General features: G+C 37.4%; 1 protein-coding gene and 2 non-coding genes across 4 annotated transcripts; all 3 read right to left on the reverse strand.

Annotated features, from left to right (window-relative positions):
* Positions 1 to 2,914: 2,914 nt before the first annotated feature.
* IPO7 (importin 7) lies at positions 2,915 to 56,339 on the reverse strand. 2 transcript variants are annotated; one of them, XM_001367404.4, is made up of 25 exons: positions 56,062 to 56,339; positions 33,359 to 33,440; positions 31,519 to 31,672; positions 30,709 to 30,867; positions 27,783 to 27,939; positions 27,001 to 27,090; positions 25,201 to 25,295; positions 24,995 to 25,079; positions 23,572 to 23,706; positions 22,616 to 22,715; positions 21,257 to 21,333; positions 20,929 to 21,045; positions 19,593 to 19,682; positions 19,004 to 19,169; positions 18,016 to 18,176; positions 17,066 to 17,194; positions 14,671 to 14,737; positions 14,447 to 14,572; positions 13,960 to 14,057; positions 13,036 to 13,131; positions 12,256 to 12,476; positions 11,966 to 12,171; positions 9,576 to 9,782; positions 8,401 to 8,517; positions 2,915 to 4,630 (listed from the first exon to the last, which is right to left on the reverse strand). In XM_001367404.4, exons 1-25 carry the CDS (start codon positions 56,143 to 56,145, stop codon positions 4,533 to 4,535), a joined length of 3,117 nt encoding a protein of 1,038 aa, XP_001367441.1. In that variant the 5' UTR covers positions 56,146 to 56,339; the 3' UTR covers positions 2,915 to 4,532. The 2 variants fall into 2 exon arrangements, with proteins under 2 accessions (XP_001367441.1, XP_016278914.1); XM_016423428.2 differs by having other exon boundaries at positions 9,576 to 9,779; positions 56,062 to 56,333.
* On the reverse strand, positions 19,303 to 19,485 carry LOC130455276 (small nucleolar RNA SNORA23). Its single transcript, XR_008913195.1, has one exon. It is a non-coding gene; the product is annotated as a small nucleolar RNA SNORA23 (small nucleolar RNA).
* On the reverse strand, positions 20,220 to 20,402 carry LOC130455275 (small nucleolar RNA SNORA23). Its single transcript, XR_008913194.1, has one exon. It is a non-coding gene; the product is annotated as a small nucleolar RNA SNORA23 (small nucleolar RNA).
* Positions 56,340 to 72,089: the final 15,750 nt, after the last annotated feature.

The following is a 72,089-nucleotide window of genomic DNA, read 5'->3' on the forward strand; positions in this document are numbered from 1 at the left end:
AGTCACTGGCAATGTGTTTAAATTTTACTTTCAATTCCAAGTTATCACCCCTCCCCCACAAGGCAAGAAAAGCCTATTACAATTCTGTAGACATGCAAAATGAATGTCTGTATTAGCCATGTTCCCCTCCCCAAAGGCAAGAAAAACAGAAATATGCACTCATGAGTCCATCAGGGTTTCCCCCCCCCCCCAGGTAGATAGCATGTTTTATCCTGAATCAGTGTATATTTTTTATTTCTTTGTTATGGAGGAAAAATAGGAATAATAGGGGATGATTGGGGGAAATTGTTAGTTGTTAGTAATGTTACAAAACCCCACATCAAGAATAACTTGCATTTCCATAGTGCTTTGAAGCTTGCAAAGCACTTATGTTGTCATTTTATCTGTACCACTTTGTTAAGAGTACTTACTAGTTGATGGCCAACTGCTTTCCCTGAATAAGTTAAGTATGAGGCAGGATTTGAACACGGATCTTTTCTGAAATTTTTGGCTGTGGCAACTAACTGCCTAAATTAAATAAAAAACAAAAAACCTGACTGAAACCACTGTTAAATGAAATAGAAACATAGCTGTCTTCTCCATTCAGTCACCATCTATTATTACTCTGCTTAGGATCACAGGGGACAGATAAAAAAAATTTCAGAGGCCATCAAACCCATACCTTCAATTTTCAGATGAGTGAAGTCAGGGCCAGAGGTTAGTCCAGACTTCAAAACCAGTGTTTTCTCCATTTGGTTTTACTACAGTACCACTAAAATGTCTTTTTCAAATTCAGGCACTGAAAATAGAAAATTAATTTCAGTTTTTAAATTACTGGTATTACACGAATGGCTTGTCACCAATGTATAATAGGTCTTCTCTACTCTGATAAAACCGGTGGTTAAGTGTCTCTGCTCTGATCCTGGCTGGATTATGTATAAGGTAGCTAGAGCAAACAGATCTGAGGTCATTCTTAACATCTCACTGGAAAAAAGTGTGAACTCTGCCAGTTAAGAGATCAGGGATGCCTTTATAAAAGAATGAGGCACCAAGAATTCTCAGGCTCCATACTAGTTTAAGCAAACTTTTATGAGAATTAAATTCCTATATGGTACCATCTTGTAGAAAGAAACATGTTAATCAATGGAACAAATTAAAAGTTTGCAATTATGGGCAGACACAACAAACTTATATTCAAGGGGGACATCATAAGAACTATGCCTCAGTTTATTTAAATTCCCCTCCATGAATGATAGTGGGAATGGCCTGAAAGGGGTATCAACCTTTGGTGAGTCAGAGAAGGACAGCTTAACCTGGTACTTAAGACTCCTTTATCAACAAGTGAAGCCCTATGGCAAGAGTAGGAGTCAGAATTCACCAGGTTCATCAACAAAGAGTCATATGATTTTTTTCTCCAAACTTTTTAATAACTAATTAAATGAACAGACCAACAAATGTTTACATAATTCATTTTTCCGTATCTTCCTGAGAACATGATTATCTTTTACCCTCAATATCAAATACAATTGCCAATTCCTTTTTCTTCATGCTTGCTCCAATGGGTGGCCAGTACATGAAGCTCAAAAGAGCCATGCTTAGGCCTACACTTGGCCACCATTGCTCTAGGGTTCGGGTCTTCATGAGGTGAGCATAGAAGCCACCATCTTGATAACTTGTGGAGATTAGCAGCCAACACTTTACATATAACCTGTAGAGAAACAAATTTATTTCTTTTATTTAGTACTAGGAATATACATTTCTACAAAATGGATGACTTTTGTTCCCAAGGATGTATGAGTAGTATTTTTGCCCGAACATTTAATGCCATCCAAGATCAAAACGTCAAGCCTCTACATTTTTAGCACATCCATTTTTTTTAAAAAACAAAAAGGAAATAACAATAAAACTGTTATTCCACCTATTTATAGTTTAAGATTTTAAGAAACAAGGACCAAATTTTTAAAAACATGGCAATATGGATACAAGGTATATATAAACTAGTGATAATTAGTTATTATACGTAAGAATGAAGATTTCCTGAAGTTAAATGTCTACTCACTCAGTAAGATACTAAAGATCATCACTATTTTACAATAAATAAAGTCTAGTAAGTTGCCAATGATGTCTCTTCCCATTTACTTCCTAAACAATCCCTGGGAATAGGATTCTATTGTATTTTAAGTTCAGTATAGTGCTGAAAAGCTACCCTGAATTTAACAATAAGCCTCAGTTTTTGTTTTGCAACTTCTCACACACCACCCATTTATTTCTCCAAGTTAAAATTACTAAAGAGACCTTTAATACTAGGACATGAAAATAATAAACCTTTATTAGAGATGGTCTTTTCCAGCGGCAGATTAGTAATGTGAAAATTAAAACTGTCGATTTATTTAATAATGAAGTCTAAAACAAGAACCCAAAAATAGAGTATTTGGAATTGAGGGGAGGAGATTGGGACGGATGGGAATAAAAGGTGGCTTTTCTATAATCCCATTCAAGTATTTCCACTCCTATATATAACACCAAAAACATATAACTGTTTCAGGTTTTATTTTAACTATTATAGGTCCATGACAGATTTGAGCACCTGGATGATGCTATAGGATTCACATGAGGATAAGCTACCTATACAAACTGATGAGAAATGAAGGCTGTGGCACAGTGACTCACTTGATCTCAACATTAAAAGAAACACATCAATCAGTATCTTATACTGATTTTAGTTAGCCAGCTGAGTCTTTTAACCAGGGCACAGAACTAGAGTCAAAGGCCCAAGTGTAAGTAATAGGACTTATTGTCTGATAACCTATGTAGATATTGTCTGATATTCTATGTAGGGGGATAAACATCCTAACTGTTTGCCCTTAAAGAAAACCATATATTTCAAAAAGCAGACTTAATCATTAATATACAAGAAATACACAACAACAAACCATTTTTCTGAAGTTTTGCATTTTGAGCATCAATATGTGCAGGTTTCATTTTTACAGATGTAATCAATTTTCTAGCCTGTTTGAGACCCAACAGCATTTAAATTAAAATAGCTTAGAATCCAATAACAACACTTTGATACATGTTAACGTGTGTATATATAATATATATAAAAACAACCCAAATCAACAATGACTAACTAGACAAATATTTAAGATGAATGATCAATGCAAGATAAGAAACTAAGGATTTCTTTTAGAGGTGTCCATAGGTTGAGTGATGGCAAATCAACCTCTATGCACCATCTTGCTGCTGGCTTGTTTTGGGAGTGGTATCAATAGTGGTCCCAGAGAATGCTGTGCCTACTGACCAAGTTAAAAGATAGAAATACTATGATAGGCACAGAGACACACATGTGGTAGTTTAAATGCAAAAACAAAAGGAAATCAAGCACTTAGCACTATTACCAGGTGCAAGGAAAAAGCTAAGTAAATATAACAGAAGTTTTAAAAATTAGGAAAAAAACCGCAATCAGATCAAGCCATATCAGCCGAATTAAGTTCTTTTAATAGATTGCATATATAGATGTTCATCCACACACTTCAATCAACTCTTTAAGAGCAGAACTTAGGTCCAATTTACATGCTTCAGAGAAGATAACCTTTCTCATTTTTACATTAAGGTCTTATATCCAAATTTCCACTTGTACATTGAGAGCCTTAAGAAAAAACAAAGGACACAGAGGGTGTTGCCATTTTTTAGCAGCAATGAAGTATCACTAACCCCTTTTTACATACCGAATTCAAGTCACTGTCAGAGGTGAGTGCACCACAGTCACCAGGTACAAAACTGCTAGTTCATTTTTAAATTAATAACTTGAAATTACCCCAGCCCCCCTCCCCATTACATCCCTTCTTTTTATAAACAGCAAACATTTTGCTATTTTATACATAGGCTAGCAGGCTTGTTTCAATATGAAAGTGCTAATTCATTTACAGATTTGTATCAGTTATGTAGTGCTACAATAAGTGTCCAATAATCTATATAGGAACAATCTTTGATAAATGGAAATGATGAAGATTAAGTAAGGCTATCGGATTACCTTATTTACATTAAAAGAATAAAGACCCAATGGGGAAGGGATGGGAAAGGGAAGGAAACTGGGCAAAATATTCATAGGTGTAAAAATTACATCTACCTTTGAGCTTGTACTGTAAATGAGACATTTTAAATAGTCCTGCAGCCCATGCCTATTTTTTCCTCAGAAAAAGAAAAGCTGCCTTATGACATTCCCTCATTTGTTTGCAGATCTCCACAGTGTGTCATTTGAAGCTCCAAAGTCAGGTTCTTCTTTTCTTCCAAAAAAATTGAAAACAACCCTCCCACCCCCAAACAAAACAAAAACCACCTTTCCCTCCCCCCACCCCAACCAATACCCCTCTGGTTTACTTTCCAGTGCCAGGTTGCATGATCAGGTCCCACTTCCTGGGTTTTCTGTCCAATCTATTGATCAATTAGTTTAGAGTGAGCTGTAGAGAACACAAACCAGTTCTGGAACCACTACTGGGAGGAACACAAGCTCTTTACTACAATCACACGGTAGCAGGAAATAAAAGGATCATTCAATTCATCCCAGGGGCTGGACCTCCAAAATTGAATGAACTTGGCACAACTGGAGCATTGAATTTGTATCCTCCATGTTTCTCAATCATTTTGGATTCTGGAAGAAAAAACATTTATTTTAGTTCAATTTTTGACAGAAAGCATTCATTATATGAAGAGGCAAAAAAGTAAAATTCTCTTAAGTCACCCAGTATGAATATTCACTTCAACCACAGACTTCTCGGGTAAAGAGCCCTTTTCAAAGCCAAGCTCTTAGTTCACACATACCATACTACTGCTATTTCAGAGAAGTCTGAGCCTCTATGGCATAAGTGATCTTGGCCCTGGAGTCACAGAATCCAGGCATGTATCTATGCTTACTTGAAGCCTGTATAACCCTGAAGAAGGCACTTCTACTGTCTAGGACTCAATTGCCTCATCTACAAAAGGATGAAGAAATGGTTCTAAATTCTCTATACCTCACCAGGTTGGTGAGCCTACTTTGAATTTTGGGGTTCTCCTTTGTTATTAGAGCTTACAACTTTCAGGCGGTCTTTTGTGGACTGCAATGTCTGAACCATTAAATCTAAACTGGTGTGAAAAGGAAAATATAGTACATACATGCACATGCATGCCATGGTGAGGAAGTGTAAAGTAAATTATGGGATTTGGGGGGCAGATTATAAAATCTGACAAAAATGGAGATATTTAGCATTGTATGACCTCTCCGGGTCTCAGAATCCTCTTGATCCTCAACTATCAAAACACTGAGAGTACAATGTCAGTAAGATCAGCACTAACAGTTTGTACCTTTGCTTGTAAGATGGGCCAGAATCCTTCCCTTTTCCAATTCTCTTCTAGAGGTTTGCTAATATGTTCCTACCACCTAATGCATGATTTCTGGCCCTGCCCAGTGATGTCACTGGTGTGGGGAAAACCTTTCCCAGTGTAGACTGGCCTCAAGAAGTACACAGGTTGCTACGGGTTAACAGGAAACTGCCTTCCCGATTCTAAGTCCTATCAAGACTGTCATTTAACCATTGTCTTAATCATATTGAGCCTAAAAAGTACATTATCAACCAGTTCAACTCAACTGTGCAAATGTTTGCTTCACCTAGTGTGACATGCAAGCCACTGAGGATAGACAGAAATGGAACAGTTCCTAGTCTCAAGAAAGAAGAGAATCTGTTGACAAATTTAGGAGAGGGAAAATGAAAGATATAGTACTAGAATGAATGGGGTTAACAGAAGAATTCAAAGGTGGTGGCAGTTGAGCAGTTGTGAAGGAAGATAAAGAGTTCTGAAAGAGATGAGGCAAGAGTGCTGAGTTCAGGAAACAGCTGATATTTCAGAATGGCTGGAAATTAAAACATGAACAAGAATAAAGTGAAGTAAGTTGAGAAAAGTAAAAGGGAGCAAAACTGGAGGGCCTTATATCTCAGGCTAATGAATTTTATCTGCAGGCAGCAAGCAGTACATTATTCAAAGGTTTTGAGCAAAGAATTCTAGGATGAGTAATGCAAACACCAACAACATGGAAATAGGTTTTGATCAAGGACACATGTACTACCCAGTGAAATTGGATGTTGGCTATGGAAAGGGTGGGGGAAGGGGAGGGAGGGATGTAATATGATTCTTGTAACCAAGGAATAATGTTCTAAATTGACTAAATAAATTATTAAAAAAAAAATTCTAGGATAAGATCTGTGTATTAGGAAAAGTGCCTTTGTAGATAAATGGAAAAGAACTGTTGAAAAATAATAGCAACAACAACAAAAATCAATAAAAAATTTTTACAAGTGGAAATAAATTAAAAGAAGGAAAAGTGGGAGAAACAACAGTGAAACTTTTACAATAGACTGAGCAAGAACCTAGGATGGTGGCTGTGTGAGTAGAAAGGAAACAAGATGTAGATAAAGAAGCAATAAAATCCTAGATATTGGGAGTAATGACTCCAAGATGAAAAAACTCAGTGAATGATAGGATGGGCATGTCCTCAATGTACATGGCTAAAACTTAGGAGACAGGAATTTACAGAGAAAGAAAATTACATTTTGGGAATTCTGCGTTTCCCATCCAGGAGGAGATAATTACTAGAGAATAAGAGAGACAGGATAGGGAAACACAGATATGAGATTTATCACCCATTATTTGAATCTATAGAAGCAAAAGAAATATTTAAAGGGAAAATGGGATAAAGAAGAAAAAAAATCTATATCAGAACCTCGGAGAACATCTATACTGAGAATGCAAGAGGTAGAGCAAGAAAAGTTGACTTCATGCGGCAAAGTAGGGACACTAATTCATTGCTGGTGGGGTTGTGAATTGATCCAACCATTCTGGAGGGCAATTTGGAACTATGCCCAAAGGGCGATAAAAGAATATCTACCCTTTGATCCTGCCACTGCTGGGTTTGTTTCCGAAAGAGATAATAAGGAAAAAGATTTGTTCAAGAATATTCATAGCTGCGCTCTTTTTGGTGGCCAAAAAATGGAAAATGAGGGGATGCCCTTCAGTTGGAGAATGGCTGAACAAATTGTGGTATATGTTGGTGATGGAATACTATTGTGCTAAAAGGAATAATAAGGTGGAGGAATTCCATGGAGACTGGAACAACCTCCAGGAAGTGATGCAGAGTGAGAGGAGCAGAACCAGGAAAATATTGTACACAGACTGATACACTGTGGTACAATCGAAGGTGATGGACTTCTCCATTAGGGTCAATGCAATGTCCCTGAACAATCTGCAGGGATCTAAAAAACACTATCCACAAGCAGAGGATAAACTGTGGTAGTAAAAATACCGATGAAAAGCAACTGCTTGACTACAGGGGTTGAGGGGAAATGACTGAGGAGAGACTCTAAATGAACACTCTAGTGGTAATACCAACAACATGGAAATGGGTTCGAATCAAGAACACATGTGTAACCCAATGGAATCGCATGTGGGCTATGGGAAAGGTGTTGGGAGAGGGGGGCGGGGAGGAAAAGAAAATGATTATTGTTTCCAATGAATAATGTTTGGAAATGACCAAATAAAATAATGTTTTAAAAAAAGAAAAGTTGACTTCAAGGACCTTGGACATACATACTTATCTTGGGAGAGCCTTTCAGTAAGTTTTTACCTATCTAAAAGAACACCAGGAGGTTCATGGGAGCCAATGGAAAAAGAACAGGAAGAATAACTAATAGCTACAGGGACCAACGAAATGCAGAGAAAGGGTCAGATGTAACAATTAAGAGATCAGTAGAATTCTTGGAAACAGCTGTTTCAGTTAAATAGTGGGTTGAGTGGGTGGTATGATGAGTGTAGAGATTTTCTGAGTCAGGTAAAAGTTAAAGAAAAAAGGTTAAGTAAGATTCAAGTATTTTTGAAGCCAGTGGGAAAAATGAGCAGAGACTGAATGAAGATGAAAGGGAATAAGTAATATAGGGTATTAGAAGAAGGAAAATGGAAGATACAGTACTGAAGATACAGATTTAGGGAAGTTGAGGTGAAATGTAGGAAAAATTTCCCAATAGACGAGCTCTCATCAATTCAGTAGGCAAAGCATTTTTGTGTGTGTGTGTGTGTGGGGGGGGGGGGGGGGGGGGGGTTTGCACTGATACAATTCTAAATAACCAAAATGGCAATTATTGAAGCAATACCTGTGACTAATAATAGTTTGCTGCAACTTTGCACCCTTTTGAACTATAGAGAAAGCAATTTGGTGATATGTACCCAGTAAATTGAACTGTAATGGAATGATTTTACATTCTATTCTATTCTATTAAATAATGATAAATCACATGAACCACTGAGATCTGCAAGAGACAATGTATTACTGAACTTCAAAAATATGCAAACCTATCTAGGGCACTTAAAAATGAATAAAACATATGGAAGTACCATGGGCTGCTCGTCTCTGATCTGCCAGAGTTGCTATATCTTGTAACTGTTTTCTTTGTTCTTCATTAAGACCATGAGTCAGAGCCTGGTACCACACAGGATTTCGACTCTGAATAGCTATTTTTTTAAAAAACAGGAAGAAAGAAAGAAAAAAATTAGTCCCACAATCACACTAAATGAGGTTTCAAGACATATTGAGATTGGAGTCATATTTTCTGAAGCATTCTTGTTCTATAGGAAATACTATAGTTAAGAAGATATGATCTTTTAGACCACTTTTATAGTTTGAGTGCTTTATGTATAGTAAACACTTATTTTGCCCCACTATAACCTCTGATTCCTGCCCCAGAATAGTATTTAAATAAAACTTTAATTTATAATATGAACTAATACTTAAAACAAAAACCCTTATAGCACCGAGAGCTATATGCAATTGTCACCTACAATGTAACATATCAATTACCATTTGAGAGAAGAAAAAACAGACATGCCAAGTCTGTTCCCTATAGTCATAGAACTATTTTTTGCATGTATTTTCTAACCATTCAGCAAAACTGGTATTGTTTCTAGAATGAGGTGATATATCTTTCAGTGACAGTTATGATTTAGCTGCTCTAGCAGCTAATTTGGCAGTAATGATTTTCAACCTCCTCAAATACAGTAAAGATATTACATCTTACTAAAGCAGCTCATTATACTTTCATACAACTAGTAAACTATTTTTTGATCCCAAATTTTTCCAGGCATTAAATATTTGTTGCACTCTGTTAACATTTTTAAATTAAAATTTAGGGGGCAGCTAGGTATCTCAGTGGATTGAGAGCCAGGCCTAGAGACAGGAGGTCCTGGGTTCATATCTGGCCTCAGACACTTCCCAGCTGTGTGACCCTGGGCAAGTCACTTGACCCCCATTGCCTAGCCCTTACCACTCTTCTGCCTTGAAGCCAATACACAGTATTGACTCCAAGATGGAAGGCAAGGCCCTAAAAATTAATTAATTAGCAAATTAATGAATAGATTTATTGGAATTTAAAAGCAATTCATAAATGTCCAGTTAGATCAAGAAATTACATGTTAATAAATAGTATAGAAATCTATATAGTAAGTGACCCGAGTACAGAAATTACTATAGTAAGATCTAGTAAGTGACCATTTGAATCATTGGAATCACTTACTCTGAAATATAGCTTTAAATATCTGATACTCGTCAACAGGGTTCTCTTCATCATCAATGATTGTGGAATAGCCTTCCAAGGCAGTTTCTTCTGCATCATCTTCTTCCCACTCTTCATCATCTCCATCTTCTCCTGCCTGCTTAGCCAGAATCTCTAAATATTCCTGCCCATCTTCATCAATATCATCTTCATCACTTCCAAGCTCTTCTGTCAAAGAACAAGAATGTTTTTCAACTTGGGAAGATACTTTTAAATTACAACATGTTGATTCTTCCTTCATTTTGCGTTTTTTAAAAGGTTGGAAAGGAAGGTCCCACACATACTAAGACAATCTAAGTTTTCAATTAAAATACTGCGTTTTACCTTCATGATGCTTAAACAGTATTAATAAAAATGAAAAAAAATTAATGACAAGCATTCAGGAAGCATGGGTACAGGGAAAGCAGAATTAGGCTGCAGTAAATTTTTATTACCAAGCCACAAATTTCCCTATTTACTACAAAAATGTCCCTTAAGATGACTTCTCCATGACCTTTTTTCACCCCACCAAATTGCCACCCAACTCGGTGTTATACTTTGGAAATTCCTATAATTTCCCAAGGGATGGAGAGAACAAAAGGTAACATAACATGCTCACTAACACTGTAACAGATCCAAAGTGTCAAAAAAAAAAATTTGGGTTTATATACCTGACAAAGACTGATAGTTCTATAGGCAAGAAGGTATTTCATTAAAAAATGACTCAAAGGAACTTCCGTCTAGGTTAAACCTTAAGTCCCTACTGCCCCTCTCCCAGGGTATCACTAAAAGATTCCAAAAATCCCCCCCACCCCCATTCCAAAATCTTTTCTTGTCAACTATGTATCTACTCCCAGCAAATTTATGCTAGATCTAATGAGTGAAAAATAGTCCCCACAGTTTGATTTCCCTTTGCAGGCAGGTAGTCTGGAATCCCAGCATGGAAGAGGGTTGATTGATGAAAAGTGCACCTGATTTAGGCCAAGCCCTACAGGAGTGCCATGATGATCCTATGGCAATGGGTAACTTACAAGTGCCTTCTTACTACCCAAGATTCCTTCCCATGCATGTGAATAAGTCTCGGCTAACCAGATTATCTGATGAGTGAGAAAATAGCCAAAGCCCAGTCTCTAGCTATGCCAGATAAGAATTTACTGTAGGTGGAGAGCTATCATACCCCCCCATGTCTGATAGTCGCAGTCTGGGGAAATGGAGACTGCAAAGCAGCCCCCAGAAAATAAGGCACCCATGGAACATCCTCTATTATACTTCTCTCTCTAACTTCCCTTACTAATGGAATTGTTATGATTATTGTTCTCTTCCCAGTTCAGGAGAAATAACATAAGAGCAAATACTTAAGAGGGTTAACACACATATTCCCACATATATCCCACTTTAACCCCTTTAGAATAGTACCCCCAAAAGATTAATTTACAGAATTAAAACCCAAAGATCACTACCCACTACCCCTCCTTTCTTTCTCTTAGCAGAGGTACATTCAGAGGCCCCACATCCATTGTGAGTCAAGCATGACAGATAAATAAAATCATTCCTCTGAAAAACAAGTTACAGACACACTTTGCTGATTTGTTATGTTTACCATGACCAGGCAACTTTGACAGGTGCTTGAATCAAACACAAGAAAAATGCAACTTGGAAATTAAGGGAATTCCTGATTATGGTCTGTCTTAAATTACCCTCTAACCCTGTCCCTAGCTATGAAATGTTATGTTACCCATCTCCTAAGTAATTGTGATTGATTGTGAAAACTGATCAAAAGCAACAATGACTCTCCAAGCTTGTCATCCCATAGGTTGGGGGGAACTAGCCTCCAGAAACATGAATGTTGAAAAATGATTTGTGTCAGAAAAGCATGTACTCATTAAAGCTATAAAATAAACCAACTCTTGTGCTATGGCAGAACTCTGTGTGATGCCTGAACACAGGATTGAGCATACAGTGTCTCTCACCACTTATTCGATTGACCGCCACATCAGATGGAGGACCCTGAACCTTGAGAGACCACAGGCTTGGCTCTAAAGAGCCTGTACCTTCCATTTTTCTACTAAACCTCACATTTAAACCAACATGATCATTTACTAAATAAAAAGGTATTTGTCCAAGCCTCAATTCTTGCCATTAGAGTGATGAACCACAAACCCTTAAGCCTGGAAGTGACCATGGAGAACATCTAGATCAACGAGATGGGGATCAGAGGACCTCTCCCAAAAGGTTATCAGTTGGGCTCCTGACCTTTAACAGCCAATGTCCTTTCTAATACATTTAATGCTCTTTTCTGATTTCCAACTCGATTTCCTCGCTATGGGGAAAACATGGTACAAATCAGGGACTTTACATTTCAACCCCCTTACCTGTTTCTTCATCATCATCAGCTTCATCATCTTCATCACTATCATTTTCATGCTCTGCATGACAAGCATATGCTCTTTTTAACCCATTAAATAAAAGGATAAAAGCTGGAAGAATCTGTCCTGAAACCTGATTTAAAACTTGCGGTATTTGTTCCAAGTCAATAAGAGCACACAAGCCCAGAACACACATCTTTCTATCATGAAGCCTAAAAACAAAAAGAGAAGTTTAGTGGGGAAAAGGTTTTCACAAAGTTTAGATAGGATGGAATTCTCCTACTTAAGTCACTCACCCCAAGAAACAATCAACATCATTAAGCCACTGTGTAATAAAGTGATTTGTGACAGGTTCAACATTGTTGGGGAATCGAAGGTTTTCTAAGGTGTTGAGGAGTAGATGAGGGTTGTAATAGAGAGCCGCAATGGCCACCTGAAGACACATTGTTCGCAGTTCACTTGTTTTGACCTCTCTGGTAAGTCTTTCTAATGCAGCTTCCACAAACAAGGGAATACACTGGAAAACATTAAAAACCAACACATTTCACAATGCCAGCAATAGTAGTAGTATACTCTACTCAGCTCCTTCCTGATTTATCTGCCAACAAGCACCATAGCCAAACCCATCCCACAAAATATTGTCATCACCAAAAGTTTTATATAGTATTACTATGGTATGCTTCCTGCATGAAACCTGTACTGGACAATTTAACTCTGAAAGTGATCACACCCATACCGGTTCCCAATGAATGTTAGAAGTATATCAATATTAAAGACAATGTTTAATAAGGACATCTCTTGAAAAAGTTTTTACGTGGGAAACCCCCACATCCTCTCCAATAGTTTCCACTTTCAAAGTCACTATTAAATCAGAGATGTATTGCGCTGTTACAATACAAACAAGGAAAAATGATGGTGGGGAAGACAGTTTTTTTGGGACTCAAGATATAATATTCAATTGGATATTTCAAAGGATGGAAAATGACTACATAGAATTTTTCGAAACTTAAAATATGTTTGGTATTTCCTCCTTGATTTACTCACAAATCCACTACAATTGGTAAAAGGCTACTGACCTGATCGATGCCACGTCCTTTGCATTGTAGAATGATCACTTCCAATAACTTGGCTGCATGACATTCTGCATCTTCTCCTGCTACTCCTGTCAAGACCTATCAAAGTACAAGACATAGCTGTTCTTTCCCTGAGCTTGCAAAGGGAACTGAGGATGAGAAGCAATCAGATTCTTGGAAAAGCTGGTACTAATTAGCTATCAGAGACTATTTATAATATACCAAAGATATTTGTGTCAGTTAACAATGTTCTTCACTACACTATAAACTACTAAAATGGAAGCAGGGAAATGTCTTATGAGATTTTTGCACAGCACCTGGTGCCCAATAAATCAAGAGTTAGCAAATGTCATCTAATCCCATCTGCTCATTATACACATGAAAAGTCAAGATGATGCTATGTAGCACCTATGTCTTACAAACAGATAATGCACAATCTGCTTGAAGTATTTAAGAACTCAACTAGTGTTTGTTGGTCTTCCTATGAAAGGATATTACTTCTCAATATCTTATAAGATTTACTAAGCTCCTTTAAAAACTTAAAGCCATCTCCCTAAACAATCCTGATGTGGTACTCAAATTTTATTATTATTATTCTCCTTTAGAACCTGGGGTTCAATGTTTTCAGGAATCTCAAAATAAACAAGGAAGCCAGTGCTTTTCCCTATCACTTATCAGGAACATATTATGTTCCTACTCCTTGTCCCATATATCTTTTAACTCTCAGGGTTTAAAGGAATAGAAAGTTAAAGGACTGGAAGCTTTATCCACACATGAGCAATAGAGCAAAAGATGAGAACACATAGAATACTACCTGATGACCAGAGTAGAAACATAATTTTGTAGATTCTATATAAACGGTATAGACTATCAATTCATGGTAATTTTAAAATTTAAATAAGTTTAAATTAAGTTAGGGTTACCTACCTTTTTGCACATACTGTAAATCATTTCAAGATATTTGGTATCTGATAAAAGAGTATCTGTGTCCACAGTTACATAATTATGAAGAAGAGGCATCATATCTGTGTTAGATAAAAAAACAATTATACATGTGATGTGTTTCATGGTGACAAAGGTTTAATCTTCAGGCCTACTAAAACAAGAATAGGACTAGCTTGGAGGAATTCATTGTTAACAAAATCTTCTCGTGTTAATGGAACATTCCATGAATAATCCTGTACAATAATATGTACTACCTGAACGCAGGGCTACTGTGGCTTGGTCCTTTTTTACTAAATTACTCTGCTCCTAATTAACTATTCTGTTAGGCTAAAATTTTGAATACTGGAAGCAAGGCATGCACAGGCAAAGAAATTTTGTTTTTCTATTTTTCCTAAGAAAACTATTTGGGGATCAAAAAAACTTATCACAAAGGAATAAGAAAGTCAGTATTTCAAAGTTGACTTCTTACCTGTAAAGTAATCAAATCCATCCTGCTGAAAGACTTCAAATACAAGAGGCAAAAGCTGCCACATCTGTGGAGAGACTTGTTGACAGGTCAAACTGTGAGCTAAGGAAAAGATTTCCTCATAGAACTCTGAAACAGAATGAATTGTGAAGGAGTTACTCCTTATTCATGTAAAACTGGAACTCGTGTTGATTTCAGATTTCTATTCCTCACAAAGGCATACACACCTAAAACATGCTGTTGTAAAACAGTACCAATTACTTGCAAACAGATCCCCTCTAGCTGCTGTGTTATCTGAAAGAGAACAGATATATGAAATTACAACATCAGAAGACAATGAACTTACTCAATAAACATATTTTTGCACCTAGGGATTGAATTATGACATACGAGAGAATAAAATAATGAGGATTACTACCACAACTTTTTAAATGCATAACATAAACACAAAGTAATTAGGGAAAAGTATTTTAAAATACTTGCAGAATCAACCAAAAAGTTACTTGAAATAATCAACAACTTTAGCAAAGTTGCAGGATTCAAAATAAATCCGCATTTCTATATATCTCTAACCCATTTCTTCAGCAAGAATTAGAAAAAGAAATTCCATTTAAAATCACCCTAGACAATATAAAATACTTGGGAATCTATCTGCCGAGACAAACACAGGAACTATATGAACACAATTACAAAACATTTTCCACACAGTTAAAACTAGATCTAAACAATTGGAAAAACATTGATTGCTCATGGGTGGGACAAGCTAACATAATAAAATGACCATCCTACCCAAATTAATTTACTTATTTAGTGCCATACCCATTGAACTACCAAAAACTTCCTTTACTGAATTAGAAAAAATCATAACTAAGTTCATTTGGAAGAACAAAAGATCAAGGATATCCAGGGAAATCATGAAAAAAAATGCAAAGGAAGGAGGATTTACAGTCCCAGATCTCAAACTATACTATAAAACAGTGGTTATCAAAACAATTTGGTACTGGCTAAGAGACAGAAAGGAGGATCAGTGGAATAGACTTGGGGTAAATGATCTCAGCAAGACTAAAATCAGAAGGGAAGCACAAATTGGGAAATGATCTTCATAAAAACCTCTGACAAAGGTTTAATTACTCAAATTTACAAAGAGCTAAATCAATTGTATAAAAAAATCAAGCCATTCTCCAATTGATAAAAGGGCAAGGGTCATGAATAGGCAGTTCTCAGCCAAAGAAATCAAAACTATTAATAAGCACATGAAAAAGTGTTCTACATCTCTTATAATCAGAGAGATGCAAATCAAAACAAATCTGAGGCATTACCTCACACCTAGCAGATTGGCTAACATGACAGCTATGGAAAGTAATGAATGCTGGAGGGGGTGTGACAAAGTTGGAACATTAATGCATTGCTGGTGGAGTTGTCAATTGATCCAACCATTCTGGAGGACAATTTGGAACTATGCCCAAAGGGCGATAAAAGACTGTCTGCCCTTTGATCCAGCCATAGCACTACTGGGTTTGTACCCCAAATAATAAGGAAAAAATGGGGATGCCCATCAATTGGGGAATTGCTGAACAAATTGTGGTATATGTTGGTGATGGAATACTATTGTGCTAAAAGGAATAATAAGATGGAGGAATTCCATGGAACAACCTCCAGGAAGTGATGCAGAGTGAGAGGAGCAGAACCAGGAAAATATTGTACACAGACTGATACACTGTGGTACAATCGAAGGTAATTGACTTCTCCATTGTTGTCAATGCAATGTCCCTGAACAATCTGCAGGGATCTAAAAAACACTATCCACAAGCAGAGGATAAACTGTGGGAGTAAAAACACTGATGAAAAGCAACTGCTTAACTACAGGAGTGGAGGGGATATGACTGAGGAGAGACTCTAAATGAACACTCTAGTGGAAATACCAACAACATGGAAATGGGTTCGAATCAAGAACACATGTGATACTCAATGGAATCGCACGAGGGCTATGGGAGAGGTGGTGGGAGGGGGGTGGGGGGAAGAAAAGAAAATGATCTTTGTTTCCAATGAATAATGTTTGGAAATGACCAAATAAAACAATGTTTAAAAAAAAAATACTTGCAAAGGCCAACTCAATATTATCACTTCACCATCTAAAATTCAAATCTTAACAGACATTGAGAAAGTAAAGAAAATGAATGTAAAGGCTAAAGTTTGTGAGATATCAAAGACATCATTTCACCAGGTATAGTTCACATTAAGGACATCTGACAGCTCAAAAAAAAAGCACCTAAATGCCAACTTACATGGTAACAAGCCAACAACTCATGTTTAACATTCTGGGGATCCAGATGCCTGTTGAATATTATTTGGCTTATTTTCCTTCTAAACTTTTTTCTCACTAATTCCTTGTCTAAAAGCTGGTACAGACTTGTTAAAGATAAACATGTAAGAAGACACTGCCCTTAATAAATTTCAAGGAGGCTGGTTCAAATAAACTAAATTCCCCAAAAGGAAAAATGGGGCAACTTGTAAAGGATCCAAGAAGTGAAAAGAATTGCCCATATTCCCGTCCTCCCCCAAACCATGAAAGACATGCATGGATTCCTTTGGAGAAGTACTGAGGAGCAATAGTCTTCTTACCTCCTTATGATCCTCCACTACACTAAGCAGTGTATCAATTGTATTTAAGATTCCCATAGCTGTTACTGCTTTATCATCACTTCCTTCTTCATCTGGCCCAGTCTGGATGACTTGATTAAATGTCATGGCCTGGAAAAGTAGAATGTCTGATTTGTAATCCTAGTAACTTAATCACAAAGTGTTACTGTTCTCAAATAGTTGTCCATATTGATTTAATAGCTTCAAATTATGGAAGGCAATCAAAACAAAAAAATACCATTTAGAAATCAGCCTTAGTTTGAAAAATTAATTTTCAAAGAACATCACTAAAAGTTGGTCATTAACTGAACTATCACAACTAATAAGAGATTCATAGTTACTTCCTTTTTAGGAAATATAAGATACCCCTCCTGATACCAAATAACAGCTTACTAAAGCCTAGAATATTTGAGGAATTGATGTTTCGGTATCATGATCAAAGTATCTTTTGTCTTTAGTTTTAAAATCAAGCACATGTATTGTGGATATAGCAGATTTAGAAATTAATGGGTACATCAATATTTCCTAATTCAAACAACATTAAATAGCAAGATACATTCACTGGCAAATTTCTAAATTCTACTAAGCAAATCCTTTTATCAGAATTCCACTACTCTAGAAGCACAATTCCATTGGGAGGAACATGAGGAAGAGGAAGTTGAAAGGAGTGAAGGGTTTTGGTGTGTTAAGTTTTAAAATATTGTATGCCCAACTTTTAGGTAGGCCACTAATTTCCTGCCAACAAATGGTTGGGAAACCATATAGCAGTTCATATCTATTACCTATACTTAGATGTCCATCTATTTGTAACCACTACGTACAATAAAATCAGAGTTTGCAAATGGAAAAGTACTTAATCACTGAGTTGAGCCCATCTTCAACAAAACTGGACCAATTTTCCAGCACATAACCTGTAAGATTGCAACACTTACCAAATGCTGTGTCATTTCAACAGCAATGGGTGTAACCTCTTCACTGTACTCGCAAATCATTTTCTGAATCACATTGGTTAGATCATCATTTTCTGTTTCTCTTATAATATGAAGAAGAGCCTGCATTACAGGCCTAATAAATGGTGTAATATATTCCTTAGCTGCAAGATAAAAAATAGCCTGAATTATTTCTATATCATTTTCTGACTATTGTATCTCACTGGACCTTCAGAAAAGGCCTCTGGAGGAGTTGCAGTGAAAGTATCTAAATCTTGTCTTTGAATGTGGAAAATGTGGTTGCCCAGCTCAGAAGTGGGACACCAAAAATCAACCTTCTAGCTAAAAAGTCAGTGGCTCTTACCTTTCTACTACTGCAAGGTACCTTCAAATGGTAATGACAGCCCTGTGACATGAAAACTGTGCTTTCTGTGCCCCACTACCCAGAGCTATAGCTTTAGAATGTCTAAAAAAGGCATCAAAAGGCTTCCATTTAAGCAATCCTATCTCTACGTATCATTTCATATAAATGCGGGTGTGGAAAATTATTGGAAGATGTACCTGAATTGAAAGAGCTGAGAATAAAGTGACAGAATGTGGAAAACAGACACACAAAGGTTACTACAAGATGTAAAATGGAAAGAATGACTACAAAAAGCCCTCAAATAATGATGTGTAATTATGATCCAATTTGTCCCTAAGAAAGAGATGAGCCCCCTTCCCTGGGAGGACTATGAATGTGCAACATTTCTAAGACTGTCATGTCAGTGCATGTGCTGGTTAGTTTCACAGAATTTTAAAAACTCTCTTTTTAATTCTGTGATAGTATAAAGGCATGTTCCACTGGTGAGGTTAGGAGGGGAGGAAAGGAAGGGATATAGTTGGAAATGAAGGGGATAAACCAAAGCAACTAATACGCAGTTAAAGGCATCTGTAAAAAATAATTTAATGCAGAAATCCAAATTTACATAGTTTTACTTGATAATGTTACCTTTCTCCTGATTGCTAATCAGAACTTGAAGGGCAATAGCAGCTTCTACTTTCACGGGCATCTCCCTATCATCAATCAGACATCGTCTTGTCAGTTCCAAGGCTGTCTGCAGGTTCTGGTCACTTTTAAACTTCACTTCACAGAAATAATGAAGCACCCAGCAAGCCTTTAAAAGATGTGTTTAAGAAGCAAAAAAATGCCTCGATTAAACCATATAAAACGATGCGTTTCTATAAATAAATAAGATGGGGGTAAAAAAACAACCATATCATAACTGGGCGTTATTAACAGCAACTTTTATATGTCTGGGAGTTCGGAGGCTGACCAGTGGTAGATTTGTCCAAAAAGACGTCACTAGGCCAGTACTATGATCCCATTTTTCTTTCTGGCTGCAGGATTATGTGTGGGCAGCAGCATCTGAATGCAAAACACAAACAGACAATGCTACCAGACACAGATGGAAGCTATGCACACAAAGGCTGCGGCCATTTAAGAAATCTGTTCAACAGAAAAATCCAAATAGTTCTATACATCATTAATTATCAAAAGTAAAGAGAAGAAAAAAAAGAAAGTTTCCAAATATGCTCACCCTTGCTCTCATGTAGCCTAGGTCACTGCTGAAGAGAGGGAATACATGATTTTGCAACATGTACTCCATCTGATCCTTGTAGATCTTTTTCTGTTGACATATAAGGAAAATTATTTTTTGCTGAGGTAATTACTTTTTTATTAAAATTGTTTGAGGGGAGGAGCACAGGCAAAAAAACCCAAACAAACCCCAACAATTTAAGGCTAAAGCTAAAATTGTCTATCATAGTTGACAGAAAAAAGCCTATACTGGCTTTCCTAATCATCTACTGGATTTGGTACTAAAATCTAACCCCCCCTCAGGATTAACATATCATTTAGAAGACTACACGCAATCCTAAAACCTCATGACAATGTAACCTGCAACCACATTCTGAAAGCTAACTATACTTTACATTTATTTATGTGTGTATCTCTGTGCATATTAATGCAAGTTAAACAGTAAAACAAAGTATTCAACTTGACAGTTTTCTTGGTCAAGGCCTATGATTTCATCTGTGATGAGAGATCAAGGTGTAGACCATATTAATGAAGGTTATTTGAAGGAATGAGCCCATGGAGCGCTGAGAGCCAGGTGAGATTATAGGGAATTCTGGGAAATACCAAGGACTTCTGGGGATTGGGGATTATATGTCTGGGAGTTCGGAGGCTGACCAGTGGTAGATTTGTCCAAAAAGACATCACTAGGCCAGTACTATGATCCCATTTTTCTTTCTGGCTGCAGGATTATGTGTGGGCAGCAGCATCTGAATGCAAAACACAAACAGACAATGCTACCAGACACAGATGGAAGCTATGCACACAAAGGCTGCGGCCATTTAAGAAATCTGTTCAACAGAAAAATCCAAATAGTTCTATACATCATTAATTATCCATTTTTACATGTGTCAAGAATATGACTTTGAACCCATGTCTTTCTTATTCTAAGGCCAGTTTTTCCCCCTTTCATGATGCCTCTCACTCCACATATTATAATACTACATTAGAATAATGTAAAATGTGTCCAACAAACAATAAAGATCTACTATGTGTTTCCCCAAATTAGGTGGCAGTTAAAAAAAAACAAACATTTTAACTACACAAAAATTTATAATTTAATGAATTATAAAGGAAAAAAAATTTGTACACTCTGGAATTTATATTTGCTTTGTGAGCTCACAGCTATTACATGTTAGAATTAAAAGCAGGGCATGTCAGCCCACAAAGCTATGATTTTCCTTAATGCCAATGGCATTTACATATACTCATGAATTAACTCAAACCAGCTGAGTTGTTCAGGACATTATTCAGCAAGACTACAAAGAAGAGACCTGCCCTTCACCCCCACTTCTCTATACCTTTAGTAGGATTTCAGCCAAAGAACCAATCATATGCAGAGCACCATCTTTTTTCCGAGGATCAGCATTTGGCTCTGTAAGAATCTGATAGCAAAATCCCATTGTTTTCTGTAAGACCTGGATTAAAGAGAAAGGACAACGTTCTGAGCACTCAAAACTAAGATTCATTTTTTTACCAAAATATTTTTAAAAGATTTATGATATTATTAAACTGGATAATGGACAGTAACAATATGAGAAAAATCTCAGTAACAAAGCATAATCTACATTTTTAGAGCAATCAATTAATGGTTGTGAATGAGTATTTTGCCACAAATACTTAACTTACCTCTTTTCTCTTACTACAGGCTGTAAACAAGAGTGTCTGGGCAGCAGTAGTGGGGGAAATGAAGTCTTCAAACACATCTATAAGACAAATTGTATTGTAAGGTTAAGAACATCTTAAATAATCCCCAACATTTAACTCAATTTATGAAAAATGTCTTTAATGGAAAATGATTTGAGGTTCAGAACCTGGTTCACTATTTCCCTATCTATTCATATAGAGCAGAGATACTACATGGAAGTTTCATCCAACTCTACAACCTTCTAATTCCTCACTCAGCCTCTCTCAAAAACAATCCCATGAACTACTCCTTTTCTTCACCTCAGCCCACAAAGATGGTCACACACTTGAGCTCATCATCACCCATAAATGGTCCATTTCCCTAATTAGAAACATTCCCCTTACTTATGAAAAAGAATGCTATCCACATCCAGAGAAAGAACTGTGGGAGTAGAAATGCAAAAGAAAAACATATGTTCAATCACATGGTTCAATGGGGATGTTGACTTTAAATGATCACTATTGCAAAAACTAATAATATGGAAATGAGTTTTGAACAATGATACACGTAAACTATCTTCTACTTTCAATTTTTTTGCCCCTTTGGCCTGTGGCTCAGTCAGTCCTGGTTATCCCACTAACTGCCATTTTCAATTCTACTCAGAACTGAAGAACACAGGAAAAGACAGTACTTTGGGTACATTACAAATTCCTTTTAACAAACTTTATTAGACCCTTCCTGCAATAAGGCAGTCCTTTTATTCCCCACTCATTTAATTTCACCTATCCCAAATTATCTCCTCTCTCACCAACTTCCCAACTCTCAGCTGAGAACCTTGGCACTTATTTTCCTGAGAAAAGCCAAGCCATTCAAAGTAAGCTCTCTATAGAGTACACTGTCACTGCATCCCAGAACATTTTAAATTTATTTCTTCTAAGAATATGATTCTTTTCTCTGACCCTAAGGCCAAGTTTCTAGATTGTTTTCTGAATTCTCACATGTCTGACAGTATAGTTTCTGGACTACTTCAAAACATAGACGTTGTACTTTCTATACAGCTCTATGGAAAGGAACAACCAACTACTTATAGTATAGCATATGCCAAAGGAGAACTATGTTGGAATAGCAGGACCTGTCTCATGCAATGCTAATTTTGCAATTTAAGAACACGTATATTCACCTAGGAACAATTTATGACCAATTGCATATATAATTGTACTTGTTCAAAATAAAATATCCAATTAATACAAACTTGAACCCAGGAGATAAGTCCATGGAATAAAGCACACTCAAAGGTAAAAATGCTGACATTACCAACCTAACACTGGGATGCAATTTTTGAAAAACATCACATTTCTTACCAAACTTCATGCGTATATATTCATAAGGATCTTCCTGCCAGAGCTCTTCATCAGCATCTGTATAGCACATCAATGGAAAAATAACATCTTGGATAATGCCCTGTAATTTAAAAGTCAAAAGTGACCATTTTAGATTTCAATGGCTACTAGTCTTTAAATCCTCCATAAGATGTAAATACTAGTAAAAAGAATACATTTGTCTCAATAAATCAAAAATTAGCTACCTGCTCAATGAGTAATTTAGGCTCACTCTTTTCTTCAACTTGTAAACTTATGAAGGAAGCAGGAATATACAGGATAGTTCAAGAATTCCATAGGGCTTTAATATACAATTGCAGCCAAACTCACCAACTCAGTTTTCTATATTAAAAGCAAACTGACCAGCTGTAGAAATATTGGTGAATTACAGTGAGAAAGGAATCTGATGTGAGGTTTCATTGCCAAGTTCTTTCCTGTCAATTGTAATAAAACTGGCTACTGTTGCAGGGTAGTATAACTGAATGTGGAAAAGACCTCAGGGACCACGACGCCCGACCTTCCGATTTTACTGATAAAAAAAGTGAGACTGAAGGAAATAAAAAGACTTTCTCCAGGTCATTTTAGTACAAACCATCAAAGATAAGCTTTGAATTCAAGTTCTTCAAACCCAGAGTCAGTGCCTTTTTCACCATCCAGAGCTTCCTTTCATACGATAAAGATTATGCTTTAATAATCCAAGTCAAGCTATGTGAGGCACCAGATTCTTATAATCTTATTCATCTCCACCATTACAGTAGGATTAGGTAAACTGAATGATAGCATTATTGAGCAAATAAAACTATATTTAGGCCATTTTATATTTTCCTCTTTCTCCATATATATTCTATATCTATTTCTATATGTACATTGTGTGTATATACTCATACATATCCCATATTTCTGTAACAACTGCCAATCTTTAGAAAGAGAATTATTACTTGTATATGAGGTTTTAGATTCTTCCATGTGACAGCATGAGACACTCCTTGATTGATATAGTTCAGTGTCTGTTGTAGAACTCGAGGAGCCATATATTGTTTTTCTTTGTATTGATACAGCACCTTCAGCAATACCTATTGAGAAAGGTTAAAAACAATGTGATAAGACATGGATGAGTATTTATCGATAAAAGTATAATCCCCCCCCAATTCTGACACTAAAATATAAATACATTTTGTATTATAAATTAGGGCATCTTTGATGGGGACAGCATATATTTTTTCAATGTGGCCAAAGAAGGAATTTGTTTTGCTTGTTTTTCTTCTTCTCACTTGGGAAGACTAGGAGAGAAAATAATTTCTGTTCACTGAAAAAATAATGAAGTTAGGAGGAAAAATGGAGTTATTAATAGGTTGTTTAATGATTTAAAAAAATCTTCAAATCACATTATCTTTAAACATTTTTATTAGATGAGTCTAAATTCATGAATATAATTTAAATCTGGTCTATCACAGAGAACAATTTCTACTGTAAAGTTTCAATCTGTTCACTACAATGTTAACAGAAGAAATACTCTGCTTACCAAAAAGTAAACAGAAAGGAAAATATTTAGCAATTATATGAAATAGAGAATAGTAAGGTTAAAAACTCAGATTATGAGAGTAAGCAAAGGAAGTGAAGAAGCAAAGGAGTATAATATAAACATCTACAAAAAATGCTGAATTTCCTACTGTCAAACATTGCTAGACTTCATTTCAATGTAGCTCCTTCAAATCTTTAGTGGATGATTTAGTTCTGGTTCTCAAAGTGCCCATGGTCTAATAGGGGAGGTAACAATGTAAACAATTCTGTATAATCAAAATATATTCAAAGTAAATTGGAATCAATAGAGGGAAGGCATTAGCATTCAGAGGAAATTGGGAAAAAACTTCTTAAAGGAGAGATTTTAGCTAGGATGTGAAGGAAGATAAGGAGAAAGAGAATCCTATATACGGGAATGGCCAGTGAAAATGAACAGAATGAAAAGATGGTTGTCTTGTGTGAAGATCAGTCAGGAGGCCAGGGTCAGGTACATGGTGTAAAGGAGACTGTAAGTCAGTGGGAGCTAGAGTTAGGGGCTGTATTATGAAAGACTTCAAATAGATAGCATTTTGTGTTTGATCCTGGAAGTGATATGCCAGGGAGACATGGAAAGATACTTAGTAACCTTCTGATATTTAAGCCTCTATATATAGTTAGATTGGTCTTTGGGTGATAATGTTTCTGAGGTCTTAACACAAAGTCTTTCCAGTTTGAAAACTACTCCAAGAGCTAGAGTTCAGCTAGTAGAGTAGTCAAATCCAGGAGAACCGTGATACCTTGAGGAAGCATCAGAACAGTTCAGTTCTTTGCTAATTAATATCTAAGATAGGGGCTTTTTACCTGCTGGACACCAACTGCAAATGCTTTTAGGAAGACTTCAGCAAATTCATTATACTCCTTGGAAACATTGCCAGGGCTTCCATACCTAAAAGAAAGTAGGAATCTCCAATAAACTTTTGTTATGTTTTTTAAAAGTTCCTCCTGGGGGTTTTGGGTAGGGAATATTTTTTAATGATTGACTGATGGACACAAGGAAAGAAACTTACCTTTCAAAAAGCCTTGCCAGGATATGTAAGGCCCACTTCTTACATTTCCACCAGGGTAATTCTGGCCGATCATCCTCTTCAACTTGAAGGGTTTCCTTTTAGAAGAGATTCTATTAACTATGATTTTTAAAAATTAAGTAAAACCTCTATTATCTCCAACTATATCTGCAGAAACCAAAAATATCCCCCAATATATAAATCTTTCACTTAAACAAAGGAGGCTAGGAGTGATAAATAGTACCTTTGATATGGGCAAACTTCCAGTATTTTCTGTGAATCAGGATGATTTCTACTATAAGACTTCCAGACAAGGTGGTAGCCACTTGAGGTAAAATTAGTCTTTAAGTAAATCTAAGAAGAAACACCATCCCTCCAACTATTAGTAATAATTAGTTTAAAATTTAAAATTCCATAAGGAATTCTGATTCAAAGAATAAATAATACCTGGAATTCTTACTTAATTTTAAAAAATAGTCAAATTGCCATAGCATGCAAACCAACAGAGGAAAATAGCAATTACTGTAGAAACATGCATGCTACTTTACAAACTGTTCTGGGCCCTTTCCTAGAGAAGAGCAGGATGGTAGGTAGAGCAGCCTCAGAATTCAGAAGCCCTAATCAGGTCCCACATAAAACATATACTGGCTAATCCTCTTAGAGAATAAACTGCAAAAAATTCTGAATTATTGTCAGTGGGCTCTACAAGTTCCCTAACTGACAAAGAGCCAAGGGATTTACAAATTCTTCTCCTTTCTTTAAAGGAAGTAGATAAGGTAAAAGCCCTCCTGACACAGGTTAAGACCAGATTTGGTGTTCCATCAAAAAAATGCAATACCTCTGGCTTACTCATTTGGTGTTAGGGATTGTAACAATTCCAGTCTAACCTAGAGTGCACATAAAAGCACATGGAAGCAAAGAAAGAGCTCTGGTAAGATCCCTCAGGGATAAGGCCAGCTTTAACTGCCTTTATGCATTATAAATTCTATCAACAGTAGATTTTTACTAACTCAACATGATATTCTCCAAGAACTAATTCTGAGACTAATGTCTGCAGAATACCACAGGCTAGACAGCCACAGTTGAAATTTGTTCATTCATGTAAACAAGAGCTCAGCACCCCAATCTAGAACCAATTATCCCTGTAATTTCAGGAAACAACTACAGCTAGGAGTGGAACTTTGGCTCCACCTGTCAGTGACACAAAACCTCCTCTACAACTTACCCCACTATTGAACACACCTCAGGCTCTTCTAAGACAGCTTCTCTCAAATGTCACTTTTGTGGTTGGTGACAAACTGATGAGGTGGAGGGATGGATAAGATTTTTATGTGTGGTTAAGAACCAAGAAAATATTCTAAATTCCTGATTCAGAACATTAAAATCTCCAAACAAATGCTGCCAATTTAAAGGGAAAAGATATTACATCAAATTATCTTTTCATACACTCGACTGTTTGCTCTGAATCATCTGATTAAGACCAGGTTCTTTGTTTCTAATTGCCTTAAACTGGCACAAAACCAACAAGTAAAAAAACTACCATCTCAGGGTCAAACCAGCTACAATATAGCAGAAAGATATCAGTAATTCGGAAAGCATCCAGTTCAAAATTGTCCTAGGGAACACTGCCCTTTCATACACATTAAAATGGAAGCATTCTAGAAAAAGATTAAAAACTTTGAGGGAAAGCTGATGAAATGTTTCTTGGTTAGATAATAAAGAGTGCTAGAGTTCCAACCCCAACAAAAGTCCAAGTTGATAGCTCCTTGTCCCAAACTCCCGCCTAAAAGGACACATACTTACAGGTGGCACATCCCTGTTCACAACCGTCTTTAGAATTTCTATCCATTCTGTCAGATTTGCTTGATTTATCAGCTCCAATGGAAGAGTATACTTGGGGGGGAAAAAAATATTTTTTAAAAGTTTTTCTTAAAATTTTTAAAAGTCAACTTTTCGGGGGCAGGTGGGTAGCTCAGTGGATTGAGAGCCAAGCCTAGAGACGGGAGGTCCTAGGTTCAAATCTGGCCTCAGACACTTCCTAGCTGTGTGACCCTGGGCAAGTCACTTGACCCCCATTGCCTAGCCCTTACCTTCTGCCTTGGAGCCAATACTTCAAGACAGAAGGTAAGGGTTAAAAAAAAAAGTCAACTTTTCTTTAAATTGTACCAAAATTTTCAATTACCAATCAAAAGACTGATTTCTGTAGTTTCTGCTTCCTACTAATAATAATGTCACATTTCAAACTCCAAATAAGTTTTAAACTTTACAACTTTTCCTTTGTTACACATAACCAAACTCTCTCAAAAACAATTTTTGTTCCTTTTCCCTTAGAAGCTATATCTTCTAACTTATTTTATGTAACTTATCCTATCATATAATAACGTAATCTGGGGAAATTGGTTCCTATGATGGCAGACTATCTTTCTGTGAATAAAAGTACAAGGTAATATATTAACTATTGAACAAGGTACTTAAAAGATCAAAGGTATCCAAAGGAGGATCACTTTAGGGGAGATCTATAGGAAATCATGGACAAGACTCCTAAGAAGGACATCCACACTAATGAAATCAATATTTCAGAATACCTGAACAAGGGCATAGAAGATCTTGAATATCTGTTTCTGAATGAGGACTGATTGATCAGACTGATCAGGAAGAAGCTGAATAAAACGATCCTTCAGAACTGGTAGGAAGTGCTGCATTGCTGCTACCAATGGACTCCGTTCCTCTGGCTTCTTGTACCTTTAGGTTCAAATATAAAAAGAATACCCAAGAATTTAAAATCACAATTGTATGTAAAAACAACAAAAATTTCTTCATATTAGCATCTTTGAGAATACCTAGGGAAAACCAAACTTATTTTAATACATGGGCAACAGAAGTAGCACAGCTATGTTGACAAATAATTTCAGTAGTAGCTGACCTGTGGATGGGGGTGGGGTGGGGGTATCAATATGGTATATTTTCATCCTTTAGATATTTCATCAATGTCATTTAGCCAAAGGTTACAAGTTCTCACTTAGAAGAAGCAATCTTTCGACGTAAAGTAGGTATCATCAACTCTATCTTACAAATGAGATCACAGGCTCAGAAGTGATTTGGCTTGATCATGGACATATCATATAAGTAGCAATTTGGCAAAGCCAGGTCTCAAACGCTTCGGATTACAAATCCAGAATATCTGTCACAATGCCATGGTAATCATTTTCCTTTCGGAAATCTATAATCTTTTTAATATTAAAGAAAAAAAAACATAACTTAATAAAATGTGATGATTATCACATGTCACTAGATTATATTTTACTCTCTTAAAATTCACTTAAGATAACTACTTTGAACAAACCCCACACTGGTAAGTAAATTTCACTTCCTTTTATTTTCTAACTCTTTCCCCAGGCAGTTATAGTACATGTAGTGGAAAAAAAAAAGGCAAAATAAGACATTTGCAATATGACAGAGATGTCTGATCTTTAAAAAAGCTACTCCCCAGAGTGTGGGCAAAGTAAAACAAAAATAAAGGAACATTGAGCAGAACTCAACATAGATGAAAATGAGTACATAAGATTAATCAATCAGCATCCAAGGAAAAGATATTTTAAAAAACAAAGTAAAGATTAATCAATAACATGGGCCCATGATCAACAGCATGGAGACTATTAAGTATGTAAAAAGAATTAGCTAATGTGTACACCTAGTAAGGTTGATTCTTGAGACAACTAAGCTCAGAACAATATTTTTCTTTGGCAAGTCAATGTAGTTTTATAATTCACACTTGGCATTCTAAAGGTATGTAACAAAAAGATCTGTATTACTAGTCTTTTTTAAAAAAATAAATCCTTACCTTCTGTCTTAGAATCCATATTACATAGTAGTTACAAGGCAGAAGAGCAGTGAGGTCTAGGCAATGGGTGTTAAGTAACTTGCTCAGAATTGTAAGCTAAGTGTCTGAGACCAAATTTGAATCCAGGATACTGCTTGTCTCTAGGCCTGGCTCTCTCATCCACTGAGCCACCTTTATTACCAGTCTTTAGATAAAACTTTTAATACAACATCTTCAATGATCTATAAATATCATAATTATCTACCTATAAAAAGATGCCATCTCCATGTTCTGGGGGACATTATATGATCTGAATGGAAATTCTGGCTATGGAGAAATCCTATGAATTGATTAAGGTATTGAGCCAACTTACAATCTAATCAATTAAACATGGTTGATGCTAGTAAGATGATTTGTGTATATTTATGTTACATAAATAATGGTCAAATCCTTATATTCTTAAGTAAAATTTCACATTTTTCAAGAAGCTATGCTATAATTGTGTTGTACATTTGACTTTATATAATAGATAGATTCCACTTAACTTGGTACAGGAAACAAATCCTTTTTTACAAATTTTTTAAAGTTCCATGAAATTTCATAAATTTATGAACAAACTATTTGAATATCTGAATCTTGTGACCTAAACTTAACTAGAAGTGGTTTTAAGAATTATGAACCTCTCTATCTACTCCTTTTTTTCATTTAAGGCACTCCATAATCTGATGTCTTTTCCTAATAGAAATGACTTCACTACTCCATCACTAAATCTCCATTCTAGTTACTCTCACCCTTCTTTTTATTATCCTGAAAATATAGGCTTATGGCCATTGTGACCCAAATATAATTAATTTCTCCTGTCTGACAGTGCCCATTGATCTAATTTATTTAAAGATCAAATTCTATCCATTCTTCAACCAAAAATTTATTGTGCATCTCCCCTTAGGGGCCATTTTTCTATAAGTTCTTCATCTAACACTGACTCCTGTCTTTTCTCAACTCTTAATCACCCTTAAGAGTCAAACTTCACAAGTTGAAGAATTTATAAAGGTACTGTTACGTGCTAGGCATTGGAGACAAAGAAGCAAAATTGAAGTAGTCCTTTCTCTTAAGCTACTTACATTCTATAGGAAGACATATGTACAAATACAGGCAGGTAGAAAATAGAAAAAAAAAACAACAGAGAAGGAACATTAGGACTGGGAGATGTTCAGGAGGGGAAGTTCAGGAGGTGGCTACTGAGCTGAGTAACTCTTAAAGGAAATCAGGATTCTAAGAAGTGATGCTGAGAAAGTATTATAGGCCAGAATGAGGGATAGTCAACACAAAGGCAGGGAGATAGGAGATAAAGGGTCATATAAGGAACAATAAGGAAGTGAATTTGGTGGACTGAATAAAATACAAATAGGAGTAACAGATTATATCATACTTTGAAAAAAGGTGAAGTCGAAATAAGTCCAACAACAAACAAAATGGTTCTTGATTCAAGTTTACTTCTAAGAACCACTGGCTAATATTCACAGGATTACAAATGGAGATGACCAAATTATATTCAACACGCAATTCAAAAGAATGTGTCTTAATATATTTAAGAAATCTTAATTTCGCCCTTGAGCTTCCTCTATCTATTGTTACAATCATAGATTTTTTCCCTAAGTATATAATCTGCAGCTTGAGAATGAGATACGTACTCATAGTTTTTCACCAGCTGATAAAGGCAAAGAAGGATCCCGAGCCAACAGGCACTGTTTTCAGACTGAAGATAAAAACCAATTTTGTCCACAACTGCAGTCCAGCGGCTTGGATAATCATGTTTGATTATGTGATGAATACATGTAGTAAGCTGTACCCTGAAAGTCGAATAAGACATATAAATGGTGAAAATGCTATGAAGATTACATAGTGCAATTATGTTCAGACATTTTATTAATCTGATTTATGAATGTAATTTCGAATTGTGACCTTGCCTTGAGAAATGCAGACTGAAAAAAGCAACTGAAACAGTCACTCAAAATTCCATTACAGTTTTCTGGACAGAGTAAGAGTCAAGGACTCCCAAAAATCTTGGGTCATTAACAGCTAGCTGCCTGACAATCTTTTCCCTACCTATAAAACTATCTTCCCTATGCCATAGGGTTGTTGTGGTATATGAAAATATATGAAAGCCCTGAAAGCACACAAATAAGGAAAGGACTGCAATCCCTACCCTTCAAAGCTAGTATTGAGAGAAAGAGACCCATATACAAATAATTAAATTACACATTAGATTATGATTAGGTGTATTAGATTATACAAAATATAAATCAAACAGAATTCCTTATTAAGAATAATTTAACAGATATATTTGCTGAACAGTAAAAGAATTTTTTATCTCATAACCAACTATAAATAGTATACAAACTATTACTACACTGGTACCTAATATAGGGACTTAAAAAAAAAAAGGACCAAGATAGAGCAAATGGGATATTACTGAAACAATGAATAATAGTTTAAAATACCTGATAAGTTCAGGAGAATGAATAATAGCTTCTACGATGTTTTCACGAATACAATGCCGATCTTCCTCTGGAATTGTATATGGAGGTATTTCCCCTGGTGTTGTTTCCCTATCAGGCCAATACTGAGTTATCATATTTTTCAAATAGATAACACCTGAAAGATATCAGGACAGGTGGACAAAAGAATAGTTATGTGCCATGAATAGTCCCTTTATGTGTTATTTATGTTCACTGAAAAATCTGAAGTGCTTTCAAATTAACTCCAACTCGTTGAACAAAAGTGTCATTACTATTATTTCAGAAATTAAGTAAAAATCAGATATTGGTTTTCTGTGATACAAATAGTATAGCACAAATAAATAGTATGAATAAATCATTTTTTAAAAGGCAATCAAGATTCTAATATATTAGATTAGAAAACAATATGAAATGAAATTTGCTTAGGGCAAATGGCAATTTGCAAGACTGCTCTAGAATTTACGGAATTTATTAAATAGTTCTTCAATGCTTTACGTAGTACCAAATGACAAAAATCAGTTCATGGCTCTGATAATCAAAATGATTTTACTCAAATCAGTAAGAAAGTTATTTTGCAGCACAATATATTACAATCCTAATAATCTGTTTCAAATGTCACTTAGAATTCTGAGACTCAAAAGTAGTTTTTCACTGGATTCTAGACCATACCTTCTCATCAGCAATCAGAATGCTGTACTTTCAAGTCTTGATAGTTACCAAGCTGAACTAAAAAATGAGACTACAGCAGAACATACAGCCTGAGCAGTATTCTTTAGACATACAAAACAGATCTAAATTACAAATGTAAAGTTATCAGAAATGACTCAAATACCAATTACTGAAAAATACTGGCTCTCTAATTTGTAATTTATTAATGTATTTATGCAAAAGGCATAACCTGTTTTAAAATAGATTCAAAAGTCAACCCATCTTCTGACTCTTCTAAAGATAAGTGATACAACTGGAGCTAATTATTGCTACTTTCCTTCTATTTACAACTTGCATATTATATACATTTTAACATATCAAAAAGAATAGACAAAGAGTTCTGGTATTCTCCCAAAACTAATTTTCTAACATTAGTAGATTCAATAATTTTGCTGCAACTATAGTCTCAAGTCTACAAAATTTAGTCAGGTCTTCTCAAGAGCCAAGAAAAGCTCTAGCTTTAATCCCAAATTGTGACCTACATTCCACTGCTTAGGATTTAAAATGACCCTTATTAGTGATCTAAAAGTATAAATAAAAGTATAAATATGTGACTAAGTCTACAACTGACAGTACTAAACTTCAATACTTTATAAGAAAATATACAAACTGTGAACCAAGTTCATGTTTCCTACAGCGTTCTCATATATAAAATATGGTCAAGCATAAAACAACAGTAAGCTCTATGATTACTGCTTCTCAGATAAGTTTTTAATAAATAAGTAGTCCTTAAACTTTGGGCTATCAAATTAAATGTCCTTCACAGGCCACAATCAAGGATAAAAACATATGTAAAGGAAAAGACTCTTTGGACACATCTTCCTAAACCATACTTAAACATTCCAAGTTCACATTTATTTATTAAGAATCTTTTAATTTTTTTTGGAATTATACCTTTTGTCTAGGATCAAAGAGGCATTTATGCTGAAACGATGATCTTACATTCCCACTGAGCCATTGAAAACGTAGGCATTCATGACCCAGGATATTGGACTCTAGCCCAATAGGCAGAAAAACCACTAAACATCATGTCATTGGATAAAAGTCAGTTCAATTATGAACTTTTAAAAAAACATTTCCACATTCAAAAGAAAAAAGGTCGCTGCAAACTTGCCTGCCTGTCTCACTGGTAAATCCAGCTGCTCCGACATGGTGATTTGTAGCAGAGTTGAAACAAAGTTCACAGACTTGTGGGCCTACAAAAGCAAAGGAGATGAAATTTTAAAGCTCTGCACAAGTAAGACTTAAAAATATATACGGTGGCCAGTTCAACTAAAAAAAATATTAAGGATCAATTAAGTACTTAAAAATCTGTACCCCCATCCCACCTTTCCAAGATTGATGGAAAAGGACTCTACTGATCCCCATCTCCCAATATCACCCTGCTCAAGCCAAACTGATCTGTGTTCATTGTCTCCTAAACACACCCCACATATTCCTACCTCCACTTCTTGCTCACCACCCATCTGCCCCATCAAAAACAAACCTCAGTCTTGGCTATTTCAGGGCACAACTTAAAAATCATACTTCATGTTCTACAATCTTGCTTAATGAAGCTACAAAGAAATTATTTCTCTCTCTGAAAAATTAGTTTCTTTGACACATACATGCTACTTCCATTTGTAGTCATGTGCATGCAAGCCTAAAGTTCCAAAACTGTGAGATCTCAGAAAGGAAAGTAATTGCTTGACTCTCATACCATTTTACAATTAATTAATAGTTATGCATTTAAACATGTACTGAGGGGGCAGCTGGGCTCAGTGGATTGAGAGTCAGGCCTAGAGATGGGAGATCCTGGGTTCAAATCCAGCCTTAGATACTTTCTAGCTATGTGACCCTGGGCAAGTCATTTAACCCCCATTGCCTAGGCCTAATCACTCTTCTGCCTTAGTATTGATTCTAAGGTGGAAGTTAAGGGTTAAAAAAATAAAGTCCTGAATTTAAGTGGTTTCATGATCAGTCTCTAGATATTACATTTTCCATATGTTTAACAGTAATTTAAAAAGATAGAAAAGAGGCAGTTAGGTGTCTCAGTGGATAGAGAACCGGACCTGGGTTCAAATCTGACCTCAGTCACTTCCTACCTGTGTGAATCTGGGCAAGTCCCTTAAACCCAATGGCCTAACCCTATGATGACAAACCTTTGCCTGTCAAGAGTTAATTATTAGAAAGACAGAAGGACTTTTGAGAGGAGCTGCTCCTATTCTCCTCTCCTGCCTTCCCCACCCCTCTGGGCTTACTCCCATCCCTGAGCAGAGAGCCTGGGCCACTCCCTCCCATTCTCCCACCCCTTTCTGGGGTAAGGTGGGTGGGCACTGGAGGGGGGAGGATTGCAGTGCAGGGGCATGGTATGCCGTGTCTAAAGGATTTACCATCACTCTTCTGCTTTTGAACTGAAACTTCACATCATTTCTAAGATGGAAGATAAAGGTTTTTTTAAAAGGGGGGATTGAGAAAATGTTGGAAATGGTTTAATTTGATCAGACATCTCATTGCTAGGCAAACAACCCGAGAGGGTCAAATTTAGGAAGAATGAATAAATGAAACAACACTTTTTAGTGATTAAGAACTGGAAAGAAAGTAGATGCCCCTTGGTTGAGGAAAAGCTATACAAATCATGACCCAAAATATTATTAGACTGCTATAAAAAATAATAAATATGAACAGAGAGAAGTATGTAAAGATATGACCTGATAACAGAACTAAGTAAGAAGAGCAAGGAAAAGTATGTGACTAAATCAATGCAAACATAAAGAACAACAAAATCCTAAGATTGATGTGAAATTACACTAAAGCTGGGATCCAAAAGGAGAGGTAAGAAAGTGCCTCCCTCCTTTCTCGAAGTGGTGATAAAGCTATGGAATGAAAAGCAATCAAGTAGATATGGCTGATGCGATGGTTATTTTTGCTAAGCTATTTCTTCATTCTTTGTCATAGGGATGATTCTTTGGGAAGGAAAAGAAATGGACTTGAGAAGTGATGGTGATGTCAAAGAGTAACAATTGCTAAAATTTAAATAGTTCATATTATGTACCAGGCCCTATGCTAAGTGCTTTTACAAATGTTTCATGATGAGGGGAACAGTTTAAGAAAAACATGAGAAGACCTATATTAAATGATTAAAAAGTAAGGTGAGCAGAACCAGGTCATTGTATATAGTAACAGCAAAAGTATAACAATCATCAACTGTGAAAGTCTTAGCTAATTTACTCAAAAAAATGATCCAAGACAATTCCAAAGGACCCATTATGAAAAAGACTATCTACTTCCAGAGATGAAGTGAGTGCAAATTGAAGCATAATTTTATTTTAGTTTCTTTTTCTTGCCTTTTATTGGGGGGGGGGGGGGACGACAAAATGGCTAATATGGAAATGTTTCATATCACTACACATGTATAAGTGATATTGCTTGCCTTCTCAATGGGGGATGGGGGGCTGGACGAAAGAATTTAGAATTTAGAATTTTAAATTTTAAAGTGATTTTAAGAAAACAATATGTAATTTGATCTTTACAATAATCCTGGGAGGCAGGTGTTAGTTATCATTCCCATTTTGCAGATGAGTAAATTGAAGCAAATTAAGTTAAGTGACTTGCCTCAGGTCACAGAGCTAGGGGTATATGGGGCTAGATTTGAACTCACATATCCAGGCTAGGCACTTTATCCACTGTACCATCTCACTGCACCAACAAAATGTCAAGGATTAAGCACAAATTATGGTGCTGACTGCCTTTTCCATTGGTAGTAGGTAGGGATAGGAATTGTGATCTCACTGGTAGAATAACTTCCCAGATGAGTAGCCTTCTTCTATTGAAGCAAGTCATCACATTCTCTCCAATATGTAAACTAAGTACAGGGAAGTTAAGTGATTTTCTCAGGGAAACCCAGTCAGTGTTGGTTCATTCTCTATTCCTTTCCTGTGCTGTGCTGGTAACGTATAACTTTGCAAATACAGTGAGAAAATCATAATGGATTTTCTCACCACAATCGTGGAAATAGTTGGTTTGTCTCTTATGACCCAAATATCATCAGGGCCTTACTGAACAGTGCATAAGAGGCTTTATCTAAGTAAAAACACTTCACAGTGAGGCCCTGTTAGGCAGTAAAATAAGCACCAGCAGAGTAGAGATCACAAGAGCCCTTTACAAGTTCCAGCTATGACTCATTAGACAATTGGAACTGTAAGTCACTGAGGCCCTGTTCTTCACCCCCAGGTCTTCAGTGCCTCAATGCTAGGGACTCTACCCTGAAACATTACTCTGCCATGTTGGTACCCCATTCCTCCTGGTGAAGACAAAAGATATCAGGTAAGCTATCCCCCTACTCCTTTCTCCCAGCTTTGTTTCTGACTTTTCCAAACAAATCTCCATGAAGGTGTCCTCCTCTGCTTTTCAGTTCCCCATGGGTATCTGCCTCTATTAGAACCTTTCTTCTTGTATTATATTCCTCTCTCCCTTTTAGCACAGTGCCAAGCATATAGTACAGACTTCATAAATGAAGGAAGTTTTTATTAATGTTTATTATTTATTGTTAACTTACTGCAAGCAAAGCATTGCCTAAGTGTTGGATGTACAAATATAAAACACAGACAGTCCTCACTCAAGGAGTTCACATTCTTTTTTTTTTTAAACTTTACCTTTCGTCTTGGAATCAATACTGTGCATTGGTTCCAAGGCATCAGAGTGGTAAGGGCTAGGCAATGGGGGTTAAGTGACTTGCCCAGGGTCACATAGCTAGAAAGTATCTAAGGCTGGATTTGAACCCAGGATCTCCCATCTCTAGGCCTGACTCTCAATCCACTGAGCCCAGCTGCCCCCTGGAACTCACATTCTAATGGGAGAGACAGTATATATATATATGACAGATTACAGTCTCAAGTAAGATGGGGAAGTCCCCAAGTGCTTAGGGTATATCTGACAATGAGTTGGAATTGCTGCCATTTCATGGGGTTCAGCACTGACTTTTATCAAGTCCCACAAGCAGATGGTGCTCAAATTTGACTCATGTTGCTTCCTGACTCTCTGGAGTACCTTGGGCTTAACCTGTGTGGGGAAGCTAGTGGGGATATATGTAAAGGCTGAACTGGGAAGAATAAGTACTTAATGTCTTTGGTATCCTCATCCATAAAATTAATATAATTATGAATAACCTGACAAAAGATGAAAATGCTTTGTAACAATATAAAAATGAAAGAGATTTGTGAAAATGAGCCCCCCCCCCTAACATTCCAGTAGCAATGAAAGGCACAGTGGTTTAAGAAAGACGGGATCAGAAGGCACTTATAAAGTGCTTGGCACATAATGGGCATTTAATAAATGCTTACTGATTGACTGACCTGGCTCTGAAACTATGAGCACAAGAAATTTACTTCTCTGCATTTCACTGTCTTTATCTATAAAATGAGGATAATACTACTTATAGTATGATTATGCCAGCAGACTGACAGAGATGACCAAAAAAGGATGGGCAAGAGGAGGGTAGGCATGATAATACACTGTGTTGGAACTAGGAATTGGTTCAACTCTTCTGGAAAGCAGTTTGAAATTATACTACACACCTACCTACCCACAGACCTCCAGCTCTGCCATCATGTCCCCCCCCCAAAGGAGTTCAAAGACAGAAAGGAAAGGGGCATTATGTACAAAAAACTCAATAGAAGAATTGACAACAAAGTGGGGGCCCATCAATTATGGGCTGGCTGAACAAATTATAGGATACAAATTATAATGAATATTCTAATTATAAGAAATGATGAAAGGCATGGATTCTGAGATCTGAAGGGATGAAAAATTAAGTGAGCAGAACCAGGAGAGCAAATCAGACATGTGCTTCAATAACGAAAACAATTTTGAAAGAGCAGAACACGTGAGTTGATATAAAATGAAGAAAGAAGAGAATGCTCTATAAATTATATCAAAAAGAATTTTTTAAAAGTATTAAAATAAGGTTCAGAAGTTATAGCACTTGCCTACTCACACGATGATAAGTGAGCTGAGCATCACTGAATACAAAAAAAGTTGGTGTGTTTCTCCTTAGGGAGAAGAGATTTGTTTAAATATATGAAGATGAAAAAATATACGAGATCAATCACCTTCTATATCAGTAGGGTTATTAGGGGTAAGGCAGGCAAGGAAGAGGAATGATTAAATGACAAAATCTAACAATTAGAAAAAACTTGAAATGAAAATATTCAAAAAATTCTTTCTGATAGATTTCTATAGGACCTATCATAACTTTAAAATATACTGTATATTATAAAGAAATAAAATCTAATGAGGGGGCATGTGTGTGTATCCAAAGTGCTCAATGTGGGGTGTCGAGGTTTTATATATATGCTTTAGATAAAGTGTTTACGGCAATCTAAAAATTTATCTTTCAAAATCACTTGCTCTGACCCTAGAAATATTTATAACAGAAAATAACCCTTTCATCATCTACTATTAGAAATAGGGCTTAAAATTTAAATGCTCCTGGTAAAGGTGAGGTGCCTAGGCAATTTACATTAAAAGTATAAAAGGGTTACCAGTTACCTAACGTCTTTCTCCAGCTAACTGGGACAGATTAAAACCCCCTGGCAAATGCCAGTTTCATTTAAGTTTGGAGTCCTGATTTGGGGATGATTCTGTATTAAAAGTTGCAGTACTGGCATAGTTCTTAGTTGGGTCTGTCTGAACTGAATGCTATTTTTAGAAAAGCAGAGACAGGAAATTGTTGGACTCTCTACAGCCTACTGATGAATTTCAACCTAAACATAAAGGCAACTGAAGCTTCCATACCTCCAAATAGAACTGCCAATTTGAAAGGAAAAGCCATTTTTTTCCTCAGAGGTTTCAAGAGGCACATTTATGAATAATCCATATAAATGCAATCTTTATTAAATATCCAGATGAATAAAATCAAACTAAACCAAAATTGTTAATGGTTCATTCCTTAAGGGTTCAGTAATAAAGAGTATAATATAAACAAGCAAACTTCTTATTTAATTTTCCCTGTTCCCATTCAAATCATCTTATAGATTATTAATTGCAAGTTCCCTTTTAAAAATCTGAAAACACCATAGATTGTAAATACACCTTGTCCTAGACAACTCACTCAGTCCAATAGGGTACTGGTCTTATTTCTTACCATCCAAGTCATTAGTGGTACTCGGTCTTCCAGTCCTCCTTAAAGTTACTATTTCAATCATGCAAACTAAAATAAGACCATGAACAGGGTACATTAAACAACCAAAACATACAGATTAATTGTTCTTTCTTTGTTCAGCATATTTTAAGACCATTTCTTTTAAGTAGGCATATTTCATATGGGTACCATTCATATCCTCTTTTCCAGAGCCATATATCATCAAGAGCCAAACAGCATAGTAGCTATGAGTGAGGGAGTTCATACTGGCAGAAAGCCATAGCAGCTGGTCTAACTCTACCAAATATGGCACTGAATAGAGGTCAAAGCCCTGTTCCCACAAAGCTCCCAAATACAGGGCCAGAAAGGAAAGCAAAGGTAATACATATTTGAGCAAGGTACTTCACTGAACATAGAATTTTAGAGTTGATAAGGATCATAAAATCACAAAAGATCATCCAGCTGAACTCTTCATTTTACAGACAAGATAAATGAGGTCCTCTGGGATTTCTAAATGGTGGCAAAAGTGATGGGCAAACTAAGGTCTTCAAACCTGCACTTCATTGTAACTAACAACCACTTAACTAATCCCTATCAGTATGCTTTGATAGAGAAATTTAAAGAAGAAATATGTCTCTTCATCATGCTTCTACTTTCCTCGATGACTTAAGCATGCCTTTCAGCTCCACTCTCTAGTCACACTGGCCTCACAATCATCTGCAAAGACTTTTTTTTTCAATCTACAAAGGCTCATCATCATTTAGAACTTCTTACAATCCCTTCAGTTATTTCATTATTTTATCTCTTTTACAGTGTTATCTTGACATTTGGCCCCATCAATCTCTGGGTCAATTGTCATCTAATTTCACCAATTCTGCTCAATTCAAATGGCTGTTCTGCTAACAATGTCCTGCTTAAAAAAAAAAAATCATTTCAACTCCTTATGTCCCTGCCACTCCATAAAGGCTGTTCCAAATCATTTCCACCCTCAAAGCCCCAAATCCTCTATCCACAACTCAGAAGACAATCTACACCTTTCTAGCCACCTCAAAATTTCTATCCTTTTCAAGGCTAAGCCTCCCTAAATGTGCTAATGAACCTCGCACTGTTATTTTTTATTTAGCTTTCTTCTATATTGTCTCCTTCTATATAATCTCCAAAGAGACTAAGATTTCTCCCATTAAGCTAGGTGTAAAGTGACTAAAATGCTGAAACTTTCTGTCCCAGAGTTCCCACTACAAAGCTTATATTTGTAAGGAAATCAATGACAAAAAGAAAGGCCCTATCCACACTCAATATTTATTGCAGCACTTTTTGTAGTAGCAAAGGATTAGAAACAAAGTAGATGCCTACTGACTAAAAAATGGCTAAACAAGTTGTGGTACACGAATGTAACAAAATCTTATTATGCTGCAACAAATGATGAATATAGAAAAGCATATGAAGACTTATGTGAACTGATGCAAAGGAATCAGAACAATAAAAACAATACACACAATGAATATAAGCAAGTAAATGGAAAGGAAAAAAATATGCTGTGAAATTATAAGGACCAAACTTGGTCCCAAAGAAGATTCATGAGAACAAAAATGAGGATCAATGAGAAGCTCTAGGAGTGGTCAGCAGTTAAATACCCTCTAATCTCCACCCCCACCCCCATTTTATTCTTTGTTGGAAGAGATGGCTAAGGGGTAAGGGAGGTACAGTAATATGGTGGAAAATGCAGATCATGTAAAAAAAAAACTCCAAAGATATCAATAACAATTCATTTTAAATAGCTAATCTTACTACTTCTTTAGACCTCTTAAAAACACATACTCCACCAAGGTTCAGTCTTAAGACATTCTGCTATCTACACTATTCCTCCTATTCTCATAACTTCAATTAAGATCTGAGAATAATTCTGTTGTCACTTCTTTCTTGAGCTCCCATATCTAACACTCAACCTATCTTTACTCAAAAACCAGCTTCCCTTCTGAAGCCTGTTATTTCTGCCAATGGTATAAAACCATGGAGTCATCTTTGACTCTCTCTTCTCTTACAGTAAGAGATACAAACAGTCATTATTATTAAAAATCTATTACTGAGATGCAAGGCACTGACAATACAAAGGTAAAAAAAATGGAAATAAGGAGGGACTAAGTCTTGGTCATGATTTTCTCTCACCCATTTGAATTAATTTTCATCAATCAATAAGCATTTTGCAAATTCTACTACTATATCAGGCATGATAGGCTGTGTGGATATAAACAAAAAGAATGAACAATTCCTGTTCTCTCAAGAAGCTTAGATTCTAGCAGGGAAGATAACATGTACATATAAATAAGGAATATAAAATAAATACAATGTAGGGAATGACAGCATTAAGCAAGTAAAGGGATCAGATAAGATTTCAAGTAGAAAACTGGTATTTATACTCAATCTTGAAAGAACTAAGGAATTCTGTGAATCCCTCAAGTGCAAGGAACAGGCAGAAGATAGAAGTTCATTCTGTGTGTCAGAGACAGTCAGTTTGTCAAACTTTGCTGGAGTGTAGGAAGGAGAATAATGCGAAATAAAGAATAATGCGAAACATAGGTTGGGTCTAGGTGAAGAGAAAAGTTATAATTGATTACAGAGAAAATACTAAGTAGAAGAGTTCCCAAGTCAGATCCTTACTTGAGGAAAATCATTCTGACTGGGAAATCAATCAAAGAGGCCATACTGGGAACAAAATAATAGAAATTTAAAAGCTATAAAATTATTATTCTCAAGCTTCTACTCCAAGAAAAGATATGATACTACATATTTTTTGAAGAGGTGGCAGACTAGCTGTAGAAGAAAGATGTAAGTTTAGGAATATATTGATTAGTTTTTCTTCTTTTTCCCCTATTATATGGAATAGACATGAGCTAGAAAAGTTATGGAACATCCAATTTGAAATGTTCAGCAGTCAGTGATACCAGAACTCAAGAAAGAGGCTAGTTTGGAAATCTAAATCTGAGAATGACCTTCCAATAGAGATGATAACTAAACCAATGGGAACTAAAAAGATTAACTGGACAAAAGAAAGCCCAGGAAAGTTTTGTGTTTACCAAGGTAGATATACATCCCTTTTGTAGAGGTATATTAGATGATCCAGCAAAGCAAACTAAGAAATAACAGAAATGTAGGCAAGATAAAGAATGAACAATGCCTCAAAGTAGTATTCAGAAGTTTCATGAAGGAAAGTTAATGAGTTGTTATACAGAATTGTGAAATGGTTTTCTCTTTTGCCCCTGAAGAAGTTTAATTTTAAAGACACAAACAAGATAATCCCCCAACTCCCCTTCCCCTTTGAAACTGGGCTTAGTCCTCCCTTCTTTTGTCTGGATCTTTACTCTTTTTTTAAGAACAATTAGGCTTAGGGGCATCTCACAAGGCTGGCTTTTGTAGAAAAGAAAGAAACTTGCTCCTTATTTATCTATAAATAAGAACTCTCTTAGGTAATAAAGTCAGTCGCTCTAGCCCCCATTTTAGAAAGTATGGTGGTTCAGCCAGCAGTGTGTTAGCGTCCTTCTGAGAACCCTCTCTGAGCCATCTTTTCTGGGACAGTTTTTCCCAAACAGAGATGTCCTGGGAAAGATGGAATGATGTTACAAGGGGTATATAAGACATGTACCAGGAGAAGTTGGTCTCTCTCTTTTTTTGCCCCTTTCTGGCCATGCTCTTGCTCTTTCTTGTCCAGCCTAGCTGCTTGTGCTTATAACTTTTTTTTCTGGTCCAGCTTTCCTGCCTCGGTGTTGTTTTGGCATTTGTTAGGACCGTGAAGGGAGTCTACTGTTAGTTAAGATTTTCTTGAGCAACCAATTAATAAACTAAATATATACAGCCTTTTGGGAATTTCAATTAGTTACAGAATGAATGAAATGACATTTATTAAGTATTTACTAGGTGCAAAATTCTGAAGATACAAAAAGAAATGTCAGTCAGTCCCTGATCCCAGGAGTATATATTCTAATGGGACAAACAAAAGATATGGAAGATTTCCATTTTAAATCAGATGGAAAGGTTTCATGGTACTTAGGGTATAGCAACAAAACAGATGGCAACACATCTTCCTTAATATTATTTCTACTGTTAAAAATCATATTTATATCATATTTTTATATCATATTTACTTCTGATGTGGAACCATCAGACAATACCAAGAGCTTTATTCTCCTGGTCTTCAAAGCTATGGTTGCCTAAGAAATTAAGGGTTATAGGAGCACTCACAGATGAAATTACCAGGTCATAGTCTCTTATATAAGAATTACTTACTGGGATAATTTAATGGCTGTGAGATCTAGGCTGGAAGAACAGGTGTGGGGTTGAGGGTACTGCCATTCCTGGGGCTATTGGGCTTACTTCTCCAATAGTGGCAGCTGGTGGCCAGGAAAGCTGACCTCTTCTCTATAATAACTGCTGCCCCCAATGAGGGCTATGGATTCCAAGTTTAAAAGAATGAATTTAATGAATAAATGAGCATTTATTGAGGGCCTGCTATGTGCAGAGTTGACAGGAATTTGAGACAGCAGAAAGAACACCAGGCCTAGTCAGGAAGGGCTGTTTTAAATTTGGCTTCAAATACTAGTTGTGTTGGCCCTAAGCAAGTCACTTCACCCATTTGCCTCAGTTTCCTCATCTGTCAAATGATCTGGAAAAGGAAATAGCAAACCACTCCAGTGTCTTTGCCAAGAAAACTCCAAATGGAGTCACAACTATAAACAAATGAAATGCTGAGAATACAAATAGCAAAGTAAAAGTCTGTATGCTCTAAAGTTCCTTACATTCTAAGGGGAAATGGCTTTAGTTCCAAGTGAGATGGAACAGTCCTATCGCTCTCAGAATACAAGGGCAAAGCAGATAGTAATTCATCTTTAACAAATAAGGATTTCTCCTAGTAAAATCTTATCAGTTTCTCATGTTGAATTACTTGGCTGTATCAAGGCCTTTGGTGCCAAGAAATTTCTTTCCATGATCTTCAAACTCTTTGGGTTTACCTGCCTAGTGGTGGCAGTTGGTCAGCAGATACTGTAGGCTGTTAGGAAGATGGATTCCTTCTCCAAATTAAAAGCAGTTGGTAATCTTGGGAACATTGCTACCCCTAATCCAGGGCTATCTTCATTGGAATCTGAGGAAAGGTGGTAGTGGGAAAATTGTGGTCGTGATTTGAATTGTCTGCTACAAACCTCCTGTCTCTCCCTCTGGGTGCCCTCCTACTTTAACTATGTTGACTTGCTTGCCCTGTGAGTGGCAATGACCCTGCAGGTCAACAATATGAAACCTACAAAAATCAAAAAGGATGGTGATTGAGAAACTTTTAATTTCTATATTGTATGTGACTATTCACATGAATTCTGTCCACATTAAACAAACCATTAAACAAACTAATCTCCTTGAGCGGGGATTGCTTTGACTTTTCTTTTATGTCCAGGCTTAGCACCCTTTCTGAAACAAAGTTCTTCAATAGAGGGTGGCTGATGGGTTGAAAAAGTTAGATAAGACAATAACTTAGGATTATGACCATATCTAATTATTCAGGATGAGAGAGGCTGTTACCCTTTCATAGTTGTCTGGAAGAAATCCATCTATAAAAAACTAGATTTAAAAAAAGAATGAGAAAAAGATAGTAGGGGAAATCTGCTGAAAAAGGGAGCAGAGGATCAAAGAGACTGGGAGTAAAGGAGAAGTCAGGGAATGAACAAGAGATCAAGAGGTAAGAAAAGAAGAGGAAATTCACAATGAATAGTCTCTGATTTTCTTAGTAAAGAATAAGATGAGGCCTTTTGGTTGGGGGTAGGTTAAGAAGGGTTAGTGTGATATATGACATTTCAAAAAAGAGAAGATTTGGAACAGCCATTGTGGGGAATGGAATGGAGAATCGAGTAACGTTAAGAAGATTGCCATGCTGTAGTATTAAGTTGATAAACAGCAAACCTGTAGTGGACACAGCCATCATTTTCAGTTTTGTTCAATAACTAACTCCCTTAGGTTTCAGTTGAGGAGAGGGAAGGCTAGAAAAGCAGTAGGAATACAGAAGACATAAGGAACGTGCTCATTTGAACTGCACAGAGATGAGGATGAGTGATCAAAGCTTGAGATAAATTGTCTGGATGAAGCAAAGTGGACAGGGCAATTCAGGAGGACCTGGGTTCAAAATCCTGCCAAACACAACCATGTGGCACTAGGAAATCCCTTAAGCAATCTTGGTCTATTTGCTCATCTGTAAAAGGAGAGTTGGGCTTATGACCTCAAAGGTCTCTTCTAGCTCTAAAATATATGATCCTATAAGGTACTAAAGGGAAAGAAACTGACTGCCATCTTGAAGCTGGCTCTCAAAGATGATTATTTTTAATCTCAGGATTTTGCCATCCTCAAAAGCCAAGAAAGACTTCAGAACTCCCAACACTCAGCACATTTACTTCAAGGGAATGACAAACTCCAGAAATGAAAAATGAACTAGAGCTAGTACAAGTAGCTATGAGCAAAGCTTTACTTAAATTTTACCAGAATTTCTTTGTTTCATGGTATTATCAAGTATAAGCCCCTCAATTGGGGAATGGCTGAACAAATTATGGTATATGTTGGTAAGTATAAGCCATCCAAAGTTTGTCAATTACTCAGGCAGTAGTTTTTCATGTTAAAATTTAGTTCAAAACTCTGAAAAAATTAATGTCTTTCAGTCAGCAAATTCTTCAGGGAAAAGCAAACCTCAATACTAGCAAGAACTGTAACTGGGACCTTAGATTTACAGAGCATTTTCTGTCAAAAGACTTTCACAACTGATCTTATTTTATTTTTGTAACCAACACTAGATAGGGAGTTTAGGGTTAATCATTTTAGCTCTGAATTAACCACAAAGTTAATATGTGTTAAGAGTTGGCTGAGACTACAGTTCAAATGTGTGACTCCAAGCTCCATAATCTTTTCGCTGAACTCTGCTGCCTTTCAATCAATCTGCTCTTCGTCCTATTATTGTCAAATGGCAAGTAATAACTTCTGGGTTTATGAATTGTTGGTTTGGGTTCCTTTATACTGACTGAATAATAGAATAGTCACCATAAATAAATATTTGATATTTATTTATTATTTATTATATATATAACATATAATATATATAATTTATTATTAATAAATATTTAATGCCATTAAGGAGAAAGAAGGCCTATAGAAGAACCTGGGAACACCTTTTCTAGAGCATATTAATCTGGTATTTGAGCAAAGCTTCCTCAAAGCATTCTCCTAAACATGCTGTGTCACTGGATGACCTTTTTGTTGAACAGCCAAAGAATCCAAAGGTTTTTCCATCTACCAAATCCAGTAGTATCCACTATACTATATTCCAACATTAGGAATTGTTTTCTCCTAAGAATGATAATTATTATTTATCTTATAAAATATACCCTACCTTTAAAAACATATTGTATGCACAGTATGCTTATTATTCTCCCCTTACCCAACACTAACCAAGCCTACAAAACCAATAGCCAATAATAATCTATGCCCCCTCTACTAAAAAAGGAGGAAGGGGAAGGAAAGAGAGAAGAAAGGAAGGAAAGTCTACTTCAGAAGAAATATACCATTTGGAAAATATTTAGCACCACAAAATAACTGAAATGCTGCTAGGGATGTTTAAAAAGCTTAATTCCAAATACAGTGCTGTTAAGGAGTTTATAATATGAAAAGCCCAAATCCATGAATTCCATTTAGAAAATATCACTTTAATCTTCATTTATTCTCTTTGCTTGACTTTTTTTGGGGGAAGCATATTCTCTCTTAATATATTAACTGAGGAAAATCGGGGGGGGGGGGGGGGGGGGGGAGAGGGTAATTTTATTTGACTCCCTAGGTTTTGAATAACAGCAGATTTTTCAGTATGTAATAACACTTCAATTATAGAGGCATTGGAGTTCCAATTCTGGTGCTGCTACTAACTAGCTAGAAAATTTCATGCAAACCCTGCTCCTTTATGGTCCTAGTTCCCTCACCTGTAAAATGTAAGAGCAGAAAAAATGGCCAGTTTCCTTACAACTTGAAATTTTCTAAAATGTATATTAGCTTTGTGCTAAAGGGACTGGGTGATAAATTGGATGGCAAAGCTAAAGGTATAGCAGAACATCAAAGAAACAAAGTGATCAATAGGCTAGTCCATTGGGCTGAGTAGTAATTAATAGGGATAAATTAAGTCTTATACATATTTTTTAAAACTGAATTCAAAAGTACAATAGCATTAGAAAAAAAACCTAGAACTCAGAGCAGAACAGATTGCCTCATTAGGTAATGAGTTCTCTCAGTGAAAGATATGAAATTTTTCTTTATATATTTGCTAGAAAATAACACTAAACAGGGGAGGTTAAAGCCTTGAATGTCAAGCTAAATCATACTATACCCGAAATATCTAGTACCATGTTGGCAAACTTATGGCATCCATGCCAGAGGGGGTTGCTTCCTTCCCCCTCTCCACATGTACCTGAGGACATTTCTCATATCACCCACCACTCTGCCCAGCAGCCCAATGGGAGCACTTCTTCCCCTGTCTGAGGTAACACATGCAGTGTGAAGGTTGCAGTTTGGGCACTTGGTCTCTAAAAGATTTGCACAATAAATTTAACATGTACCATACCAAATCATCTGGCAGGCAGCCTGATGAAATGAGTGCATTCCTAAGCTTTCATATTCAGTTACAATCATATCTATTTTAAGATATAGGCAACTTTATACTTTTGTTCTTTAAGACACTTCAGAACTCCAAATCTTGCTTAAAATCCCGTTTTCCCTTTTCTTAAAGATAATATGCTCTTCCCTAACCCACACTTTCCAACTGTCCAGATTATAGACTTTGAATTTTCCCAAGAATGATGATGAGTTTCCACCAAATCCCTATCCTCATCTGCCCCAACACACAGACATACACACATTAGGAATGCAGTTGGTTGCAGTATTTTGGGCAATGAAAAATCTGCTCCCAAAAGACCACACTATTTAAGTGTAACATTTTTGAATATTAGAGCAATTATTAAATATGACAGCTGCCCAAAAGACTTTTAATCTAGACAAATATTTATACTTTTTAAAACTACATTCATTGCATATTCTAGAAAAAGTGATGCTAAAAAAAAAGCAATACAACTTTTAAAATTACACTGTACTCCCATCCCCGCATGTATATTTGCAAAGATAGGGAATAAGATTCTAACAAACTTTTTCCATTAGTTTTGCTGAATTTTTTTACTTTATTAATATAAGTAATGTCCCTCTAAGGAGTGGGGGAGGGCTACAATGGAAAATAAAGTGATGCTCTCCACATTTTCTTTTCAAACATTTTTCTACTGCTGTGAAGCAAACTTGCTAAACCAAATATTTATTGGTAAAAAGTAAATGAAACTATTTCTCTGTGACAGATTCAATGATCTTGCCAAATTGATTCTAGGAACTTTTCCTCTTACAAGAATTTGCTCAAGTCAAGCTGTGCCCCATACCTAGTATTCCCATTATCTTCAACCAACCTGGGCAAAATCCTAATCATCATTCAAAGCTCATCTTTTACTTTCCCATTTAGGGCTGGGATCTCTTATAGCACTGTTGATACCTTCTACTCTTAGACATTTATTATATTCAAAATTTTGTTACATTAGCCAACCATCAAGCAATTCTTTAGTGCCTATCATGTGTGAGAGACAATATTCAATGCACTGGTGATAAAAACATTAATCAGTTTTTGCTTATGTCAATATTTAAAACATCTTAATTCTCCTATTAGAGTGTAAACATTTCCATAGTTCAGAAGTGGCCAAAGGGCTGGAATTGAGAGCAAAAAAGACATGGTTTCAAGTCTATTAGTGCCTATCCTACAAAGTTCAATGAGTTTAAGGAATGTTTAAAATGTCAGTAAATGAGCAATGAATGGAGACCTGGACATGTAATCAGGTGGACCTGAGAAAACACTCTTACTAGCTGTGTGACCCTGGGCAAGTCACTTAACCCCAGTTGCCTCAGTTTCTTCATCTAAAAAATAATCTGGGAAAGAAATAGAAAGTATTTTTGCCAAGAAAACCCCAAATGGAGTCACAAGGAATCTGACACAAAAAGTTATGGGGATAGTGAGGGGGTGGTCCTTAGGGGAACAGATTGAGACATCCTATCAAGGAATAATGGCATATATCCAGGAATAATAGAAGAGCTGGATTTAATTTTGATCAAATCAGAATGATTTTTATCTGTGCTATTCTTTTAAAATGATATAAGCTTCTCTTTTAAAGGAAAATTGTGTTCATAGTTTCTTGGGGATGGTAGACAGTTCCAGAATTGGAGGTTATCAGAAAGGAGATAATTATACAAAGAAGCTGGAGCTCAAAGAGTGGTATGGGAAAGCTAATCACTAATCAGAAGAGTGGAATCTCTAACAGCTCCTTTGGGCAGCAAGATGGGGAGGAGGCTAGGAGAGAGGGAAGCAAAGCTGGTCTGGAAGTCTTGGTTTGGAACAGACAGAATCTGAGCTGTTTAAGGGCAGAGTCCGGTTCACTTCTGTCCTTCTACAAACTGCACCTAGCACAGTACTTAATAAATTCTCATTGACTGATATTTAGCTTGGACAAGAAACAAGAAAGGCAGTGGTGTAGAGATTTCATTTTTGATTACAGTTTAGACTGAACATGGACATGACTGAAGCGAATGAATAACAGAGAATTAGAGGGGAAGAAGGCAAGCAAGAACTGAGATTTGGAGGCACATTAACAATTAGGAGATGTACTATGGGTGCTGATCCAGCAAAGGACTCTGAGTAGGAGTGGCCCAACAGATAGAAGGAAAACCAAGAGCCAGACATCTGAAAACAAATCAACAAAATTTTTTAATCTATCCCCTGAAGAAATTAATTTTTTAATCCAAGTTTGTATTAAAAGAACACAGTGCCTTGCTCTTAGGAAGCACTTAATAATAGTTCATGTTTATAAGGTTCTCCTATATAAGAGCTCTGTGAGATAAGTATAATGCAATTTTTTTGAACTATGATTTAATAAGTGTGAAGAACTAAGGAACTGAGTAGTGCAGGCACAGAGACAGGAAAAGCCTAATAGAGCTTCCCTTTTGAGTACAACGTTTACTCCAATATAACTGCATTTCCAGGATCCTTTGCTTTTTGTCTCTCATAATATTACCATTAAAGGAGGAAAAAAACTTCACTGTGCAGGGATGCTGACTAACAAGCCTCTCTAAGACAGCTTTTCAGTATCTCCAAATGAGAATCGAAGATGAAATTTCTGACATGCACACCTACTTTCTAATTATATGTTAAGTGATTATTCCATTCGGACTCAAGATAACAGTAATTTCAAGATGTTGTTACTTTGCAGGTCAACACAAATAAATAATAGATCTGTAAGCTCTTCAAGGTCAGAGAATGCTCTCTTTTTGTCTCTATACCTCTTATGTCTGGCTGAATTAAAAAGTTGACAGTAAACCTCCCCTCCGACTTATAAATATCAAAGGCAGCAGCTGGATAGCTCAGTGACATGACTCTAGTCCCAAAACATGGGACTAGAGTCAGGAAGACCCAGGTTCAAAACCAGCCTCAGCTACTTCTTAACTGTGGGACCTTGGGCAAGTCACTTAACCCATCTGCCTTAATCAGATGGAAAAGGAAACTAAAAAGCCACTCCAGCAGCTTTGTCAAGAAATTTCCATGGGGGCAGCTGGATGGCTCAGTGGATTCAGAACTGGGCTAGAGATAGGAGGTCCTAGCTTCCCAGCTGTGTAATCCTGGGCAAGTCAATTAACCCACAATTGCCTAGCCCTTACCACTCTTCTGCCTAGGAAATGTAAAGTTTAAATTAACTCCCCTGCCCATTTTTAGATTTAATTACCAAAAAGTGTAAACACCCCACTCACACTTGAGTGGGGGAGGTCTGTGACCCACATAGTCAGAAGAACAATGACAACAAATATCAAAGTGTGTATACAGAAACATTGATCCTTATAAAGGAAACTATATGCACATTCATAGAGACATTAAGATGGTGAGCCAGAGAGCTATGCCATCAGACTTTCAAAGGATTTAAGGCTAGATAGCCCAAACCTCTTATTTTTTATAAGAGAAAACTGAAGCCCAGAGATTAAGTGCCCAAGATTAAGGTGCACAAAGGTCCAAAATATCAAAGCCAGAATTTAACCTCATATCCTGAGACTCCAAATCCAGCCTTCCTACTTGACCATACACTAGCATAGTGTGGCATATTCAATCTTTAAGTAACACTGTGATATGTGGGGAAATGTGTTAGGCACAGAGGATAGAAAATTTAAAAGTCCATTTTAGAGAACTTATAAAGCCTGTGAAATGAAGACTTTGAAATTTATAGTAAATGCTTAATGAAAGTATTTTTACTCATCCCTTCAGGTAAATTCAATAAAGCCAAGCAATAAATTTGGCCTGTTAAGAGGCCCAGGGTTTTCTTCCATAGAGAAAATATGTAACATGTCATATTTATTTAATTGAATCTTTAACCAACCTGGCAGAATGCACTCTCTTATATAATTATAGAATGTTAAAACTTTCATTAATCAACTAGTCAAACATTCTCATTTTACAGATCAGGCAAATGAATCCAGAAAGGATTTTCAGCAACAAATATTTATTAAGCATTATTATGTGGCAGGCATTTTCCTGATACTGTGGACACAATGATATAAAAACAAAGCTGTCCTTGCTTTCAGGGAGCTTATGTTCTATCTTACAATAAGTATGTATATATAAATATATACAAAAGAAATACAAGGTAATTTAGAAGGGGGTACTAGTAAATGGAGGTGGTTTAGGAAAAGCTCCATGTAATAGGTATCCCTTGAGCTGAATTTTTAAGTAAACAAAGGACCTTAAAAGTGAGAGGTGAAGAGGAAGTGCATTCCAAGGGTGAAAGAAAGCTAGGAGATAAGGTATCAGAAGAGAGGCAGTTGGGGTCAGATTTTAAAGACTGACAATTTAGAAATTCAGTCCAAAATTTTTTTATCAAGTGCTTCCTAGGTGTAAGGCACTAAGCAGGGCTGTGATTAGACCTAGGTATACCAGCTTCCTGTAGAGTCGTTTTTTTTCCAGTCTACTGCTACCTTACAGTCTTATTTCTATCACCAACATATATATGGGAACATAAAAGTGGCTTGAAAAAAATTTTAGTTAGGGATAGACAATGACTAAGTATAGTTTTATCCTGAAGAGAAAATGCCAAATAGCAATCACATTTTTCTCTTAACCAAATCAATGAAAAATGACTTCAATGGAATGTAACACTGCCACAGCTGACAGTTTCTATCCCTTTCCCAAAAAATGATTTATCCAAAACAAAATATCATTTCCTCATTCTTATTATATTTAAGCCTCTAATGAAGATTTATCTGAGTGCTTCCTAACTCATCTTTCCAGATGATGAACTAGTTAGCCAAATTCAAAGGGAGCTGATCAGAAAAGGCAAAAAGCAGAGGACTGGTGGCAGCACCAGGGAACACATTCTAATCAGTTTTCCAGGTTAGAAAAAAAAAAAGTAAATTGGCATAAACTTTCAAAAAAGATGTAAAACTTAAATGTCAACTGGGTCACAAAATGCAGGCAAGATGCCAGAAATTTCTTTGACAAAGATGAGGATTCAGCAGTGTTCAAAATATTCAAAAGCCACTGAGAGGCAGCATATTATAAAAGAAAGCTGACTGGATAGAAAAAGGCCCAGGGTCTCAGTTCTACATTCCTGGTTAAGTTTCTTCTCTTCCATGAGCCTCTGTTTTCCTCATTTTATAGCTAATTTTATTGATCCCTGTCCTCCCACCCCCATTTGAAGGATCATTTGAAAAAAGTCTTTATAAAAACAGCAAAGTATCTGCAAAAGGTTCAACTACCAGGGTTAAGTGTTATGTTAATTCACTGTTTGGCCAACCATACCTATGATTTGAGTTTCCAGCAAACTAAAAGTGAATGGGACTTATTGAATATTTAAGAGTTCAATAGAATGTTAGCTCCTTGAGAAGTTCCATTTGTGTAGCAGTACCCTCAACCCCTAATTCAGGAACAGGCCTTAAGAAAATGTCATTCAACTGAAGTAGGAGTTATCCAGAATGACTAAGTAGTAAAAAGCTTTCCTGCAGATCATCTATCTCAAATCTTCTAAACACAATTGGGGGTTAGCTTCTACTCTGAAGTTCATCTAGTTCACTGCCTTTATTGTACACATGCAGAAACTGAGGACAGGAGACAGTGATTTTACATAGTAGAAGTACCAGGATTTAAACTGGGTCATCTGACTTCAAAATTGGGCCCTCTGTCCAAGGTGCCATTTCTTTCACATCCAGTGTTTGTCCATCTAACAAGCTGGCTCTAGCCCACCTGACAAGCCTTAATAAAGGCCACTCCCCCTTCACATTCTTTGAGATCCAGCCATACCTGCCTTGTAGCAGATGCTATCTTCATATAGCTGCATCCTTCAAAATTTGCTCAAGCACCACCTTCTATATGTTGCCTTTCCCAGTTTCTCCCTAACTACAATTCCCTTCTCCCACAAGGTTACTTTGTATCTACCTTTTAATGTGTTTTATATACATCCATGTGCTTGTCTCCCCACAAGAGAATACATATTAAGGGCAGGGGCCCTTTTGTTTGTTCACAGTGAGGGCGATTAATGTTTGCTGACCTATTAAGGGATTCAATATTTGAATGTTAAAACAAATTAAATTTAATTATATTTAGCTATCTAGTCTACCTCCCCCATCTTCCTTTCAAATTACATCTTCTCTTAAATTAGCAAATCCACAAGATAGGTTTTTAACCATTACAGTTATGTCATTATTAAGCCAAAGGTTTTTTAAAGGAAAGAAATCAGTTCTTTAAACTTTTATAGTACTCCAAAGTGATGTAGGAAATGAACTATATTAAACCCTAGCACTTGTGTATCACAAAATAAAAAACAATTAATACAGTTAATAACAGTAGAAATTCCTTCCCTCTGACAGCTTGCTTGCCCAAGGTGACTTTGAGGTACTCAGAATATGAAGAAGCAATCCTGAACCTTTGTATGACAGCAGAAAGTCTAATTCAAACCGACCTTTACAAATTAGAGGTAACAAAATTAGAAAACGAACATTAGGATCTAAAAGAGAAACTATTTCAGTACTGCAAACTAAACTTTTTTAAAGATGAAGCTTCTTGAGGTCAAGAATCTTATAATAGTCTCTATAATATCCAGTGTATTAGAGATGCAATGAGTCTCTCAGCCTCCTCTAGAGATGGCAGGTGCATTGCCTCAGAAATAGATGGGTCTGACAAAAGGAAATATAAAGTGATGCATGCTGTCTCATTTCTCTTTCTGAGTGTGACAGGAGATTCAAAGATGCTTTCACTCACATTTACACTGACAGATATGGAAAATACTATTATAATGTGTGGATACTACTTACCTTCTAGGTTTGTTGTCAGCTGCCTATTGGACATCTACAACAGGATGTCCTCTAGTCATCTCAAACTTAACATCCAGTACTCACTGATGAGTCAGTACAAATGATTCACTAAAGGCCATACCATCATTGAAATAAAGAATTTTACCTAACAGAGTATTCCTTTGAAGTAGCAATAGTGAGAATAAAATAAAATTCTTAGCCTACAGTAAACATGCATCACACACAACCCCCACCGTTTAAGGATGCTGCTGTATAAATGTTCTGAAGTTTAGTAAAAATGGTACAATTTAAAAACAGTTGCATCAAAATTCCCAACAAGATTGGTCTCAGGAATTAGGCTCCGTTATTACATGATAAAGGTACTATTAAAATATCACCAATATGATTTCCAGGTGCTAATTTGTTCTAAGAGAGGTTATGAGGCAAAAAAGCCAATGCAGTATCTCTCAAAGCCCTCTGACCCTAGCAACCCTGTAGATCAGGTAGAGCAGGAATCATCCTCATTCTGCTGAAGGGGAGAATGAATGGGGGGGTGGGGGGGAGACAGGGACAGTGAGAATCATTGCCCAAGGTCACGTAGTCAATCAGTGATGGTGGAGCTAATGACCAAAGGCCAGGTCCATTAACCTCAGTCTCTTGGGATCCTAGGATGGTGAGGCTGGGGGGAGGACCGGTCAAGAGGTCATCTGGTCCATCCAGAAGCAACAGAACGCACACCTGTAGAGTTGCAGCCGGCTGGCTGTGGCTAGACCAGCTTGCCGTCCTTACCAGACATCCTGGGCAGGGATGGATGCACGGTCCGGTGGGGACTCAGCGGCCCCAGCCACCACCTGGCTGCTGCAGGGGCCGGGCGGGATGCGCCCCTGTTCAGTCCCGGCCGCGGCCCCTTTCCCGGGAGACGTTGCTGGAGGAGTGGCCCAACGTGGCCCGGGGCGCCGGGACTGATCGGGGGCAGCGAGGCCCAAGCCGGCCCGACCTCGGAGTGTCCGGGCCATGTGTCCGGACGGACAGAGCGGCCCCGCCTCAGGGGGAGCCCTTCCCGCGAGGCCGAATCCTCCCCGCCGCCGCCTCAGGCCCCAGGCCCAGCCCCGGCCCGGTTCGGGCCGGGCCGGGCCCAGGCGCCGCCTCTCTGGTTAGCCCAGCCTCAGCCCTTCTGCGGCCGCTGCCTCGGGCCGGCGGCGCCCCTCGGCCCTCCCTGGCGGGGCCTCGGCCGCAGCCCGCAGCCCGCCTCCCAGCCAGGCCCCGCGGGGCCGCCCGCTCCGTACCTCATTGAGCTGGCGCTCGGCGGCCTCCCGCAGGGCTGGGTCCATGGTGCCCCGCAGGGCCTCGATGATGGTGTTGGGGTCCATGGCCGGCGAGCCGGGGGCAGGGGGAGCGCTCGGGGTCGTGCTGGGCCGCGAGTAGCGCCGCTCGCTGCGCACATGGACCCGCCGCGCTCCGCAGCGGCAACCGGCGCGAAAGGAAAGAGGAGCGCCAAGGCCCCGGATAGAGCCTCTTCTCCAAGGCGGGGAGGCGGGAGGCGCGCGAGCCACTTCCGGTCTGCGCGTCCGCGCGGAGTGCCCTGGGAGTTGTAGTCTCCCAGCGCCCCCAGGCAACAACCCACGTGGCTTAAGGACACTGCTTCCCTTCCAGAGTAGGCAGGGAGAAACAAAGGTTGGATAGAAGAAATTGAAGCCGAGCTCGTGCTCTCCCTTCTTTTCCTTTGGTCTATAAAAGGATATTCAAAGATACCTTTCTTCTACCTTTAATTAAATGGTCAGACATGGAGTACTGGACTTGGACCTGAGTTCAAATGTAGCCTCAAGACAGTAGCCATGTGAGCCCTGGGCAAGACACTTAACCTTTGTCTGGCTCAGTTTACTCTTCTGTAATATGGAGATGAAACTAGCACCTTTCTCCTAAGACTGTTTTAAGGATCAAATGAAATAATATTTGTAAAGTAGTGTGTAAATGTCAAAGCTCTCTCCAAGTGCTATTATTTTCTTTATATGGATAAATATGGATAACACTATTATTATGTGAGGACAATACTTACTTCTATACCTAACTTCTAGGTTTCTTGCTGTGCCACATCTCTAAGTGGAAGTCCTATGGACAGTTCAAATTCAAGGTGTCCAATATAGAGTACATTTATCCTTTTTTCCTTTTTTCTTCCTATTTTCTTTATTTCTGTTGAGAGCCAATACCTTCCTTCCATTCATCCAGGCTTACAACTTCATCGCCTTCCCTTCCTCTCACCTTTCACAACCAATCAGCTTTCAAGTCTCATCACTTCTACCAACATAATTTCTCTCAAGGGGGCAGCTGAGTGGCTCAGTGGATTGAGAGCCAGGCCTACAGACTGGAAGTCCTGGGTTTAAATCTGGCTTCAAACACTTCCCAGCTGTGTGACCCTGGGCAAGTCACATAACCCCCATTGCCTAACCCTTACCACTCTTCTGCCTTGGAACCCATACACAGTATTGAATCCAAGACGGAAGCTAAGGGTCTAAATTTTTTTTTTTCTCTCAAGCCCACCTTCTTTTCAAACCAAAAATATGGACCACATTATAGGAATTTCCCCATCATCTAACTAGAATTTTCAAATTAACCAAAAAGGTCTATTCTACCAGAATCTAAATCTGACTTTTAAAAAAAATCAAGGCACATGCATGGTATAGTTTGAAATTCTAGACAACCAAGCAAAAAGACTTTTAACTTTTGTTTGAGTAAGGGTAAAAAAAAAACACAAAGTAAGAGACCAGCACTCAGCATTGCTGACCTCCCATAATAACGTATTTGAGGGGGAGGGGGTAAACATGTATTTTAGAGAGTTGATTTATTCTTGTGGAGTCAGCCAGTGATCACTTATTCACCCCTTTTTTTAATTTATTTTTTAATTTGATCAATTTCGAACATTATTCCCTGGTTACAAAAATCATTTTCTATTCTTCTCTCCCCTTTCCCCTCCCCACCCCTCCCATAACCTATGTACAATTACATGTGTCCTTGACCAGAATCCATTTCCATATTGTTGGTGTTTGCACTAGGATGTTCATTCAGAGTCTACATTTCCAATCATATCCCCCTCAACCCATGTGATCAAGCAGTTGTTTTTCTTCTGTGTTTCTACTCCCACAGTTTTTCCTCTGAATGTGGATAGTGTTCTTTCTGAAACATCTCTCCGAGTTGTTCTGCATTGCTACTAATGGAGAAGTCCATTACATTCGATTGTACCACAATGTATCAGTCTCTGAGTAGAATGTTCTCCTGGTTCTGCTCCTCTCACTCTGCATCACTTCCTGGAGTTCATTCCAGTTCACATGGAATTTCTCCACTTTATTATTCCTTTTAGCACAATAGTATTTCATCACCAACATGTACCACAATTTGTTCAGCCATTCCCCAATCAAAGGGCATCCCCTCATTTTCCAATTTTTGGCCACCACAAAGAGCGCAGCTATGAATATTCTTGTACAAGTCTTTTTCCTTATTATCTCTTTGGGGTACAAGCCCAGCAGTGCTATGGCTGGATCAAAGGGTAGACTTTCTTTTATCGCCCTTTGGACATAGTTCCAAATTGCCCTCCAGAATGGTTGGATCAATTCACAACTCCACCAGCAATGAATTAATGTCCAACTTTGCCACATCCCCTCCCATAATAATGTATTTTTAAGAGCAGCTCAATCATAAAAGACCTGGTAAAGTCCTTGAGTTCCTTCTATGACTTCTCTGTGGAAAATGTTTGGGAAAACTATAGATGAAAATATTCTAAAATGAAAAGGAGGAGAAAAGTCGTTGACTTGCACTGGTGAAGGAAATGACTCCTAGATACAATCACATATTCATTTGGTGCTTGTTCACTTGACAATTAAATATCAAAATGAAACATAATACAGGGACAGCGAGGTGGTTCAGTGGATTGAAAGTCAAGCCTAGAGAGAGGAGGTGCTGGATTCACATTTGCCCTCAGATACTTTCTAACTATGTGATTCTGATAGGTCATTCAACCCCCATTGCCTAGCCCTTCCTGCTCTTCTGCCTCAGAACCCATATAGAGTTTTGATTCTAAGATAGAAGGTAAGGGTTTAAAGAAATAAAGAGAGACCATGTCTATAGCTTCCACTAACAACCATTTATTAAGTGTCTCCCTGTATTAGTAGTTGAGGATACAAAGACAAAGCAAATTTCTTCTAGAACCTCTGAAAGCTTAGTGACAAAACATGTATAGAGAAAATTCAATATAAAAATGGATACAAAGGAATATGTAATGGGGAGTGTATTACCAAACTGAATTTGTAATAGTTTTAGTTTTCCAGAAGGAGGGAGAACTTGAGCTGTGCTTTGGAGAAAGCAAAGAATTCTAAGAGACAGAGATAAGACGGAATAGCTTGGAGACTAACAATAGAATATGTATGGGGCAGGCTGACAGGTTTGGCTGGAACACAGAATGCTTAAAGGAGAATACTGTACAATAAACCTGGAAATGTAAGCTGGGGCTACATTGTGAAGGGCTTTAAAAATCAGAAAAAGGGGTGTGTATTTGATCTTAAAAACATAAGTTAGCTATAGGAGCTTTCTGAGCAATAGAGTGACCTGGGCTTTAGAGATGTGAATTTGACAGATATGTGGAAGGTAAATTGGAGAAGGAAGAGTCTGGGATCAGGAAGACCAATTAGAATGCCATTACAGAAAGTCATGAGGGGCAGCTAGGTGGCTCAGTGGATGAAGAGCCAAATCTGGAGATAAGAATTCCTAGATTCAAATCTGTCCTCAGATATTTATTTGCCTACCCTGGGCAAGTCACTTAACCCATATTACCTAAACCCTTAATCACTCTTCTGCCTTGGAAATGATTCTAAAACAAAAGGTAAGGATTTTTTTTTAAAGGTGATGAGAGTCTGATCTCAGGTATTTTCTAGCTGTGTGATTCCCAACAAGTCACTTAACCCTGTTTGCCTGGCACTTCCCCTTCTGTCCCAGAATTGTTACTAGGACTGAAAATGAAGGGTAAAAAACAAAACAAAAAAAAATGACCAGAACTAGCATGGTGGCTAAAGTTGAAAAAGGCACAGATGAGGTGGTGTGATATGATGTTGTTGGCTTGGAAAAACAGAGTGCCACTAAAATTGTCAAAAGAAAATCTTTAGTCAAGTAAGAGACAAGTTCTTAATATTCGGCTGCCACAAGTACATAAAACTACACAGAGCCAAAGCTCTGGGGCTCTGGGAACAGTGTCTCTGGGAGAATGTACTACCAAAGATGATTCTCCAAGAATTGACAGAACTTGGGGTCTTATATACCTTTTAGGGGACAAAGGAAGGGAAGTAAGATTGATTATTTCTAAATTAGCAAAAGGGCTTGATTAACAGGATAGGGTTAATGCTTTGCAATGGATACAAAAAGATGGGAGGGAGGGTTCTCTGATTACTATGGGAGAAAGTTGGAAAATAAAATATTTTTTAATTAAAAAATTGATTCCTTGCCTTTTCTTGTCTCTAGCTGCTAATACCTTCCTCCTCAAAAATACGGGGCCATTGCTGGATCTCTAGGGTATGTGAAATATTTGCCCCCTCCCTGTAAAAGGACCTCTAGCTCTAAACTCATGCTGGAACACCCAGTTCAATACTGGGAGAGTCTGTCCCATAAAGGGAAGGGTAAAGCTCAATTTTTTTTTTTTTTAGCTCTTTAAACTCCCACTCTGGAACCCCTGGGGAAAAAATCACTTAGAGCTCAAGTTTGGCTCATATCTAGAGTTTCCACAGAAAACGTGGAGTAGAAAAGTACTCAGTGTACAATGTCAATCAGGTATTTTAGGACAGCTATTTATTTCTTCTATACAAAAGAAATGTTTAAAACATAAAAGGCAAATACCCATTCACAAAGGCTTAAATATGAAGCAGTAACTTATAACTCCTATTATACTCTCCCAGGAGATTGATATGTAAAATATTTAAACATGAAGCACTTAGTGGGTTTCTGCAATAAGCATTTCTCCATGTCAGCCTTTGGCCTGTCAGAACAATTCTCTCAAAGTCCATGTGCTCTGGCAAACCAGGCCAGAGGCTGTGCTTATTCTCTTGTCATTCAGAAATAGCCAAGGAGCCCAGCTCAGCTCTGCCTCTGCTCCAATCAACCCTCTGTTAAATACTTATGTTTTGCAGTGGCTGTAGCATCAACCTTGGAGTCAAAAGGACCTCAGATACTAACTAGCTGTGTGGCCCACTTAACCCTGTTGGCCTCAGTTTCTTCATCTATAAAATGGGAATATACCGGAAAAGGAAAAGGTAGAATCGCTCTGATATCTTTGCCAAGAAAACCCCAAATGGGGTCACAGAGTCAGCTGCGACTGAAGTGAAACAAATTTTGTCTTCCTTCAATAGTCGAGTATAAACTGTTTCATTTTCTTGTTTTTGTATCCCTAGCACCTAGAATAGTTCCAAGAACACATCAAGAAAATGCATAATAAATATTCATTGATTGATTGATCGTCTGACAAGAAAGCATCTATGTCTTGTACACAGGTGAGTAACAGTCTCTCTAAGACTAATTTCCTTTTCTCTTAAAGGGAACTGAACTAGATGATCTCTGAGACTTTCTCTCAGTCAGGTCTCAAAGTCGGTCAGGAATACCTGAGTCCAAATCTGGCCCTGGACACTTATGAGATCTATGACCTTGGGCAAGTCTTTTAGCCTCTGCCTCAGTTTCTTCATTTGTAAAATGGGGATAATAATAGCAATTATCTCCTGGGTTTCTGTCAAGATCAAATAAGATAAGGGCAGTGTAAAATTGTAAAAATCAATATCCAATACTCCAAGTATTCTATTTATAAGATTTATTAATCATAAAACTTGAAACAAAGGAAAATAATAAGCTAGAGAAACAGAGAGCTCACCAGCCTCATCTGTGAAAAAAAAAATAGAGGGAGCCATTACCCACAGCTTAAAACCATAAAGTAAAGGATGAACATAAACAGAAAGGGAAAAGGAACCTTGGGAGAGGGAAGAATTCTAGGAGAAGTCCAAAGGATGCAAAATTTTCACTCATACAGCAGCTAGGCAGCATAGTAGGTAGAATGCCAGGTCTGGAGTGAGGAAGACCTGGATTCAAAGCTATATTTGGACACTTCCTAGCTTTGTGACCCTGGGCAAATCACTTAACTCCAGTTGCTTAGCCCTCACCACTCTTCTGCCTTGGAACTGATACTTAATATAGATTCTAGGACAGAAGATAAGGGTTTACCAAAAAAAAAAATCAAATAAGATAATTATCTGTAAAGTGCTTAGTGCAATGCCTAGCACATAGTAGGTCCTAAATAAATGCTAGCTATTATTATCCTATGAAATCCTATGGAAACTAACCTGATGTATTTTGTGCAGATAGAGGTGCTTTAGTCAGTAACCAAAAGTGAATCCAGTTGCTTATATATATATATTTATCAGAGTAGTTTTGTCCTTCTTACTGGAAAGAGCTCTTAAATGAAAGAGTAATACAGTTGTTTCCAGTATGATTGTAAAAGGACTTCTGGTCCAGCCAGGGGGTTTCCTTGGTGAAAACCAGGAAAGCATGTGAAAATATTGCTCCTTCACTGAGTCATCAGAAAAGCAATGGTTTGGAGAAGAGCCAAGTTCCTCCTCAGAGGATCCTAGAATCTCAGAGTCAGCAGACACTTCAGAGATCATCTAGTCTAACCTCCTGTCTAGCATAAAAATCTCCCACTACCATCTCTCTTCCAGGTGACTTGAAGCTCCCCTCCAGCCACAACCAAACTATATGAAACTTAATTGAGGAATATCTTTGTCCTAGTGTTATTTAAGCACCATTCCTGCCCTGATGCTGAAATCATGAAGGAAATAGCCCAAAGACCCGTAAGTTAAAATCATCCAACACATGCAGGGGAAAATTTGACCATCTGCTCTGGGAGAGAGTCTTCAGGTTAACCCACTCAGTGCCTCCATTGCTAATCTTTGTTTAGATATGCATGACCTACTGCCCACAGCAGAGTGACAGAGATGCCATTGAAAAGTAGATTTTCCAGGGCAGTTGGGTGGCTCAGTGGATTGAGAGTCAGGACTAGAGATGGGAGGTTCTGGGTTCAAATGTGACCTCAGACACTTCCTGGCTGTGTGACCCTGGGCAAGTCACTTCACCTCCATTGCCTAGCCCTTACCTCTCTTTTGTCTTGGAACCAATGCCCAGTATTGATTCCAAGATGGAAGGTAAAGGTCAAAGAAAAGAAAAGAGAAAAGAAAAATGGATTCCACAACTAGGCTTCTCCAGGAAAGAGAGTAGCTGGTGAGGAAAGGGAGAAGTTCAATTTTAAATCATCCTTAACTTTTCTATACTTTTTTCCTCCACTTTAAACTCAATTAAAAACAACAACAAAAAAACACCCATCATTCAATGGTTCTATGCTTCTATAGCTATAAAATCTCTTACTCTTATCCCTTCCTTCCATTCCCACTTCCCCCACTCTAGTTCAAATCTTCATTTAGTTCTGGTCTTTCATTGGGACTCTGAGAAGCACCATCTGACCACTCTCTGACTGCCATCTCTCTCATAATCTATTATACCAACTGTACATCTTACACACCTCACCAGATCTGTTTCTTAATGCACAACTCTGATGGGGTGACTCCAGCTGAAAACAAACATAGCTTCCTGTTGCCTATAAAATAAACTCCAAATGTTAGTTTAATATTCAAGGTCATCTGCAACCTAGATGCTCCCTAACTCTGATCCTATCTCACAAGACTCCCCTTCATACATCGGAAGTTCAAGCCCTATTCATCCCACTCTTTAGGTTATATCCCCAACCACTTTCTACCTTTCATTTTGCTACTGTCTTCATCTATTAAATTCTTACCAATCCTTCAAGGCTCAGCTAGGAAACTTCCTCCTCTGATTTCTAATATTTGTCTTTTGTTTTTGAAAAAGATCAATGGACCAGGATAGTCCTCCCTGAACATCGCCAACATCCCCAAGGCAGAGCCTTATTTTAATTTTCAATAGTTTGAGGTGAGGTATAGTGAAAGGAACATTGTATTTGAAATCAGAAGGTCTGGGTTTGAGTTTTTGCTCTACCTCTTACTAGCTTTGAGATTGCAAGCAAACAACTTTTCTGGACTTTGCTTTTTCTTCTCTGTGAAATGGGGATAATAATGGAGTATTACCAACTTCAAGGGAGGTACAAGTCATCATTATTCTTCATCTTTGAATTCTCCCCAGCCCTGGTTTTTAAACCTATTACACAAAGCTACCTCTCAATAAATATTGAGTTAAAGTTAGTCCCTTTTCTGCATGATAAGGTGACCCCAAATAATTATCTGTCAACTGCTTCTTATTATTGCAGAAGTCTTAGCTCCTAAGATTTCAACTATGCACTCTCTGCAAATTATTCTCAGATTTATTTGGCCAGCCCTAACCTCTCTCCCAGTCCCCAGTCTTACATCACCAGTTGCCTATTGGACACTCACATTTCTCCACTATACTCCTAGTAAACTCATTGGGAAATCTCAATCCCTTGCAAGAACCAATCACCCTGATGTAACACTATTGGGCTATAAGCAATGATGAACAGAATGATTTCAGAAAGAGCTGAAAAGACCTACAGGAACTGATCCAGGGTGAAATATGCAGAACTAGAACATTGTACACAGTAACAGCAATATTGTGGAATGATCAACTGTGACAGATTTAGCTACTCACAGGAATACAATGATCCAGGATAATTCTGAGGGACTCCTGACAAAGAACACTACCCACTCCACAGAAAGAACTGCTGGAGTCAGAATGCAGATGAAAGCATATGTTTTTTCAACTGTTTATTTGGGTTTTGATTTTGGGATTTTGGTTCTATGTGATTATTCACTTACACTTATTTTATATGATTATTAACTTACAGAAATGAACAATATGGAAATATGTTTTGCATAATACATGAATAACTCAGATCAAATTGCTTGACAGCTCTGGGAGTGGGGAGAGAAGGAAGGAAAAGACACAATTTGGATCATATGACTTTAGAAGATTTCTGTAGAAATGTATTATATATAATTGGTAAATAAATAAATTAAAAATTAAAAAAGAGAATAAATTACTTGCTGTCCCTCTGATTGGAGGGTAGAATCATTTAATTCCTTCATTTAAGGAAGGAGGACAGGACAGGCATCTCAATACCTCATTCCCTATCTCCTTCCTAATTTTCAGCTTTTTGTATGCGTTGTTTTCCCCCATTAGCTTATAAGCTCCTTGAAGGAAGGGACTATAATTTTTATTTTCATATTTGTATCTCTGGTACAGAGTGCTTGGCAAATAGCAGGAGCTAAATAAATGTTTATTGATTACTATTGATAGCATCATTCTTTATGGTAGCAAAGAGCTGGAAACCAAGTGGTTGCCCATCAACTGACTTTTCAAAAAATGATTTTAGGAGGCAGCAAGATGGATAAAGCACCAGGCCTGGAGTCTGGAGGACCTGGCTTCAAATCTGGCCCTAGATACTTCCTAGTTGTGTGACCCTGGGCAAATCACCTAACTCCAATTGTCTACCCCTTACTGCTCTTCTGCCTTGGGATCTATACTTAGTATAAATTCTAGGAAGAGAAGATAAGGGTTTTAAAAAGAAAAACAAAACAAATAAAACTATGAAAAAAGGCAATTAGGTGGTACAGTGGATAGAGCACTGGCCTTGGGGTCAGGAAGACCTGAGTTCAAATCCAAGCTCAGATAATTACTAGTTGTGTGACCCTGGGCAAGTGACATAACTTCTGTCTGCCTCAGTTTCCTTAACTGTAAAATGAGGATGATAGAGCAACTACTTCTCAGTGTTGTAGTAAGGATAAAATGAGATAATATTTATAAAGTGCTTACTCAGCAGTTTCTGGTACTTTCTGGGGGCTTACTAAAAGCTCATTCCCTTCCACTTCCCTTCTATAAATCTCTTCTATCCAGACCATATTCGAACTGTTACTGTAACTTTTGGGAATCACATCTTAAGAAGGAGAAGCCCATCTAGATGAGGGAGATAGAAGAGGAAAATGCAATTCAGAAAAAGGTGGAGAGTAGGAGCCAAGGCACCTAGGCAGATGTGGTCCTGAGTTTGGTGGGCTGGAAGTTAAGTATTCATAAAGAAAGCTCAAAGAAATATACCAGGAAAAAAGCAAAATGCAGTGGCTCTGTGGATAAAGAACCAGGTCTAGAGACAGGAAGTCATGGGTTCAAAGGTGACCTCAGATACTTCCTAGCTGGGTAACCCTGGGCAAGTCACTTAACCACCATGGAAGGTAAAGATTTTTAAAAGTAGAGAGAGAAAATAAATGCAAACTGCCTCCAGATTTTTGAAGAGCTTTCACTTCTTCAATTCAGTTTCATTAGACAAACATTTAAGTTTGCTATACAAAAGGTGGCTTTTTGGATGCCAGGAGCTGAGGTTACAGAGAAAGTTTAGAAGCTGTCACAGGCCCTGCCCACACAGAACAGAAATGTGTCCTGAAGGACTTGTTCACAGGTGGAGGGTGGAGAGAGGGTGCCAGCACATAGATATCCATTTGTTCATCTTAGCTAAAAGAGGCAGGGTTCAGGGTGTTGGGAGCTAGGTTTCAGTGTGCCTGCAAGAGAGAACAGGTTAAAAAGTCACTAGACCTCATTAAGCCTCAGTTTCCTCATCTGCAAAATGAGGGAGGGAGGATGAGGTTTGGACTAAATCCACTCTAGGTCTAACAAAAAAGGCTGTTTCCATGAAACCTTGAAAGAACAATGCAATGCAGTTGTAGAGATAAGGGGAGACTTCATCAGCAAACATCAAACAATAGAAGGCTGGAAAAGGTGAGTTTCTAGCCTGAGGAACTGACAAAAAAGCAATTGTTGGGAGTGTGCAGGGGGCAGCCTTCCAGCCCCGGGTCAGAGAAAGTCTCCCACCTCCCTTTCAGTGCTCAGATCCAGACTTTGGCAGTTCTGCCCCAGGCTGATAAAATCAACCTGTGGGAGTAACTTCCCAGAAAAGAGAACCTCAAAGAACAAGTATCTCAAAATTAAGATGATGGAGATGGAGAGAAACAAAGGCAGCAGAAAAAGAATAATCAAAGGGATTAGGAGGAAATTAAGGAGAGCAAATTATCTCAGAAACCAAAAGAGTTTCTCTCCAGATTCCTGGAAATTTTTTCCCTCTCATCCCTGGCCTCCTACAACCTGGAGTAGGAGGAGTCAACTTGCTCCTTGTTTCCCTGCTTCTTCCAGCTCACCTAGTGTCCTCCATCTTACCTTGAGTGTCCTCCAGGACTCTGGGTCCTTCTCCCTTGCCTCTTTTTTTTTTTAACCCTTACCTTCTGTCTTAGAATCAATATTGATTCTAAGGCAGAAGAGCAGTAAGGACTTGGCAATGGAGTTTAAGTGATCTGCCCTGGGTCACACATCTAGGAAGAGTCTGAGATCTTATTTAAAAGGAGAACCTCCCATCTGTAGGTCTGGCTCTCAATCCACTAAATCACCCTGCTGATCCCAGAATCCACTATTTCCCCATATACACTGGTATGCTTTTATTCTTGAAGAGCTCTTTGTTTTTTTCTCTCACTCTTAGATCTCCTTTGCATTATAGTAATTTATTTGACACATCTTCCTTCTAAACTGTGAGCTTTATAAGGGCTTATTTGTTTTGTATTTCACTCAGTGCCTAGAGCAATGCTCTGTACACAGTAGACATTTAATAAATATTTGTCAGATTGGACAGTTAGGGGAGATAGCTAAGTGGCTCATTGCATTGAGAATCAAGCCTAGAGAAGGGAGGTCTTGGGTTCAGTCAGACTTCAGACACTTCCTAGCTATGTGATCCAGGGCAAGTCATTTAACCCCCATTTCTTAGTCCTTACTGCTTTTCTGCCTTGGAACCAATAGACAGTATTGATTCCAAGAGAGAAGCTAAGGGTTTAAAAAAATAGTATAGTAAGCAATCAATAAATTTCTGCTGAATTGAATTGAGCTCTGTATCTGCAGGGTGGCATAAGAGATGAAGAGATGCCCTTGAAGATAAGAAAATCAAGGTATTCAAGTCCTATCTAAAATACATTTTGGACTCTGGACAAATAATTTAACTTCTAAGTGCCACCCCCAAACCATGTTGCCTTTTGCTACCTTTTTTAGCTCATCTTTTTGTGTTATCTTCCCTTATTAGATTATATAAGCTCTTTGAAGTCAGGGACTATCTTGCTTCCTTATATTTGTATCCCCAGCACTTGGCACAATGCCTAACACATAAGTGCTTAATAAATGCTATATCTATCTATCTATTTTGCAAAGAAAGTTATTATCTGCCTAGGTAGGTGGATTTTCCTCACCAAGGAGAGAGAGAGAGAAAGAAAGAAAGAAAGAAAGAAAGAAAGAAAGAAAGAAAGAAAGAAAGAAAGAAAGAAAGAAAGAAAGAAAGAAAGAAAGAAAGAAAGAAAGAAAGAAAGAAAGAAAGAAAGAAAGAAAGAAAGAAAGAAAGAAAGAAAGAAAGAAAGAAAGAAGGAAAGAAAGAAGGAAAGAAAGAAGGAAAGAAAGAAAGGGAAGAAGTGAGGGAGGGAGGGAGGAAGGAAGGGAGGGAGGGAGGAAGGAAGGAAGGAAAGAGAGAGGAAGTGTGACTACTCCACCCTATTCAAACCATTCTTTAGAAGATCAGATTTAGCTATTTCCTGATCAATGACAATAGAGATACTTGGAATAACAGAATCAGGTCTTGGAAACTACAATCTCCACCCTACTTAGTGTAACAAGATTAGGAAGGGCTACAGCAAACTCAAGATTTAATTATTTGAGAATATGGCCTTCAACAGACATGTGCAAAAAAAGGATAGATCTCTGGGTGGTTCTAGGTCAAGCTAGAACCACCATTGGCACATATGAGACACAGGAAGTGAGGTGGAGAACAGCCTCTGGAGTTCTCAGGACTTCCTGTGAGGAGGGCTAGAGTCAGTTCGAGGCTGGTGCTTGGAGTTAGAGGAGCCCCGTGGACTGCTTTCCTTCAGATTGGTCACATGAGTGATAAGGATTAATCCCTTTCCCTGCCTTGGCTATCTAAGGCCTTAAAGCCCACTTTGGCTCAGCCTGAGCCAGAGTGGGTCTGAGTTAAACTTCTTTCCTTCTCTCTTTCTCTCTCTCTCTTTCTCTCTCTCTCTCTCTCCCTCTAATACTTTCTTTCTCCTGTTGTAATTAAAACACCATAAAAAGTTTGGCAGCTGACTTGAGTGTTTCATTTAGGAATTACATAAGTGAATTTCTTGGTGACCTTAAATTAATATTTATCAGTCTTTTAAAGTGATTTCAATATCACAGAAGGATCTGTCTTTTAAAGTGATTTCAATATCACAGAAGGAAGGGAAGGAAGGAGGGAAGGAAGGAAGGAAGGAAGGAAGGAAGGAAGGAAGGAAGGAAGGAAGGAAGGAAGGAAAGAAGGAAGGAAGGAAGGAAGGAAGGAAAGAAAGAAGGAAGGAAGGAAATAAGGAAAAAGGAGAGAAGGAAGGAAAGAGAAGAGGGAAGGATGGAGAGGTAGAAGGATGGAAGGAAAGGAGGAAGGGAAAGAACAAGAAAAGAAGGAATTAAGGAAAGGACAGAAAGAAGGAAGATAAAAAGGAAGAATAGAAGGAAGGAAAGAAGGAAGGAGAAAGGAAAGGGAAAAGTAAGGAAACAGGCATTTATTAAGCATCTACAATGTACCAGCAGCTGTGCTAAGCATTTGAAAAATATTTCGCTTGATGCTCACAATGACCCTGAGAAGTAGAAACTTTTGTTTTATAGTTGAGAAACAGACCTTAAGTAACTTGCCTTGGGTCTCACAGCTAATAAGTATCTGAGGTTAGATTTGAATTCAGTTCTTTATGACTCCAGTCCCAGAACTCTATCCTCCATACCACCTAGCTGCCAGTACTAGTACTTTTTCTCCCCTGAGATTACTTTTTATTTTAGAAGAACCAGACCTGCAATCTCATCTGTGTAGGGAGCTCCCCAGCCTAGAAACTCCTTCCACCAATGCTCTGCAACTTGTAATCTTAGAGTGGGAAAATGAGAAGTTAAGTGATTTGCCAGATTCACACAATAAGGATGTCAGAGAAAAGATAAAGACTTGTCTTCCTTTCTCAGAGGTCAATTTCTCAGAGGTCAGTTCTCTATCCACTAAACCAGATGACCTCTATTTTGTATTGAATGTGTGTGTGTGTGTGTATATATATATATACATATATATATATATGTATATATATACATATATATGATTAAATTTATTATCCAATAATTCTGAGTATTATATTTTATAAGATTTATTAATAATCACTTGAAGTAGAGGAAATAAAAAGAAAAAAGTAAAGCCTGAGTGAAGAGAAGTTTTCCCGACTGATAGTGGGAGAAGAAAGAAGAGGGAGTGGGATGACGGAAACTTTATCTCCAAAAAGCAAGGATGTGAGGATGAAAATGGGATTCTGGGAAACAGAGTCCTGGGGTACAAAATTTGAATTATTCAATACTCCCTGTGATTCCAATGGAAAAAGAGCATGTAGAAATCTCCCAGATTTACATGCCTAGTTTCACCATGGAATCAGTACACATATCCAACTTAAAAGATCTTTAACTATAGGTACATACAATATTGTACTTTCTAAAGGGAAATGACAATAAGCTGGGGATAAGAGGGAAATAAAAGAGAAAAAGAACAAATCAATACTTGCTAGGTGCATTGACAAAAAACCAATTTTGGGGTAGTCCCCTTTGGCATAAAGAGTGTACATTCAAAACAAATGTGTCCAACCACCCACAGTTTACATTTCACTACATCCCAAAATTCATTCTGGATCTTTTGGTGCAGTATGTAGTTTCTGCAGGCATCTTCATAGTGCCTTCTCCAAATGGTTCACTTTCTTCATTTGGGGAGGTAGTAAGTTTCTTATCCCAAAAGAATTTAAACTTTGCATTATAGGATAATAATATAATCCCAACTAAAGAAAGTGTTGACAAACACATGGATTATCCTGGGATACATGGCTGAGTTTTGAGGTATATGAATCAATTGTCAAAAGAAATCAAAACATAAAAAAATCCAAATAAGAGAGAAAAAATAACTTCTGGATAAAATATAAAATATCAAAGTCTTATGTGTAAAAATTCTAAGTAAAGAAAAATAAACCTATAATATGTTCTTGAATTAGGACCCAATTAAAGTGGTTTATATTCCAGAAGCCTGTAGTAGCAATTATGCACTTACCCAATCAGCAATCAGGACTACAGAAAATTACAACACTATGAAAAAAAGAAAAAAGGGCTAGGTTTTGAAGCAGACAGGAAATAACATTCCCTGGTCTGATTTTTCCTTTCTTTCAGGAGGACTAGAATGGCCACCAATGTGAGGTACTTAGAAGTATGGATCTGGCATGAGGGAATCTTGTGTCTGACTTTGCAAAAACAGCTCCTTCCTCAAACCCCAAAATAAATTCAAGTCCCCTGTATTGGTGCAGAATCTCATCAATCCCATCTAGATTGATTGGTCTCCTTGACCTTGTGCTAGTTGGCAGTGTGCAGATTAATTTTGTGCTCCTTGGCACTGTGTAGTATGTGAAAGAGAATTCTCTACTCTATTGTCTATCCTGAGTTAACACTAACTTAAGTACCTCACTAGACTGTGAAGACAGGATTAACTCTCCTTTGTCTACCTTTTGATTGAATCAACACAAACTTGAACTAGATGGAGGAGTTTGAAAACCACTTAGTGAATTCACACCTGTGAATCTTAAAATTTCTCAGACTTGTGAATCTAAAAAATTCTCAGATTCTACTTTAGAATATTTGGTTAAGACCATTCCCCATTTTTAAACAATGAAGATACTTGATCAGGAATGTGGGGACTTCTAATATTACTCCACCCATACTTAGGCATACTTTAGGGGAAGGTAAAGTTGTAAAACTCCTTACTGAACAATGAAAAGTACTTAACCCATACTTAAAGTAAAGCTAAAACCCTTAAGATGGGTCTATTTTTAGATCTAATACAAAAAGGTGTTAAGTACCTATGAAGGTCAAATTAATCACTAAAAGTTCAAGTAAGCTTAGCAAGAGTTGTGAAGTTTTAGTCTACCCAGAGAAGATGAAAACAAGGTGTGAATTAAGAATGGTCAGTCCTGTGAAAACATCTACTGTGATTGGTAGATGTGAAAATTTAGGGGAGGTGACATAGGAGAAAATTCTCTTTAAAAGGAGGCCACAAGGCCTCTGAATGGAAATTCAGCTTTGGAGCTGAATTGGAGGCTGGTTTCTCTCTCAGTGGCTGAAATTAATTCAGCTTTGGTAGCTGAGTTGG

Source organism: Monodelphis domestica, chromosome 6, assembly GCF_027887165.1.
Source record: "Monodelphis domestica isolate mMonDom1 chromosome 6, mMonDom1.pri, whole genome shotgun sequence".
Lineage (NCBI taxonomy): Eukaryota > Metazoa > Chordata > Mammalia > Didelphimorphia > Didelphidae > Monodelphis > Monodelphis domestica.

Excerpts from the sequence above, each read along its gene's own strand:
- IPO7 (XM_001367404.4), bottom strand. The coding sequence starts at position 56,145 with ATGGACCCCAACACCATCATCGAGGCCCTGCGGGGCACCATGGACCCA. Across the intron at positions 27,091-27,782 it reads TCTTCTATGCCCTTGTTCAG|TATACTCTTCCATTGGAGCT; the intron begins GTATTCTGAAAT and ends TTCCCCCCCAAG. Across the intron at positions 12,477-13,035 it reads AAGGACGTGGCATCGATCAG|TGTATTCCCTTGTTTGTGGA; the intron begins GTCAGTAGCCTT and ends AATGTTTTCCAG.